General features: G+C 42.0%; 5 protein-coding genes across 9 annotated transcripts; 3 read left to right on the top strand and 2 right to left on the bottom strand.

Annotated features, from left to right (window-relative positions):
- Positions 1–733: 733 nt before the first annotated feature.
- Positions 734–17,435, top strand: mtcl3a (MTCL family member 3a). 2 transcript variants are annotated; one of them, XM_075465048.1, is made up of 8 exons: positions 734–2,299; positions 2,537–2,704; positions 10,632–10,934; positions 12,290–12,862; positions 13,130–13,209; positions 13,306–15,109; positions 15,976–16,011; positions 16,094–16,167. In XM_075465048.1, exons 1-7 carry the CDS (start codon positions 1,877–1,879, stop codon positions 16,003–16,005), a joined length of 3,381 nt encoding a protein of 1,126 aa, XP_075321163.1. In that variant the 5' UTR covers positions 734–1,876; the 3' UTR covers positions 16,006–16,011; positions 16,094–16,167. The 2 variants fall into 2 exon arrangements, with proteins under 2 accessions (XP_075321163.1, XP_075321162.1); XM_075465047.1 differs by lacking the exon at positions 15,976–16,011 and having other exon boundaries at positions 16,094–17,435.
- Positions 17,436–21,354: 3,919 nt separating this feature from the next.
- On the top strand, positions 21,355–24,825 carry echdc1 (enoyl CoA hydratase domain containing 1). Of its 4 annotated transcripts, XM_075465043.1 has the most exons (7): positions 21,355–21,412; positions 22,200–22,265; positions 22,936–23,111; positions 23,233–23,375; positions 23,548–23,600; positions 23,760–23,840; positions 23,946–24,825. In XM_075465043.1, exons 2-7 carry the CDS (start codon positions 22,201–22,203, stop codon positions 24,361–24,363), a joined length of 936 nt encoding a protein of 311 aa, XP_075321158.1. In that variant the 5' UTR covers positions 21,355–21,412; position 22,200; the 3' UTR covers positions 24,364–24,825. The 4 variants fall into 4 exon arrangements, with proteins under 4 accessions (XP_075321158.1, XP_075321159.1, XP_075321160.1 ...); XM_075465044.1 differs by lacking the exon at positions 22,936–23,111 and having other exon boundaries at positions 23,237–23,375; XM_075465045.1 differs by lacking the exon at positions 22,936–23,111 and having other exon boundaries at positions 21,391–21,412.
- A 1,263-nt stretch (positions 24,826–26,088) lies between these two features.
- Positions 26,089–29,685, bottom strand: LOC142379778 (E3 ubiquitin-protein ligase rnf146-like). Its single transcript, XM_075465039.1, has 3 exons — positions 29,528–29,685; positions 28,768–28,829; positions 26,089–28,367 (listed from the first exon to the last, which is right to left on the bottom strand). The coding sequence occupies exon 3, from the start codon at positions 28,353–28,355 to the stop codon at positions 27,213–27,215; it is 1,143 nt and encodes a 380-aa protein (XP_075321154.1). The 5' UTR covers positions 28,356–28,367; positions 28,768–28,829; positions 29,528–29,685; the 3' UTR covers positions 26,089–27,212.
- A 34-nt stretch (positions 29,686–29,719) lies between these two features.
- On the top strand, positions 29,720–31,266 carry mdh2 (malate dehydrogenase 2, NAD (mitochondrial)). The gene has a single exon (XM_075465041.1). The coding sequence runs from the start codon at positions 29,846–29,848 to the stop codon at positions 30,857–30,859; it is 1,014 nt and encodes a 337-aa protein (XP_075321156.1). The 5' UTR covers positions 29,720–29,845; the 3' UTR covers positions 30,860–31,266.
- Positions 31,267–31,951: 685 nt separating this feature from the next.
- On the bottom strand, positions 31,952–46,082 carry rspo3 (R-spondin 3). Its single transcript, XM_075465042.1, has 6 exons — positions 45,227–46,082; positions 41,111–41,305; positions 40,308–40,451; positions 40,047–40,193; positions 39,710–39,895; positions 31,952–32,974 (listed from the first exon to the last, which is right to left on the bottom strand). The coding sequence occupies exons 1-6, from the start codon at positions 45,324–45,326 to the stop codon at positions 32,766–32,768; spliced, it is 981 nt and encodes a 326-aa protein (XP_075321157.1). The 5' UTR covers positions 45,327–46,082; the 3' UTR covers positions 31,952–32,765.
- Positions 46,083–58,711: the final 12,629 nt, after the last annotated feature.

Raw genomic sequence — 58,711 nt, 5'->3', positions numbered from 1 at the left:
CTCTGCATTTGGTTCCTGTGGGGCCATTTTGCATTTCTGTGTGGGCATCCTTTCTCTCCTGATGGCTGTTATGTGTCTTAAGTGGTCATGTGCATTCCTTTGTGGTTGTTTATGTGTTGTGTTGGTTATTTTGTTTGTTTTTCATTCCCTCTGGCGCTTATTTGGTTGTTTTCTGTCTCTTTTTGGGATATGTTTTTTTCTGGAATAAGACCAGATGGCACCTCGTTCTCATTTGACCTGTTCACTAAACTGTACATGAGGCAGGCAGACTGGTGTTTAACACACATTAGGATTTTGGTTGTGTAACATTCAGAACTGTGTAAAAATGCCCTTGGGTGGGGTCTGCAAAACCAAGACAAAAATATGCAGATGGTGGATCCGTTTAACCAACGGAGCAGACCACCGACACGGGGGCGGAACTGGTCCACTTCTTTCTTCCCACCGGTGGGATATTTCACGTAACATACAGTATTAGAGCCAGCTGTGCAGGGAAGAGGAGGAGAGAAGGAGTTGGAGGGAGGGAGAAAGGGGAATTTTTATTCCAGTTAATGAAAGCATTATTTCAGCTGTGGGCTGTCGCTCTAGAGTTTTCAACTATGTAACTTCATTCCGGTCCAGATATCTTTTTTGCTACTTTGCTGGCTGAAATATAGGCCTTCATCCCTCGTGGCTTGGTTTTGAATGAGGACATTCACAGCAGCCCAGTCAGGACCATAGAAAACACGGTAAGGGCTCAGTAATGTGACACGTGCTTCGCAGTTACAAGTAGCCTACTGGGAGGAAACATTAGACGCAAACTGAACATTGTATTGGAAGCTATTACATGTTTCTATTGCTCAACCTACTACTAGTTACTGGGCCAACGTAACTAGTCAAATAAGGACGGGTAAATATTTTCATGCCTGAAGACTGGGTTGCTAGTTATCTGCTGTCTAGATTAATGGAATCCCATCCATTTCTCTTTTCCTCGTGATAGTCACCCCCCTTAGCAGATTCAATGCTGCTTTTGCTTCGTACAACACTCCAGAGGCAGACAAACTAACCTTGTTTACATGCAAGGTGAGACCACATGGCTTATTTTTTGCAAAAGTAGCTCTATACAGTGTACATGTTTCTGCCCTCTGGTCGTAATAAGTAGTTTGTGTCTCTAAAGCGAGTAACGGTTAGCAGTTGACTGTCCACAACCGCGACGCGGTGTGTGAATTGATATGTTGCTATGGGTACGGCGCAAGGTGGCGACGTAATTAAAGCAGTCCGGTGTTGATTAACAGATTCCCCTACTGCAGCCTTTCTCCAGGCGCCGCTTAGCTATCTGGGGCTTTAGGAAAATAAACTCCTGGTTACAAGGGTGTAAAAATACTCCCCTGCTCTTACATCAGTGCTCTCCCTCCGTGATATTTTTGGGAACTTCTCCTTTTTGCCTTGGAGCGTTCTCTGGGCGTCAGAGCTGTCGCCTGCAACGCTAAGCAGGACACGAGCGTCCTGAAATCTCCAGCAGTAAGGAGACGTGTTCTGCGGGTAAACGCCCAAGGGGTCTCTGGCACCAGAATGGCGGCTTGACCTTGTCTCTGTGAAGATATGGAGGAGAACGAAGTGTCCAGTCCCGTCGCATGGTTTGGCACAGCGGTGACCCCGAGTGCTGCTGTGCGGCCGACGGGGGATTCGGCCGGGTTTGGATAATTGCTGCTTCTATTGTGACTCAGGCTATCAACTGAAAAACAGTTTTAATTGACGGGAAAGTTCACTGGACCCTATCGAAACTTATCCCAGCTTTACGGAGCAGAAATGGAAACGTATAAAATCATTTGGTGAACAACCGTATATTTTATTTTGATCGAATTAATGCTTTAATGATTAATGTTAATGCACTTGCAATATGTGGAGTGCATTTATGAACGGCACAGGGCTGCACGGCGGGGGCGGTGCTGGCGGGGGAAATGTGCCGTCTCAGGGGTGGGAGTTTGTGCCGCGATCCAGGATGGAGAGGGCAGAGAGAGGCAGGGGCAAAAACCGTAGCCCGCTGAGGAGGGTCTCCTCTCCACCCACCGTCTTCAGTCAGGCCCAGGAGCCCCAATTCGGTGCTTCAACAAGTGGAGGAGAGGATGGCGCAGGAGCGCAGATCCTGGAGATCCTCAGGGGACAAATGTGGCCGGGTCCCGAACCCCAGCAGCAGCCACAGCAAACACAACACTCACGGTTTAAAAAGAAATTTGAAGATTTGAAAAAACGACACGTTCAGGATAAGGAAGAGTGGATGCGTGAGAAGGAGTCATTGCTAAGAGAAGTGGCTGACATACAAGTAATTGGAAATGTGGAAGGGTGTTTAATGTTCTAAATTGGGAAGTTGTTACGTTGCACCACTTCATCATGAATTTGTTGAATTTTATGTCATTAACTTAAGATTTACCAGAATAACAGTGTCTCGAAACGAATTTTTTACAACTCAGTTTAGGAATGTTCAACGATGTGTAAAGAGATTTAAGAAGTTTTTATTGATATATTTCACCTGAGTGGTATCGACTGTGTTTTCATGCAGGGAGGGGAGAACAGGAGGATTCTGCTGGACCTGAAGACGATTTTGGAGGAAGTGCAGGCAGAGGTGAAAAGAGAGGAGGAGAAGAGGAGCGAGCTCCAGCTGCAGTATACCAGGGACAGATGTGCCTGGCAGCTGGAGAAAGCTGAGCTCAAATGTAGGATTGCACAGGTAAGAGAGGGGTGATGATTATGATGATCAGGCTATTTATGAGCTTCGGATTGCGTTCTGTGTGTGTTTGTGTGTGTGTGTGTGTGTAGGTATATCCACACATGTAGAAAGCATCTAAAAACAAAATAATTAAACTAGTTCAAAAGCAGTCCATAGATACTTTATGCACAGTCTAAAAAGTTTTTATTTACTTACAACGAAAAAGGTTTTATTTCAGTAAGTATCGTTTCTTGTGTGCATTTTCTCGTGTGTGTATGTCTGGAATTTAGTGCTGCACAAATTGGACCGGCACCCTCAAGTCAGGGTGATAAGTCACCATGGCATCCATCCATTTCAAGCCTCGGCTTAGACAAAAGGGTTGCACTGAGGAGACAAGCTTAGTTATCCCCTGTTAGCCTCACACTGACATCCAACTTGGCTTTTAACAGTTTGCTGTAAGTAGATGAAATATTAGCCTATTCTTCCACCGGACAGCCACTGTCAAGCTTGGCTGAATTGGGCAGAAAATAGAGTTAAGTTTGCATACCAGTGCCTTGCAGTGTCAGGCAGTGCACAGATCACTTGGACAACCATGCATGGCCACTCTTTAAAGCAATGTGGCTTTGGGGATTTAGCATTTTTTTCTGATTTTATCAGAAAATGGATTATGTGGCTGCAGCAAAGTAGAAGTCTAAACCTGAAGAGATTTGTTCAGCCTCTGGTGACATTGGGATTTCAATGTGTGTTGACTGTCTGCCTGTTTCTATACTTGTTGTATCTCCTAGTTTCTTTTTGTTGTGACAACAGTGTCTTTATCTCCCATTTCAGCCCCATATGATTCCTATCACAGATTGAAACCAATTTACCCCTCGCACAGAGCACTCCTTTGAATCTAGCGGTTATCTGACTGAAGCGATGAAGCTCAAAAATTCCATAACAAAGCTGGAAATTAACAAGGGAGAGGGGGGGGCAATGATACTGCAGAGCAGCCGGGCCCAACAAATGAAAAGACGAGGAGACTAAGATTCAGCACAATAACATGGCTTTAAAAGTTCACAGATCACACACAAATTGTGTATTTGCAAAGCCCTCACCATAGTTTGTGTGCCTTTATGCGGTGTTGGATGGAACATGCACACAAACATGGACACACTCACATACACTGTGATTCCACAAACAGTACAGAGGAAGTGTGGGAAATGTGAGTTGGAGTGAAGCCATGTTAGAACTGTTTTGTCAAGTTGCCGCATCCTGCCACAGCTGATACTTTAGGGTACTTGTTTACTAAGTGCTATTCTAAGGCTGCTCATAGTGTTCAAAATGCAAGGCAAGTATTCGTCTATCAATCACAAAACAACTTGATTGTCAAGTGACATAAATATATATGCTCTACAGACTTGTAACCAACTTGTATTTCACATTTCAGAGTACTTATTTCAAGAATCAAGTGTTGGTCATGTCTAAGTCTAAGGACAACTTGTAGTTTGACTGTTGATCTCCTACTGCATTGTTGACGCCATGTTCTTTATAATCTGTATAATACACTCTTGTGACAGAACATAAAAAAGAGTTGCTTGATAATTGGACTTCATCGCTATTTAGTTTCACCTCATTGTTTCAACCTTATTTTATAAATCAAATGCCAGCTTTGACTTGAGCTGAATGTGAACAATCTCATGCAAGAAACTCCATTTCATTTCCCACGCATTGGTTGGAGACAGTAACTCATTTTTAGTTGATGTGAAGTGAAAAAGGCAGGTGTTTAACAGTTTTTTTTAACATGCTTCAATGTTGGTAATTATCACATTGACGACCATCCTAAATATTCTTGACTTGTAAAGAAATTGTAGAATTTGTAAATATGTGGCATTAGGAGCTCTCACGTGCAGTGAGCCGAGTCATTCAGTTTAAAAGGGCTCATCTAAACTCATTTGAATGGTTTTCACTCACGAATCTGTTTGTATTCCAGTCAGCGAGAGCTGCTGTCTTTGGTTCCTTTTTTACTGCACTTTGAAAACGTGGTGGATAATAAAGGACCACCATGGACTTTTGAGATCACTTTTAGTCAACCTGTAATCAAAGTGGCATCTGGACATTGTTAAGCTGAAAAAATGTCCAGATGTGCCTTATCACCATATCATCGGGGGCGGCTGTGGCTCAGTGGTTAGAGTCGGTCGTCCAATAACCAGAAGGTTGGTGGTTCAATTCCCACTCTCGCTTGGTGGAACTGATAGCTGGAGGGGTGTCAGTCCATCTCCTTGTCATGGCTGAGGTGCCCTTGAGCAAGGCACCGTACCCCCATGCTCCCCGGGCGCTTTCATGGGCTGCCCACCGCTCCAGGTTGGCATCTGTCTCTGAGTGTGTGACCCTGTGCGTGTGTGTCAACAGGTGCCAACCTGGATGGGTTAAAAGCGGAGGACCAAATCTACCTTTGGGTATAAATAAAGTCACTTAACTTAACTTAATATTATTTTGAATTGTGCTAGCTGATACTGTACGGCATATAACTGCCATACTTAAGGGTACCAAGTGAGTAACTAATTGTATACTTGGCTGCAGCTTCTGAGCAGTTGCGTGTTTTTAAATTTTTTACATTTTAATCGCATACCATTTAACACAATATGACTACTATATGCTGTTTCGTCATCCCTTTTGAGCATTTCCAACACCAAATGCCAAGAAAGCATCGAGGTTCCCAGGAGGAGGTTCAGGCCCAGCATTTCCAGGCATATTTCTCAGCATGACCCTGATTTATGAATGCTGCTGGCAGCTAGGCGACATCTCACTCTGTCTTAGCAGCCAACTCCCCCTCCTCCCTTTACCTCGGCTCCCCACCACCCCCTTGGAATGTGACATTGTACAAGACTGTGTGTCTGCTATTTATAGTGGGTCACCCTGGTGACACAGTTACCTTTATATACCCTGTGCCACACAGTGACACTCAAGCTGGCCATGGGTACTTGGAAGTTGCTCTTTAAGACTGAACTGAAGATGTGTTGATACTGAACTGGATGTGATGCTGACAGTTTGCGTTTAGTCATTTCCTTTGAAGAGACATTTGGTCTTGTCTTAATCAGTGAAAACTGTTCTTGGTTCTTTTTAATGTGACTCCAAGTATACTTTTTTTTTTTTTTACACTCTTACTGTTTGTTTACATTTGTACATTTAAATAGACTGTGGACGGTACTCATCATCGTCCGTCTCTAATTGTGGAGAACTTTGAGAAGAGCCACAGGCAGACAGAATGCGTTGACTTGATTTTCTACACTATAATTTCTTGACCCCAGGCCACAAGCAGAAATAGGACCATGACTGAGGCTTGTAAGAAGGCTTTGGTTGATGTCTGTGGCTGAACACTGAAATAACACATTCCGGCATACTCAAATGCACAAAGTGCATACACACAGAGAGAAGCACAGGAATACATGCTCATACAGAGGCGTTGTCTTGGGATTGTTCCAGTCCAAAAGCCAACATTTTTACTGTTTTTTACCAGCAGCAAAAATGCTAATTTACCACAGAACGTACAGATATATGTACTAAAACACACCCTTATTCTTAGTTCTTAGCTATTTAAAAGGGCATTGTTATGGTGAGGAAAATGTCCACATGTGAATGAATGAATGAATGAATGAATGAATTTATTTGACTATTATTTTGTTAAAAACATGGTACATCAACTGAACCATACATTAAAAGAAATAAATAGTCAGGGATAACACAAAAAAGCCCTGAGGCTTATTTCCATTGTGGTCCCTGGATGGTAGGAAAACAAGGGCAAGTATGGCAGCATTCTTACATACATACACACATACATACATACATACCTACATACATTCAAAACACGTAGAAAAAGAAATACATTGAAATGGTTCTGAATACACCTGACACATAATATTGGCACTCAGTCTAGTATCGTTGTTGAAACCATTTTTTCAAGTTTAGCTTGAAACTGTCTAAACTACTTATTGCTTTGAGTGGGCCAGGTAACCTATTCCACAGTACAGAACCAAAATAAGAAAAACACTCTTTGCCCATGTTTGTCTTAACTAAGGGAGGGACAAAATCTGTTGTGCTCCCCCTAGTGGAGTAATGATGAACTTCATTTACTTTACTAAAATAGTTTTTAAAATACTTTGGAACCTTCCCATACACAATCCTGTGAACCATGCACAACTGAATCAAAGCCACTCTATCCTCCACCTTCAGCCATCCCACCTTATCAAAATGGGAGGACTCAAGGTGGGTTCTCATGGGGAGATCCAAAACCAGTCTAATTAGTTTATTTTGTGATGTATGTAGTCTGTGTTTCAAATTCACTGTCAAACTATTATACCATGAGCCACACGCATAGTCGTAGTATGGCTGAATTAAGGCTCCTGCCAAAATAGCCAGAGTTTTTGTATCTAAATATTTTGAAATTCTAGCCATAAAACGCACTCTATGGTTTATTTTGGTGATTGCCTTCTGTGCCTGACTTATGCCACTTAGATTACTATCTAAAACACAGCCGAGGTAACTGACTGATTCCTTGGCTGAAATTTCAGAATCCCCTATAAAAACCTTAAAGGTTGAGGCTTTCTTTAATCTAATCTTTGAACCAAAAAGAATGGATTCTGTTTTTCCTATGTGCAATGATAATCTATTGTCAGACATCCATCTGCTGACATTAAGGCTACGGCTACACGAAAACGAAACGAGGTTTTTTTTGAAAACGGGTTCGAAAATTCTTGCGACCACACGGAAACGCGCTGCTGTCCAGACGACAACGATGAAACGATACAGTACACACGCCACTGTGTCACGCCACGCTGTGAGACAATAGAGAGGTGTTAAAATTGGCTCCCAGCGTCAACGTGTGGCTGACGCAAAAACGTTTTTGCTGTAACAATGGAAACGAAACGAGGCCGTTTTCAAACTTTCCCACTCTGGAACCCGTTTTCAAAAACTATCGTTTTGGGGTAGTGGGAACGCCGGCTCCGTGTGGCCGCGACAGCGAAACGATAAGAAAAAGTATCGTTTACAGTGAAAAACGTTTCCGTGTAGCCGCAGCCTAAGAAGTTCAGCACTAAGTGATTGCTCAATGATATTTTTATCCTTATGGGAAACTACCAGTGCAGAATCATCTGCATATAAAAACAAACTTGATGAACAGACAGCTTTTAAATCATTAATATATAAAAGAAAAAGAAGAGGTCCTAAAACACTCCCTTGAGGGACTCCACAGCCAATACCAGCTGGGTGAGACATAACACCCCCAATATCTACTACCTGCATCCTATTCCCCAAGTATGAACCCACCCATTTCACAGCCAAGTCATTAAACCCCATAGCCTTTAATTTATACAATAAAACACTGTGATTCACAGTATCGAATGCCTTCTGTAAATCTAACATTACCATGCCACATAATTTACCATTGCCAACCTCTTTTTTAATGAAGTCCGATAAATAAAGTAGGCAAGAATCAGTAGAATGGGATTTTCTAAACCCTGACTGAAATTCATAAAGTATGTTTTGTGATGAAAGGAAATGATCGATTTGTTCATATATGATTTTCTCTATAACCTTTGACAGACTACTGAGGATAGAAACAGGTCTGTAATTGCCTGGGTCCTGCTTACTACCCTTTTTATAAAGCGGAATTACTCTGGCTCCTTTAAGGTCATTTGGGAATCGTCCTTGACTAATAGAGCTGTTTATAATATGAGTAATGGATGGGGTAATGACTTCTGCAGAGTCCCTTAAAAACCTGGATGGGGTAGCATCTAAACCAGTAGCTTTATTACAATCAAGCTTTTGAAGCTTCTCAAGGACCAGTGCTTCAGACACTTTAGTAAAAGTGAAACTCCCAGGTTGTACCCCTAACTGAGAGTAATAGTGTTGCACATGACTTTCCCCATATAGACCAGTCTGGACAGGTAGCTTCCCCACTAGATCATGGGCCACAGATGAAAAATAATCATTAAAGCCAGCAGCTACTATTCTCTTATCTGAAGTAACAGTATTACCAAGATCTAAGGTGATGTTGGAAATTTTTGTTTTCATCCGTTTGCTATAGCCAAGCTGCTTTAGGGATTTCCATAACTTTCTTGAGTCATTTCTATATTCCTTGATTTTTTCTTTAAAGTAAACCTTTTTAGTATTAGTCACTAATCTGTTAACTTCATTTCTTGCCTTTTTAAACTCAGACCAACTTTGTTCATCCCCCTTTGTTCTAAAATGATTAAACTTCTTATTTCTATCCCGAATTGCCTCGAGAATGTCATCATTTACCCAGGGCTCTGACCTCTGTTTTATTCTAATTTCTTTGAATGGGGCCACTTTATCAACTATTTCTAAAAACATATGTTTAAAAGTACACCATGATTCATTCACATCTTCACAATTCAGTACAAAAGACCAGTCCATCTGTTTTAACCTTTCATTGAATGTTTCCTTGTTGTAAGTTTTCATTGACCTGGCTTTAACAGAAGAATGACAATTAAAAACAACTTTCTTGGTTTTTCTTGTACAGAAGATGATCGAATGGTCACTAAGTCTATAATTAATAACCCCACTTTGCGCTATTTTAGACTTATCTGATACTAACACCAGGTCAATTGTAGTTTGTGTGTTGGAACATACACGTGTGGGTTCGTTGATCAGCTGATCTAAACTAAAAGAACGACACACATTCATCAAAGCCTTGTACCCAGGCATATCACGTTTCTGTATGTCAGTATTAAAGTCCCCCATAAAAATAACCTCCGTTTTCAACAAGTCCATTCGTTTTGTGCAATGTTCTTCTAAAAGTTCATAAAATTGGCATTGATCAGGCGGCCTATAGCATGCACAGATTAGAAAGGGTTTGCTCATTGGAAGCAAAATATCCAACCAGACCGCTTCAATCTGATCGCTGTGCAAATCCGTCCTATGATTAAAACCAATGTCCGCTCTCACATAAATGCACACCCCTCCCCCTTTGCGGTTTCTGTCTCTCCTGATAATCAAATAATTCTCCAACTCAACTTCAGCGTCCCTAACGGAACCGTCCAGCCATGTTTCAGTAAAACAAAAAATTCCAACCTTTCTGCTTTTGCTGAGGTGCCGAATCTCGGTGATTTTCGGCAGAAGGCTGATGTAGTGCCTTATCACTACATCATTTTGAACTGTGCTAGCTGATAGCGTACAGCATGTAACTGCTACACTTACAGATTTCTTTAAAACGTACATTTTATATGGGCTTTCCAAACAGTAGTGTCACGTGTGTGGGGTTTTAGTCCCCTAAGACAAGGAAAATCCCTGGGGAAAGACCTGTGTAATTTTAGCAGATAACAGCATGTCCTAAATAGACCTGACATTCTGAATTAAATTAAAAAAACAGCATTTTTGTAAGGGCTGTATGTTAACAATGGAATGAGTCAGAAGTTATTTCTGTTGAGAGTTTATCTCTGTGCAGATTTGTTTTTTTTTCCTGAAAAGCTGGATCACCAGAGCTTTGTTGAAATAAGGCCACATCTGCAGACATATGTTGCCCTGATTGAATCTGCCATTTCCTGCAGTTTATCCTGTGTTAGCGAAGTGTCATTGAAAAGAAACTTGAACCCTGAACCCACGGACCAGCTGTGTGATTTCTGACAGGATATTAACACTGTTAAATCTGTCTCCCTCTTCCCTCCTATGAACCCACTCACACTCATCCCCATTGTGCATTATTCTCCCACATCCTCCACCTTCTCATCCTGCCACTCCTTCATTCTCTTAATTCCAATTACAAAAACTTTCTCCCACCCCTGCCTTGCATGTCTTGTCATCTGGCTCTCATCCGCTGGTTCCCCAACTGCAATCTATTCTTTTATCATCACTGCTTTCTTCGCTGTCTCTCCCACTTTTTCCTTTTCTCTCTCCCTCCTCCTTTTTCTCTCCTCCTTCCCCCCCTGCACTCCTTGTCGTCTGGATCTGTCAGCTGGAGGCTAGAGAGGCTACGGGGTTGGTGAGTGGAGGGCTCCAGTCAGCAGCAGGTCTTGGATCTGTGGCATCACGGAGTCCTGGAGAATTGCACGGCGAGACCTCAACGTTCCGCAGGGAGAAAGAAGAACAGCGGAGGATCCTGGTGGACACGCATACAACAGCCATGGACCTGCGCTACCGCTTTGAGCATAATGAGAGAGACTGGTTAAGAGAGAAAGCCGAGCTGCTCGAAAGATTTGACGTGGAGAGAAAGGAGTGGGAGAGTCAGCTGAAGGATATGCAGCATAAAATAGAAGAGGTAGGATGCTCGGGGTGTGTGTCTAAATGCTGACATGTATGTCCACATTTCATTGAGGTTAATGATTTAGTTAGTACTAATCTTGGCTCGTCATAAAAGAGCCCATAGGTTAAAGAAAATGCTAAAACATGTACATACGTATATTTTAACATAGGCGGTTCGTTGCGTTTTTTCAACCTTTGCTCTCTCTGAGGACGGTTTACTGGAGTTGTGAATGATAAATAGATTTTTGCACTGAGCTGCTCACAGTGTGTGACACTTCCTTCTTAGCAATCTCGTCCACCATGTAAACCAACATCCCTGATCACTTTAAGGAAAGTCGAAGGAGGAGGCTGGAATTTTGCTAGTTCTCCAAAGTCTGTGTGCTGTGACAAGAAGCGATTGAGATGCTTGAATGCAATAGAATGTCATTTTCAAATCAGACTTATTTTCTTTTGAATCTGTCAAAAATTTATGTTCGTTAAAAGACCAGGATAGACCTGTGTTTTTTCCCTTTTTCCGACTAATTGATCCCAACTTTAGTCGCATGTTTAGAAATGTGCTTGATCGTGTGAGTTAAAGGTAAATGTTAGACCTGTCTAAGTTATCTACACGTGATCAAGTTCTAATTTCATAAAAACAAAAAAGTGATTCAGTTCCAAAAGTTTTTAAAATGATTGAATTTGTGTTATTCAGAATTTTGCTGTCAAAACTGAATGTTTTCCTATGAATGCACAGTTCCAAATATATTTTATCTATAAGGAGTTCAAAAGGATATCAGTCGACCCCTGTAGCAAACAATCTTGTCTTGAAGATTTAGAGAATTACAAAGGCAAAGATGGAGACAGTTAAACCTGGGTGACCCAATTCTACCAGTGGATAAGAATCTGACATGCCCCCAAAAGCAAGTTGTTTTCTTCTTCTTTTTTTCTTTATGAGTAAAACCATTTCCTTGTCATTAGACAGGGCTGAAAAACACTGGAATAATTTGCTCTGTGGCAAACATGTGGATCTCATTTGCCCCTTTGAGACCTGAAAACTGAGAACAACTGAGGAATAAAGAATGCTTAGAAGCTGTAGTTCCATCTTGAAATCACTTGATGGGAACGAACTCCAGCCAGCATAATAAGTTACTATTTTGAGGTTTCCAAAGATTTGAAGGACAGAGGTTAAATTGGTTTTATTTGAAAGAATTCCTTGAATTCTTTTTCTTTTCAAACATCAGTTGCCTAAAAATATTTTTTGCTCACACTGCATTGTCTAAATGAATTAAATCAAGATTGTAATATATGTTTTTATTTCTGTGGATTTGGTTTGAGTTTTTATTCAAATGTAAGACATTGTTTTCTCTTCCTTAATATTCCTTCCATTTCTAGCTGTACTGTGAGGTTAGAGTCAAGCGAGGGGGAACCGGGCAAGATAGGAGGAAGCGGGATGATGATGGTGTGCACAGGCTCAGCCTGCGTTCCACCAGCACAGGCTCCAGTCTGCTCAGCGACAACTCCCACTCCGACCTTCTAAGTAGCAGCACTCAATCAGAACCAACCAGACACCCACCTTCACCTGGCTTTGATCACTACAGAAACATCAGGGATGATGATGCGTTTGTTAACAGAGACAGTCACCCCTCTGCCTGCTTCCAAGCAGACAGCCTCTGTGGATTTAATGTCGGTGGCCAGTTCAGTCAGAGCGAGCACTTACAACCTGAGCTTGATGATGAACTGAGATGCAGAGGCACTCGGCAGCAAGACTCAGTCACTGCTAATAAGGAAGCGGTGGATACAACAGAGCTGGATGCTGTTAATCATGGAACTCCTGGATGTGGAGTACAACAAGATTATGCTTCTGAAGGGACTGAAAAAGGTGTCCAAGTTAGTCCTCAAGAAGGTACTCTTTTGGGAGGATTGAACTACAGCAGTGACAAGAAAAAGAACACTGCTCTGAATGCTGTGAGTGTTTTAAATTGTTTCTGATTGCTTGTAACACTTTATTTACAGTATGGTGTATTTGTTATCTCCTACCTTGTCTTTGTACTCCTGTTCCCCTGTTGTTCTGATCCTTTGGTTACTTTTGGTCGGCCATCTTCTTTCTTTTTTAGATTTCTTTTTATTTATCTGCCTTACTACAAATGCAACACTCTGTTTTTTTTTCTCATACAACACAGAGCATCAAATTGACCTCATTGTTGTTCTTCCTGCCACTTCTTTCTGTTTCAGGCTCTGAAGGAAATAGCCCGTGTCAGTGAGGAGCTTTGTAGCTATCAGGATGAGATCAGAAAGAAGAGCGGAGATAAGAGGTAAGTCCAACATATTAAACTCATATGAGGTGCAGATTACATAGATTGCTTATGTTTAATGCGATTGGGTTGAATTTATTCTTCTACTCCTTTCAGGAGTCAGTCTGAGTCCCTGTGCCTGTCTGAGGGAAGTGAGAAGCTCCATGGCCATGACAAAAACTGCCTGCAGGTAGATGAAGCTCCCTGTGACCTCAGCCAGATCTATGATGACCTCCGAGCCTTGGAGAGGGAGCATTGGTTAACACTGTCACCAGGTAACACCTGGAAGGCCGACAGAGGGCCAAGTGAATCCTGGACAACAAACACTGACGAACGAGATAGCTGCAGAGCCACACAGACGAGCCCTGGAGTACACTCTGATATTGATACTGCGGCCCCACCCATCCCTCCCCGCACCTCTTCCTGGAATCTGAGCACTCCTAATCTAGACACAGAACTTCATATCCCAGAATCCCCCATTGGTACAGTGAGGAGGTGCCATAGCCCCTGTGTTCTAGTGGACAGAAAGTGTAACAGCCCATCCATTGTCAGGAAGTTTGAGGCTATGCTACAGGAAAACGAGGGAAAAGTTTTCAAAGATGGCTTTATAATATCATGCTCTGAACCTGCTAACTCCAACTGTAATATGGGCTGTTGTCACAACCGCTGGTCCTGCGATGCAAGCAAGTTTACTCCTAATAAGTTGTCTACATATGGAACTGTCCAGAAAAGCTTCTCTGAAGTCAATATACTGAGTGCTGGGAAAGATTACAGCTCTCAGCTACATATGTCTCCATCTGTCAGAGAATTACCTGTAGAATTGCTCTTGTCATCGCTGGAAATACCAGCTGTTAACCCTAACCTCCAGGGCTCCAGAAGAAACATAATGTTAGAAAAAAAAACGGCTGAGTTCAACCGAACCTTGTTTCAGGCTGAGATGGGCCGTGGAGCACATGTACAAGATGGCTTCACTGTAACAGATACCTGCTCTGCTGCTTGCCAACCTGTTCTTACAACGTCAGATGACATTTTACTTCTAAATGAGACATTTCAGCCCATATGTATGGATTTCACCACTACCATCATGGATGCTCCTCCCAAAGTGCCATTGATTCTCTCCAACTCTGATTCCACTACACAGAACCCTGAAGTGCTGCAAAAGCAAATGAGATGTGCTACTGAAGTCAAAGACTTCAGAGTAAAGTCGGAAAACCGTCCAGTCCACTCAGTTGAACAGCTGCAGGCTGGACTTAGCAAGGCCACAAGAACCTCTCAGAGTCCTGCACACCATTCTGAGGTCGATTGCAAAGTTCGTCCAGAAAGCAGCCCTTCCAGGAAATCCCAGCACAGAGCAGCCACAGAGGCGTTCTTTTCTGAAACTGTCTTGCCTGCAAATCCCCAGCCGGGTCAGTCTGTGGATGACACCAGCACTCAGAAAGAAATGATCCATGGAGCAAAACATCTATCAGCCAGAACCAGTGTGTCACACCAGCAGTCGTCTACTGAGAGCAAACAGAGACAGCTGATCCAGCCAAGACAGTGTGACTCCTCCAGACCTGCGCCTCGAATGCTGAATGACCACCCCTGGAAGCCCCTCACTCTCGCTGCATACCCACGGCCAGAGGGATCAAGGTCCAACTATGGTGCAGTGGAAAGGATTCTGAAAAATTATGAGAGCGCAGCTCGGGCACAACAGAACGAGAGCCAGCAGAATGAGATGGGTTCCAGCCCTAACTTCAGCTGTGGGCGGGATGAGAGCCTAACAGAAGTGGACATGCTGGACATGGACCCTCTGCTTTTGCCTCCTACTCTGAGACACAGACAGACATCGCACAACTCCCAGACACACAGCAGCCAGGTCACAGCGCAGGTCAGCAGCCACAGTTCCAAATGTCTGATGGAGGTACAGCTTATAGTGCAGGTGAGCAGACTCTGACAGAAGTATACACTTCCACTTGTATGCCACTCAACAAGTGCACCATTCACTGTGCAGAACATCCAGAGGCTTTCTCTTGGAAACTAAATATGCAAATCTACATTTAGTTTTGACTAAAATATATTATCAAGTGAAACGAATATTTTCAAGGCTACTCATGCCAGTAGAACTGGATGTACTTTTTGTTCTGTTCCAGTTCATTGTTAAACACTAAGTAATTGCCCTTGACTGAGGACAGTCCTGGTGGGAACATTGTTTATTTCTGGTATGTGCTAAAAGACAAAAGCAGGCCAAATCCTTCATTATAATCTGGGCATCTGGGCCATTCCATTGCTTAAAGGCTCCTAAAAAACTGTCCGTGTGGTAAGGTCTGGTAAGCTGGTAAGGTCTATTGTTTTCTCAAGCTTGTCTTTCATCTCTTAGTCTTTCCACGAGGGCTCATGGTGGAAGTATTTTTCTGGCCTTTGTTTTGTAATTACAGAAGTATCTGCGAGAAGCCAGCTGACTAAATGCTTTTGGCAGACCACAGAAATGAGAAAGCTGAAGTAATTATGCTGCTTTAAAGTCACGCAAATGTTTAAGATATTGTCGGAGTAATTATGAAGCCAAGTGTATTCGACTTCATGAAAAGAATAAAAGGGGAAGGTAAGACATTAGTTGAACTGTCACAGATAAAATGTTGATAATAGTGAAAAGTTGGCAAGTGAAAGAACTCCCTCACGTGTGGTAAGAGTTCAAAGGTTTTTCTTTTTTAGACCAAAGTCAACTGGATTTACTTGTGTGGCCGTTTCACGTGTGCGTGCTGATGCGTTCCGTGTTCCTCTTTGAAAAATGCCTGTTGTTTTCCCTAGGGTCAAGAAGACAACAGATGGAACTCTTGACAAAATGTTAAGTATCTGAATGTGTGAAACAGATTGGAGACAGAACAGTGTGATAATCCTTAATGTTAATTTACTTGTCTCTTTACAGGAAGATGACGAACCCTCTGTCTCTTCCTCTTCTGTCCAGAAGAACTTTTCGAGGCCTGCCCGTCCAGCCAACCGTCGCCTCCCCTCCCGATGGGCCAGCCGCTCCCCCACCTCATCCTCCTCCGCCTCCTCCTCTCCCTGTACCACCCCCGTCACACCTCCATCCTTCCCTCTTCAGAAACACGCTTCTTCTTTTACTTACTCACACGATTTTCACATAGAGACGGTCATCATTTGACTTCCACGTAGCCATATTTTTAAACCAAGCAGAAGCCTTCCGATAGCCTCTGAACTTCACTTTTTCCCTTTTTTTCTGTTGTATATACCAAATCCAGACGGCGTCTCCACTACTACAGACTCAAAAGTACTTTAGTTATGAGTTCATTGACTCACTATGAGAATGTATGTGGCATCCAGTAGAGCCAAACTTACCAAGAAAGGCAAGCAAATGTGGAGTGGCTTCCATTTTTCAGCAGTATGCTCCAGTTACCCTGCCAGGCATCATGCACACACAGCTGATGTGGAATGTGACTTCCTAAGGACCTGTAACAGTCAGCATGTTCATGCCAACTATCTGAATAAATATCCTATGCTCAGGTCTGGATTCTAGCTTTGACTAGTATAGCCTTGCAGATCTACCAATGACAGACCTTTCACAACTTTTTCTGCTCTACGACTTTACTTACACTGTAAACGTGATGCTGGTTCACTTAGAAAAATCATCTACAGCCAAGTGACATTGTCTTTTATTTTGGATTTTGTGCGCAACATGTTTTTGTATGATCTTACATGGACAGATAAAGACAGTGGAGCAAACATTTACCCTGCAATTACACTCTCAGTGTAATAAATAAAGCTGTGTTGGTTTTTTTGCCTTCTTGAAAATCACCTTCAATACTGTACCTTGTCTGTGACTGAAACTTTTTAGATCTGAGATCATGTTTGGGCTATTCATTATTTCACGATCAAGCCAAAACCTTTACTTTGTCAACAGATGCATTCAGATGTGAGTTTCTTTCTTTCTTTTTTTACAACTTTGTACCAAAGGCTGTTTTTTTTTATGCGTTTCCCTGATTTGAGATTTCAAATCATTGTTCGTGATAGCTTTTTCTGTCAACCCAGGGCGGATGTTTTAAGAGTCTGTTTTGCATAATACTCAATTATGCTTATAAAGTAAAATAGAAAAGCTTTTTTTTTCTTTTTTTACCAATTCTTAATGCTCACATATCAGGACATTACTCAGCTCAGTAGTACAGTTTTCTCGAGGGAGTACAAAAAGTGGTGAATCATTATGAAGGTGATGCCTTTGCTGTTCATTTTGTGAAATAAACCTTCCGAGCTGATGACTTCTCTACAGTCTCCATGACACAGGAAGGAATCTGTGATAGTTGCAGGACTCTCTGTGCTTTTGTCATGCTCTGTTTGCATGATAGTTTCATTGCTCTGCAGCACACCTGTACAACAAAAGATTTTTAGAGTGTAAATGTTTCTGTTTTCCCACCCCTAGTGATTTAACTCGCACACTACAAGCTGAGTCGACCTTTCCATTATGCAGCTGCCAGGCCTCCTCAGTCCGTAGCTTTGCAGCAGGAGCAATAACACAAATTGAACCATTTGTGAACACCAGTCAAACACTTCGCATAAATATTGATGTTACTGAACCAAGACGAGCCATATGCGACCTCTCAGCTCACAAGGATGAAGCGCTAAAAGCAAGTGGTTTGCTCCTTTTGCTTCCACATTGCTAGCGGGCATGTTTGTTGACACTGTGATCTGCTTATCTGAGTGAAGACTGCGGAGCTTTGTGACAGCAGCAGAGGGTGTTTGTGTGCGTCTGTGGGAAATGTTTTTTTTTTTTAACAGTGTGTGAATGAGCTTTTTTTTTACTTCTAAAAACACAACTATGTAAGAAACACATTTCAGAATTTTACTGCCCGGACTGGTAAATTAATCATTTTTGCAGCGTCACACTCAGATTTAACCCATTCACTCTTGAAGAGCATATGAAGAGACCCACCACCCGTCCATCTCCACACAACCATGGACAACCTAAGAGGGGCGGACACCCAACCCCTCACCCTGAAACCTGGCACCAGAGTCTGACTGAAATAACAGGTGCAACAATGTTGTGGTGCCAGAAATCCTACACCACTGCTGATATAGATATATATAAAAATATTTTCATTCTCTCGATGCCCAGCCTCGTGCTGTGTTGTCTGTCTCATCTTGTGTCAAGGTTGGGAAAGAGTAGATTCCCAGGTCCGGCCTGTGCTTGTGTCTGGAGGTCTCCAGCTGCTGAAGCCATTATATAACCAGCGCTGACTGTCTTGAGCCCAGAGCTGCTTAAAATCACAGCACTGGAAAGAATTCATGCAACAATCTGTGTTTCATCATGCAAGCACAGAGTGACTGCAGTTTCCTAAAGTTATTATCACCGCAGATGGACACGGAAAAACACCCGCAGACAGTATTTTGGTAGTTTCTGGAATATGATTGCATAATTATGTCTGCAATTATCTGTGGGATCTGCCTTGTTTGCCAAGATGATAAGTGTCAGAAAGGTTGTTCTGAAGTTCTGCCTATCACACCTGTTCATGGCTTACTTCACTCACTTTTTAATGCTACTTGACATTACACTGTTCATTAAAACCATGTGCCACTGCAAACTAGAGACATGCACAGGGTTCATCACCTTTCTATAAACTGAAATAAACAGGTTGACGCAAAGCACTTAAATTACAAAGGAATTTAGGTTTTTGGCACTTCTCAGCAGGCTGCATGGTGGTGTAGAGGTTGGCACTGTTTCCACACAATGAAAGGGCTCCTGGTTCAATCCCTTTCTGTGTGGAGCTTGAATATTCTCCCTGTGTATGCATGGGTTCTCTCCAGGTACTCTGGATTCCTCCCACTGCCAAAATATGTGCATGCCAGCTTAATGGCTCTAAATCCTATGCGTGTGAGCGTGGATGGTTGTTTGTCTTATTTGTGTCTGTGTGTCCCTGTGATGGACTGGCAACCTGTCCAGGGTGTATCCTGCCTCTTGCCCAATGACAGCTGGGCTGGGCTCCAGTGACCCTGAGATGGATTAAGCGGGTATAGAAGATGGATTGATGGGAATTTACAGCTTTATTTGTTTTTGCTATTAGTACACTTGATAAAAGCCCCTTTGGCCTGAACAGAAGTTCTTGGCTTTCATGTCTAATGTCCACTGCGATGTGCGAAACATTAGGTAAATCTTTGCAAAGCTGTTTCGCTCTTATGCCATTAGATAAAAGGTTTATATTACCTCAAGCTTTTTGTCTTGCGGTATATGTTTTCACAGTTGAATCGTGGTTTCAAATGTACAATACCCATAACAGTAAAAGGTTTTTATTTAGTATTTCACTGGTTTCAGTGGTATTTGGATTTGCTGCATCCCCTTTGTTGTGTCCCCTGGAAGGCGCTCATGTATCCTGACTTTTTGCTCTCCACTGACCTCCCATGTGACCTCCAGGCCCACTGAGAACTCTGACACCTGCCAACCTATAGAGTCATACACACACTTATTTGATCTATGTGTGTGTGTGTGTGTGTGTGTGTTTGTGTGTGAGAGAGAATGTTCTTATCTTGATGCGTTGCTTTGAAACCCTGCTGACTGCAGCACATTCCCTGGCTTCCTGTTGAGACCCAGACAGCTGCTTATCGATCAGTAAACTGATGCATCAGTTTTAGAGGCCATATATGGTACACACTCAATCACCAACTCACACCTCTATCTCTCCCATTAACCAAACTGTAATTTCAGACAGGCTTCTATTATCAGCTGCATCATTTAAATCCAGATAATACACAACAGTTTGCTGGTTCATCACCATATCTCTCATGCTCACTTGTTTGTATAGACCACTAATCATGCAGATTCAACAAAGGCCCTGTGTCCACCAGATGCTGCACTTTACAGTATGATATGTATGGACAGGCTGCACGCTCGCTGGATGAGCCAAATGTACTGTGCTGAGCAGGACAGAGAGACAACATGTCTGGGATGCCTGCCTGGGAAGAGTCCTACCAACCTTTCTGAATTCCTTCCCCACTTTTAAATAGACCGGAGAGGTGTGTGGACTTTTAAACAGAGCTCGCTCTATTGCTGTCTTGGATGCAGTGCAAAGTATCCTTGATGACGACCTTTTATACGCTGAAAGTATACACTGCAGCCATGAAGGAATTTAACTAAACAAAAACCACCCTGTCAGGGAAAATGCACTTGTTTTCCTATTCATTCAAAAATAAATGATCAACTCTTATAGAAGGGTGCACCTGAATTGTAACCCTGAACACTCCAAGGGAAACAAAAGTGCTTTTTATTCACTTAGACTCTAAGGGCTGTGGGTAGCGGTAGAGGATGTGTGGACTGAGAGGAAGGATTTATGCACCCAGAAGATATAAATCAGAGCACAGGGCAGGAAGTGTCTCAACCTCTCTTCTGTCTTTGGCAGAATTTCCCTTATTTCCCTTCACCATTCCTGGTATTCGCTGTATCCTCTCACACTTGTGTATATACCCTGGTGTGAATAACTCTCTAAAGGCTCTCATTTCTAGCTGTCAGTCTCTCCAAATCACATCCATCTGTGATGGCTTAAACTCAACTCAATTAGGAGTTGTGAGGTGTTTTGAAGACATGTCAACAAGTTGGCAGCGATTTAAGTGTGTCTGTGTTTGCACAGTACTACGATCCCAGAGCATTTCGCACTTTTTACTGCCTGTTAGAAAAGTGGCACCTTGGTAGAAATGAGAGAAGACAATCCCTCTGGGAAAGCATCCATCATCTGAAAACCTTTTTGCCCCAGGCTTGTTGCCTCTCTATATCTAAGTTATTCCACCACAGGGGAAAGTGCTAAAGACAACAACAACAAAAAATCTGACAAGACTGGCACAGACTGACACAGCCCTGGACAAATGTTAAACACAACCATTTTCTTCCTGTCATCAGGGTATTTTGGCATGAAAAAGAGTGATACTGATAACTTAAGCTGACAGTTCTGTGTTACAAAAGTTATAGGTTTTTATTCAAAGCTCCATCATCACTACTGAATAAGGGCAGAGCTACCTCGTCAGCATACTGAGTTTTCTGAGTTGTGACAAAGAGCAGATCCCTGTGTGGGGCATAAAGACATGACAAATAAATACGAAATCTTTTTTTGACTGACGCCCCCCTGTGGTGGAATTTAGGAACTACGTTTGTGACTTTCCATTGACATCACAGCAGGCCTTATTCCGCTCTGGGTCTCGTTTCTGGTGGGGATGATTTCAGTGTAACACCACACGACTGTCATTAAACAAGGTTGGTGCTCACAATTTGTTTCCAAAGGTTCACTAATTATTTCAGTGGTATCCTTAAATGTCTTGTGAAAACTATTACTTTTCACTCTGCTTGCTTATTAAAGCTAATCGGGGACACTCCGGACATGCTGCATTTATTACATCCAGGCTCCAAATATTCTGTGTTTTACTTCCAAACAAAAGTTCTTGCAGTCATCCTTGTCTCATTGTTTATATTAATCCGTTGTGATGCAGAAAAATAATTGGTTTATGAATACTTTGTTTCAAACGACCGCTTCCGTCGTAGTTTTAATAAGGACCACCACTCCTCCTCTGCCAGTTTCCCCCCAGTTTCTTCTCTTTTAAGCCACGCAGGTATTTATTTATTTATTTTTTTGAAGTCCAAGTCAGGAAAGTTACAGGTGAATCTTCTTTTCAATAACGCCAAGTGTACCAGGCCTGGATGAACATTGTCTGTTTTTGGTTGCCTTGGGCAGGAATGACCTCCTGTAATTTTCTATATTACTGAAGAAGCCTCATTCATAAACGAATCCCTATACTCACATGTACCTTGCACTATACCTTTGTGTATTACTAAACTAAACTAAATTTGAACATAAAGACTAACTTAACTTTAACCAGGTAGCCCACTCCACATGGAAACTTAACAAGCTGACAAAAAATATAAATCTTTAAATGAATAAACTCTGGTTCCCTCTATGCTCGTGGATATAATTATGTGCTCAGGGTTATTAATCAAAGCAAAAATCTCTTTTTACTTTTTTTTTTTTTACTCCATCTGTTTGCAGGATGACCCTCTGTGCTCTGAGGCAACAGCTCCTGAGGGGCAGCAGCTGCTGTGGAGCCTGGGCCAGGTAATGGAGTCTATTCACTGTTCATCACCACAAAGGCAACAAGTAAATGAATGCATGCATACAATCCATTAGGCTTTAATGCATACATCTCTTCAGATTGCAACCACACATACGGCTGCAATCAGTTTTATTTGGACTCTGGCATAGCTGTGTTGACCATCAACAACCCATCTCGCATGAACGCTTTCTCTGGTATGGTTATGCAGTAAAGCATCAGACTGACTGGTGCAAATGTGCTATTTTAGAGACAAACCCCCAGTTGCACATATTCAAGACTTTCTCGTCTGGTGAATAGAGTCACGAGGCACATTTTTGAGACTTGAGAACAACATGTTAAGTGGTACTAATATTAGTTTTTTGATATCTAGAGAATGTGGCTCACTAATCCTCTTTACTGTGTCAGCTGCCACTACATTCTTTAAATCCCAGTAAAGATTTTGAGAGGGATTTGGTTTTGCTTATTGATGAGTGCTGCTCTCAGTGTTTTGTTGTTCTTTTTATAACTATTGCTTCATAACTTTGACATTTTAACCTCGACATAGTCACTAGTTTTGCATCATCTTGATTGCAGCTACGTGCGCGTTCGTCTGTAATGATGCCATTTAGCTTTGAATCTCGTGGTCTGATCGTGTAAGGAAGAACGGTTTGAAGACAAATGGTGTCCCTCCAGGGTGTTGCAGAGGCGGAGCAGTGGCTGTGTGTACTCCGCCATCCATGGCTTCAACCAGGAGGAGATCAGAGAGAAGCTGCAGGTCTTTCCTGGAGGTTCCATCGATCTACTGAAACAGGACTCTGGCATAGCTGTGTTGACCATCAACAACCCATCTCGCATGAACGCTTTCTCTGGTATGGTTATGCAGTAAAGCATCAGACTGACTGGTGCAAATGTGCTATTTTAGAGACAAACCCCCAGTTGCACATATTCAAATGTAAACAAACATAGATGAGATTGTTCTCTTCCTGCCAGGCAGCATGATGGTGGATCTGGAGGAGAGGGTCACCCAGCTGGAGGAGTGGACAGACGGCAAAGGCCTTATTATTCAGGGTGCTGCTGAAACCTTCTGCTCTGGATCTGACCTGAACGCTGTCCGAGCAATATCTAACCCACAGGTAGCAGAGCATAGATATTCTGTAGCGTATCACTTGTTATCTACTCAATAACAAAGGCCTCATTCATATTTATGACGGCTGAGTAGTTCACCTGTATATTTCTGCCTGCCTCAACGGCTGCTTTGTGTGGGCTTACGTGAGATGTCTAAATGAGCCTTCTCTCGCCTTATAGGACGGGATGAAAATGTGTATGTTCATGCAGAGTGCTCTTACAAGGCTGCTCAGGTGAGGGCTCTCGATTTCCTCTGTCCCCTCTTCCTCTCTGCTAAGTGTTTTAGCAAACTACCGAAACAGCTGTTGCCTGTATGAGTTTAAGAGTTCAGGTGTTATATTGTTAGATAATGTGCGCCGCAGTACGCTGACGGAATGGTTCTCTCAGTGCAGGCTGCCGCTTATCTCTGTTGCCCTGGTGGAAGGGAAAGCACTGGGAGGAGGCGCAGAGCTCACTACTGCCTGTGATTTCAGGTAATGTTTTCACACGAGTCAATAAACACATGGAGACCTTTTCATACGTTGGAATATTTGATCTTGCTCATAATCTTGCATGCGACTGCTATCCCTTTCTCAAAGGCTAATGGCTTCAGGCAGCGTGATCCAGTTCGTCCATAAACACATGGGTCTGGTTCCAGGCTGGGGGGGCGCTGCACGACTTGTCCGCATTGTTGGAAGCCAGAATGCGCTGAAGCTGCTGGGTGGTGCTGTGAAAGTGGACTCTGAACTCGGCCTGCACATTGGACTGGCCGATGGAGTCCTGGAGTCCGACCAGGAAGCTAAAGATGCAGGCACTCCCCTGCAGCAGGCTGAAAACTGGCTGAGTCGCTATACCAAAGGACCTGCCCCAGTGATCCAGGCTGTGAAGAAAGTAGTGCAGTCGGGAAGAGAGCTCCCTCTGTCAGAGGCTCTGAGGACAGAGAAGGAAGTATTTGGGACGGTGTGGGGGGGGGCAGCAAACCTGCAGGCCCTGGCCAGCAAGCCCAAACACAAATGAGATGGTCAAAGGGACATTTTTGAAAGGCCCTGTCTCAGTCAAAACAGTTTGTAAGATGCCGCACAGAGAAATGTTTTAGTACCCCTGGGGCTGATTCTTGATTTACATTACTAAAGGGAACTTTGGTGGACTGACACCACTTTCTGTACTTTCACAGTTTGAGCCTGATTTTGTTTGTCAAATGTGAACTTGAAGCGTTTGAATTCATCTCCTGCTTCCCTGCCTTGAATACAGATATTCTGCGTCACAGTTGATGAGGTCGTTGTGACGCAGTCCTCCGGTTGTTATCGTGTGGCAGCTCTGGCTTAAAATCCCTCATCACTACCGTTACAGCTGAAATGCAATCACGGTAACAGTGACACTAATTAAAATGCCAATGCTGTTTTTCGAGGTTACGTAAAGCAAACGATAACGTGTTAAGATGATACAGTAAATAAACGGCAGCCTGCTCCTTTGGGTTCATATCGCAGGAACTGAAATCTATTATGTTTTCCTTAAATATTAATCTTCAGGGGTAGCGTCAGCAGACCTTAATCTTCTTAAAGTTCTTATGTTTAGTTTTATCGCCTTAATAAGATGACCTCAGTAAAAAAATAACTAACTCTTTTCTCTTTGTCATCTGACAATGTGATTACGGTGCTGATTAGATCATTCCAGGCTGCGTCTAACTGAAGCAAACAAACACTGATGAAACTGGACAAGCGTGAAGTATCCGCATCTGTATGCAGGATATAGACATGTTGCTTTCATCTTATCTGAATTTGTAGGTCAGTGCAGCTGATCCTTCAGATTCCTCACTGCAGCTTTGATCATCCCCCGATTTTCAGTGTGCCCGCATCACTAACCTCGACTGAGCCAACTTAAACAGTTTCAATAATACTGAATAATAAGCTGAATCTATAAGCTTTGGCTCCAATCTCTGGCATTGCATATTAATCCGTACAGCAGATGAGGCGTTAGAAAAGCAAAGATGAGCACAAATTGAAATGCCAAGAACAGGGCAGGCCCCTGAAGGCCTCTATCTTCTGTTACCCCCCTCCAGAGGTCAGGCTTCCTGGCAATAGTCCCAGCTGGAGTATTATTATCTGCTGTAGTCGGAATACCAAACACCTACGAGGCGAACAAATGCAAGTCATGAACACTTGTGGAGAAACGGGGTGGAATCCTGACTAAAATCGGCCCGTTGAAAAGCTAAGTGACATACAGGTTACACAGTAGAATGAGGAGAGAATAAAACATCCAGTTATTGAGACACAATTACAAACGCGTTTCTTTCGGATGATGAAATGATGAAGTTTATTCTTAAATTACATACCTTGTAACAAAAAAAAAAAAAAAAAAAAAAAAAGTTGAAGCCAGTACAGTTACACACACTTTATTCTTCAGAATGGAAAGTCTAAAACTGAGTTGATGATGTAAGAAATATAAAAATAACATCAATTGAAACTTCTGCAGGACAGCCATTAGCCATGGCATGCCATGTTCCTCTACTCCCTCAGACGTTGTACATAACAGGATTTACAACCATAGGAAATGCACAAATAAAATAAAAACATTTATTCAAACTGAACCTAAAAGACATCCAATTCTCAACATCCTGCAAACCCATAGTGTTTAAATAACTCTTTAACACACACAAATCACAGAACTTTAGAAAGACTTGAAAATACTTTAGTCAGGGACAACAAGAGCATTAATGAGGCTACAGATGTTTTAACAGATTAAAAAAAACAAAAAAAACACTGATATAATCACAATAAAATGCCAATTCTTCAAAGCTGGGAAAAGTGAAGAGAGCTTAGATGTATTTTCAAAGCTCACATTCAATTGAAACGGGGTTCTCAATGCATAAAATGTGGAATTTCTGAAAACTGCAGGTTATTTGAAATAAGACAACATAGGCAGGAAGCCACATATCTTGTGAGCTCCCAAAGTTAAGTTACAATGCTGTTAAATATCAAGCATTAAATTCAAACACCCACGAAGCTTTAAAAGCATCATGGAGTTCTTCATATCCTATCTTTAACTGTAAAAACAACCTACTTCCCAAGTATTAACAGGTAAGTTTGAGAACTCTGAAGGCTTCATGATCAGTTACATCTGAAGGAAATCATATGAGAAAGGTGGAAGCAGGGAACTAGTTTCTGCAAGAGTCGTCAGATGACTTGAGCTCGAATGAGCACATTTCTGCGTGCCGTTAGCTGAGAGTTACAGTGTAGATGATTACAATGGAGCAGTTTATAATAATAACTCAGTTCCATTTTTAGGAGTTGATTCCCCGTTATGCTGTCTTTCACTGCAAGTCACAAATCTGACCAGGACTCCCAGAAGCCCATTTACTGGATAACAAATGTAAACACAACGGGAAAGTTTGGCAGAAGCAGGTTGGTAGTCAAGTTTACCTTTTAAGTTCCACTTTTCTGGAACAGAGAAGAACAGACTCTAAATGACCGAGCTGATGGCAGCTGAACGGCACAAGAAGTCTGTCAAACGTCCCTCACATAATGAGCTAAATATTAAATTATGAGATTTTATGGCTCAGAACAAAATTGTATATCCATCTGAATGTTTACCTCGTCTCTCAGTATTAAAACGCTCAGCTCGAGTGTCAGAACAAACGTCTGCTCTCTGGGTATATCAATGAATCAAAGTCTGAGAAATTGGACACATCCAGATCATTGTGAAACAAAAAACAGCAAACAAAAATGAAATGTGTTACCGTTTGTCACCGACTGTGTCATGCCTCGTTTCTCTGGTACCAAACAATGTACACACATCAGATCTGTGACTTAAAGAACAGCATAACGAACTGAAACATCTATTTAGTGATGATGGTATTAATGATCACTTCACACTTCAGTTACTGTACACTGGCCATCAGGCATTCTGGACCTTCCAGTGCTACTGGATGAGGTAGGGGGAGAGCCTGACTCTGCGAGAGGAGGTGCTCTGTCCTCTGGTATCAGTCTTCGTCTCCGTGGTCGCTCCTCCCAAGGCTCCACACGCTCTCCATCTCCCCCCTCCTCTTCCTCATCATCGCTCCAGTCTCCAGAGCCAGACTCGTCCACAGAGGTGTGAGGGTCAGACGACCTTGAAGGTGACGTCTCCTCCTCATCTTCTTCCTCTCCTTCCCCGGGCTCAGACCGCTCAGGAGAAAGCCCGGGCCTGGGGCTGATTTGCAGCAGGGAGAGAGCATCCACCAGAGAGGGGCTAGTGCTGGAGTCAGGCTGACCCCCGAGGGAAGTGGAAGGCCGGGCAGTAGCTGTGGTGGCTGTAACAGTAGAGGGGACACCTGTAACCTGTGGCTGATTACTTGCTATTGTGGTATCGGCCCCATCAGCAGAGTTTTCTCGACTTGTTGCTCCCAGGGCCCCACTACCCACTTCAGTGTCCAGCCGCAGTCCAGCCACTCCCTTCTTGGGAATATTCAAAACGTCCCTCTTCATTTTACGCCTACGACCATGCTCATTGCGCCGATACTGCACCATGTTCTCCAAGTCAGCTACATACAAAAAGCCAGCAATAAGCATTTCAGCCGTCTTCTTGCCCTTAGAGAAAGCGTCCTCCAGCTCCCGGCTGGTTCGCTCATCATATTGCCACCAGCCATTACGACCCTCATAGTACCAGGCATGATCGCTCGTTGCCCCACCCCGACCTCCCGCCGAGGCTTTCAGCTCCTCGGGAGAGAGAAGTGTAGGCCTTTCCAGGAAGTCATCCGGCACTTCCTGTCTGCAGAGAGCACAGCGTTTGCTCTGCCAGGATGCCCCCTTCACGCACAGGAAACAGAAGACATGATGGCATGGCAGTTGTACTGGGTGCACACAGCTCTGTAGACAGATGGCACACTCTGGCACAGGAAGGGCCGGGGATGAGCTGCTGGAGCCAGAGCATGAGGATTCTGCGCTGTTCCCACTTCCACCACCACTGCTGCCGCCTTTCTTACTGGATGGAAGCGAGCCAACAGAGTGGTCGACCTCTCCACAACTAGCCATCCTTATGAAGTGCTGAATGAAAAAGGGGACAATTGTTTTGAGACGGTTATTACAGACATGCTTTTTACCTTTTAGCGTGTCAGGGATTAGGCTCTCACAATCATGAAATCTTTCCGGACACTAAATTGTTCTCCAAATATTTTTTTCCGCTCATTGTTAATGTTCGGAATTTTAGATTGGTGATATATATTAGTGCATCTGATTGCAACTATGATGCTCTTTGTGGTTATTTCTAAGAACAACACACATGATTTTAAATAAATGACACAGCATTTCTGCTGTAGTGATTACTCTGGGTACTTTTTGTCACTAATTGGCAAACAGGTTTATGATTAAAGTTAACACAAATGTTGAACACTGTTATAGGTATTACTCTCACACAAGGCAGATGGGCATGCAGTTTCTTACTTACTCAAATCTCTTTAATGCAGATGAATCATTAGGAGAGCTTTCAATGGACCTTTAAATCTTCCACTGTCAAAAGGAAAAGACAAGAAAATGTATTTACCAGCCAGGAATTAAATCGAATCGTGATGTAAAATATCAAGCTACTTCTTACACAAACCATTTCTGAAAACATGCCCTTTGTGAAACATTTTAAAATGTTAAGTGATGCATTTTAAAAGTCTGTCCTTAAAATATATCAGGTTAAAACTTAACTTTAATTCCCTTAGTTATGGGTCAAATGTATAGGACTGCTGCGTGTAGAACAAAGAAAGGCTCTGTTAAAAGACTACAATCAGTGAACTGTGTCAGGCTGTGCTAGCTTAACCCTGTAATACTTATGACGGGGCTTATGACAGACACTGAAACTGTTACTAAATTAATATCAGTAGCACCCAAAGACATATACATAAGTGTTAATAATGTGTAAGAAAACTTGTTTGCTAACATTAACTACGTAACAGCTAGGTAAACGCAAGGTATTTACTGTTACCATCGTAAGTGTAAACAGAAATGACTGAGTCACTTCTACATAAATAAAATCATCGTTAATATTGAAACCTGTTGTATTAGGCTAAAGCTAACTGGGCTAAGTGTATAGCACAATGGCTCCAGTAAATAGACGGAGTTCATTTGAGGGCGCTAGCTTATTTTAGCAGAGCGACATAAACAGGATAAAAATATTTTCTCGCGGCACAGACAGTACAACAACTGCATATTTACCGTACCTTTAAATTCGGTTGTAATACTCTTGTTTGCTGTAGCAACTTGTGTTAGGGTACAGATTCCCAAATGTTAATATATCGACTTCCAATGTTAACTGGCTTTGTTTTCCTTCGAAAGAGAAGCTGAGATAAAGGAGACGACGTAACAGTACGAGCTTACGCAATGGGACGTCCACCCACATGACCCTTTTTTTCTACGCACGTCAGTTCCGAAGTCTTCCTGTTCGCTCGTGGCTAGAGGACGTTGGTGTCACAGAGGAGAGGGGCTCATAAGTTCTATTTTTTTTCTCTAAATCCCAAACAGACCGAAACAGACAGAAGATGTTTTCCCGTGCCGTGAGACCTACCCTTGCTCTTGTTCGGAGCCTGTCCACCTCCTCCCAGAACAACGCCAAGGTGGCGGTGCTTGGAGCTTCAGGCGGCATAGGCCAGCCGCTATCCTTGCTGCTCAAGAATAGCCCCTTGGTGAGTCAACTCTCCCTGTTTGATATTGCCCACACACCCGGGGTTGCTGCAGATCTCAGCCACATTGAGACAAGAGCCCAGGTGACCGGCCACATGGGCCCCGACCAGCTTGATGCTGCTTTGCAGGGCTGTGACGTCGTGGTTATTCCCGCTGGTGTTCCCAGGAAACCCGGCATGACCAGAGACGACCTGTTCAACACCAACGCTACCATTGTAGCCACCTTGGCCGATGCCTGCGCCCGCAACTGCCCTGAGGCTATGATCTGCATCATCGCAAACCCTGTCAACTCCACCGTCCCAATAACATCAGAGGTTATGAAGAAGCACGGAGTGTACAACCCCAACAAAGTGTTTGGTGTCACAACCTTGGACATTGTCAGAGCCAACGCTTTTGTGGCAGAGCTGAAAGGCCTTGACCCTGCTCGTGTCAGTGTCCCAGTCATTGGTGGGCATGCTGGGAAGACCATCATTCCCCTCATTTCCCAGTGCACACCCAAAGTTGAGTTCCCTGCTGACCAGCTGTCTGCCCTGACTGCCAGGATCCAGGATGCCGGCACAGAAGTGGTTAAAGCTAAGGCAGGAGCAGGATCAGCTACCCTGTCCATGGCCTATGCCGGTGCCCGCTTCACCTTCTCCGTCCTGGATGCCATGAATGGAAAGGAAGGTGTGGTGGAGTGCGCCTATGTCAGGTCTGAGGAGACAGAGTGCAAGTACTTCTCCACGCCTCTCCTCCTGGGGAAGAACGGTATTGAGAAGAACCTTGGGCTGGGCAAGCTGACCGCCTTTGAGGAGAAGCTGGTTGCCGATGCCGCCGGCGAGCTGAAGGGTTCTATCAAGAAAGGCGAGGATTTTGCTGCTAACATGAAGTGAACAGAAACCATTCAACTTTTCAACGACAAACAGCAGTTGTAATTTATAATTTGTTCTGTCTTAAAAGGCATCAGGGTAACTTAAGATCTGTCAGTGTTTCCTTGTTTTTTTTTTTTTTTTTAAATTTAGTAGTGGTGTCATCATTCTACTATTACCCATATTTTCAAACATGGCTTAATACTGTATGTATGAATTGTCGACATACTCTACTGTGACTTAAATGGTTTTTTTTGCAAACGTCGGACTTCAAAAATCAAATTTCTATTTTCATTCATGGTCTGTGTTTGTGGAGATTTCTTTGCTGAGTGAAAAAGGAGGAAATGCTAACTTGCCTGCTGATGCACATACAGTTGATGTTACTGATGAACAAAATATTCACTCTCTCAATAAACAGTCTAGCTTTAAAATGTTCCCTGTTTCTTCTTGAGCGAAATAATTAGTTTTATTAGAATACCGAAAGGGGGGCATATGTGCAGAGCCCCCATATTCAGGGAGCTAATCAAAACTTGGATGAATGTGCTCGTCCTTTCGTGCACATGTAGTTATTCTACTTTACATGCACCAAAATAGTGAATAGATCATACAGAGGGAAAAAAAACTCAACTTTAAAATGGATTTGATAAAATGATTCACTTGAAATCATTTAAAATTGGGCAACATGTATTTCTTGTTTTGAATGCTGTGATACTTAATAGTTCCTTTTACTCAAATAGAAATGAGACTTGTCTCAACAAAGGTTATCAAGAACTGCAGATTCCAAATTGAAAAGGAAGTCAGATTTAAAGTACACACTTAATATAGTGAGCAGAGAGTCAAATCGTTGATTAAATTAGTAATAAAAGAGGGTGTGTGCTATACTGCTGATAAGTCAGAGCTAGGTTTCTCAGTTGTCAAAGCAGCTTAAGAGATTCAGTTAAACAAGAGTTGATTAGTCTCATTTCCTGCCGTCGCAACAGTTTCAACCTTTGACTCTACAGTTAATGGCTTAATTCACTTTGCACTTGCCCTGATAAAAAGGTTTTATAGGTGTTCAAACAGTTTGCACCAGATGAAGGCTGCATAATGAATAAACAGACACAGCTACAAACCCATTATAATTTTATTTGACATAAAGGTGTTTTTTGGTTCCTTGTTAAGGGGCTTTATTGAATCCGTTTACACAAAAGGAAAACCCAGTGGTAGCTTCAGCACTTATCTGGTGTAAAATGGACTTTTTTTTTTGTCCAAGACAGAACTTGTTTACAGTTTTTTTGGACCATACTCATTGTCAATTATAGTGATTATGAAGATGGAGAGAGCAAAGGAACACTTTTATTTCTTTTTTTTTTATTTTTCTTTACAAACTTTGGACCAAATAAAGAGATCTAAAAAAAAAAAAAACAACCCAAAAACGGGTACAACAAAAATAAACAATTGTTCTACATAATGCTGCAAAATCTACATTCAAAAACCAAGATGCACAATGTTGTACCAGAGCCCCATTAAATAACCATATCAACAAGCACATGTGACTCTCTGTCCGTCTGTCTGACAGTCTTCCACAAAGTCATAGACAACTCTCACTGTTCCTCAGTCCCAACAGCAGTGTCTCCTGTGTTTTCGGAGGAGACACTTTCAGTTGAGTAGATGGAGGAGTTGAGACTACAGAGCAGGAAGAAAAGGACTTTTTAAAGTCAATAGTAGCCCATGCCTTGTGGCTGAATGTGCCCCATTGCGCTGGTGCATAAACAGTCTATTCAAATCATACAGGTTAGCAGCAACACCCCTGTGAGGAGGGGTCAAAGGGGGGCAAACAGTGGGGAGGGTGACAATGCTGTGGAGCAGGAAGGATGGGAAGACAACAGGATGATGATGGGGAGCCTTTAGACTTTGTCTCTCCATTACTGAAGGCTCTCTGTACTCTCCATTACTGCACAATGCTGTCGCCTGGAGCGACATCATGGCCTCTGCGGTGCCTGTGCTCTGTTTTGTTCCTGTTATCAGAGTCTTCACGTTCACCTGTGTCCCTGTCTTGCTGCCTATCCCTCTTCCTCTCCCTTCGCCCCCCTTGGCTGTCCTTGTCTTTGCGGCTGTTGCGATTCCTTTTCCCGCTTCGCTCCGGGTTTCTCCGCCCTCCTGGAAATAAAGGAGATGAAAAAGTGAAGATTTGTAATTTGGTTGAGTTGATGAGGTTTTACACCACTTTCAGGACGAAGTATCAGACAAGGAAAATTTTCTTAGCAAGAATGTAAGGACACCAGTGCAGATTAAAGATAAAATGCCAGATATTGAAAAAGAAAAATTGACAAATTGATACAATGACTGAAAAAAAATGTCCAAAATAGAAGTCTCAAACACATTCAATTTCAAGATTATTGCTTTAATAGCAGGACAATTTTTATTTATTTTTTAATTTGTTCAGATTAATCCTCCAATTAATACAACAACCTGTGTGTAAGAAAGAAAAAAATGTTCAAGAAACCATCAACAAAAGTAGAAAATGATTGCGAACATATCCCAGGCTGCAGTTTCCCTAAAGGAAGCGATTATGACATTTCACCACTAGATGTCAGTATATGACCACAGATCGAAGCCATACTTGTAGCTGCTATGGCATTGTGCCCGGGATGAGCAGACCTTTGTCCAAAATAGAAAGCCTTTAAATAAACCCCCAATTTATCTGTTCTTGCAACACCATCTCATAAACAAAACAGAGAGTTTTGGAATGCTGAAGGTTTATCTCTGCTCGAGCCACAGTTATTAATGATAATAACAAGATCTACCCTCAGGGAGGTTGGAGACAGGACCTGCGAGTGAAAGCAGAGGAGGCCCTTTCCTGTTGTTGTACTGCTGCCGCTCATGTGTGAGTGGAACGGAGCAGTACGGCCTGCTTGGCTGTTGGCTGGCCGGTTGGGGATTGTGAAACTGCTGAAGTAGGCAGTAGGCACAGACATAGGGAGAGAGGAAAAGAGAGATCTCTGTCTCTCTAATGTCCGCTTTATGTTTCCCCGCAACCCTTACTTCACCCCCTGTGTGCGTTAATTGAGGCAGAATTCTGCTTGGGCCAGGAAGCAAGTCTGACCTACACATTTTATGCTTGTGAAACAAATATCTTCTTACCTACTGTGTTTAAACTTCTAGACATCCTGAACATAAAACAGAATAGGAGATGGATGGTATGGACGCTGCAGTGTTCATGTCTTCTCTGTATGACAGCGAATGATTTAAGCAAAACAGAATCATATCAGTGATAGGGAAGGGAGCTGGTTTCATGGATGGATGGACTGATGGATAGATGGAGTAATCTGGTCTACTGACTCATCCAGGGTATGCCCCCTGTCCTCTATAAACACAGGAAGTCCCCTTCGCTCTCATTGTTTTCTCTGTCCTAACACCATAACTATTTACAAGTTCAGTGGATTAGTCATACTGTAGCCCCAGTGCTTTGGTTGAACCAAAGGAGAAACCCAATCCGTGCCAGTACTGAGATGATTAGGAAAGTGTTTATCCAACCAACCTGCTTTTGGTTACTTGGAACCGTTTCTGATGGGCTTTTTGTAAACTGTATGTTGACATGTGTACAGTGGTCCCAAAATAAGACACCTTTAGAGGTTTTGGAACATTTTCAATAGACATTTAGCACATTCCCAAATGTCAACTTGTCATGAATAATTAAAAAAATTCCAGACTTGCTGTGAGGTTGGTTTATGGAACAACTTATGATCTTCCAGTAATGTTAGGAGGTGGAACTTTGTGTTGATATAACTTTCTTCAGATAGATGAGAAGAGCAAACTACTCTTATAAGCCCATAGATCTGATTAGTGTTGAACTGTTTCCATTAGGCTGTTATTGTAGGTTAGTGTTAAGACAGGAAACAACAGCTAGCTTGGCTATCTTCCATGGTTTGATACACCAAACAAAATGTATTCTATTCTATTCTATTCTATTACTTGGCTGCTGGGTGCAGTGATTGAAATAAACTTAGCACATAACGTTGTCTGGCAAGTTTTTTCAAGATGTTTCCACTTTATAAATTTTTTGTTCATGCTAACCGTTCGCTAAGTGTCAAAGGCCAGAGTCTAAATGAAAGGGAGTTATTCTTTTCCTCCTCCACTGTCTGAAAGGTACAGAAGCCAAGAGTGGCTACATTACATCTTGAGATAACAAAGCTCACTTTGCATGATAATAAGTTGATTTAAGTTTTTTTTTCCAAGAAATGTTTTCTTAGTTTTTCAATCTCTCGAGATCATGGCATGTGGTCACCTTTTATGATGGGAAAATGAGCTTTGGTTTCTTGAGATCACAGGCTGGCGCAGGGTGAGCTAGAAAATGAGGGGTTCCTGTCATGACAGTTGGGGAGGATCTACGACATTGAGTCACGCATGCATGTTTAATTGTGTTTGCTGCACTGAGTTTCGTAAATGTTTGCCCTTGACCACTGACAGTGACATCTGTTGCATGGATAAGAATTTCACCAACTCCGCTTCACTACAGCCAGTAGCTGCCTTTCAGGCGATCCCACTGTTTGTGGTGATGGGAAAACAAACTTCCCTGCGCTGAACTAACAAAATGTATTACTGTACCCTGTTTTCATGACTAAACAATTCTTGTTGTCTTGAGTTAATGACAAAATTAACCATTTATCACTACAAGACAAGCATCGTTATATCTCAAGATTTTAAGATAATTAACTTGTGATAATGATAATGCTGCTGGAAACAAATTTCAAGCATAACCTCTCTTGGCTGTTCAGACTCTTCTTCCATTAAGTCACGAAACGTGTGTGCAATGCCTGCCTTGTCTCTACTTTGTGAGGTTTTAGTCCAATCAGAGCAGCCCAGGCCTCTCAATAGAGTTGTCTTAAAGAGACAGCTAAAACAGAGCACTTCTGACCATAGATATGAAGACGTCTTAAAAGCAATACCAAGAATAAACATTTTTTATTCATTTATTAGTTATTTTATTTTTTTATCAGACTAATAAATAAAACAAAAAACTTGTAGTATTGGAATCTAGTTAGAAGACATTCGGATAAAAATGATAAACCAATAAATCAGTCTATGTGCTCTTAATGTCCTAAGTGATATTTATAAGAGCCACCAAATTCTCAGCAAAAAAAGATTTGATTGTTTTACTGTTGTTACAGTTCATTTAGCTGCTGCAGTTGGGAGGCAAGAGAAACATTTACCGAACACCAAATCTATGGGCACCTTCTGCAGCTCATAAAAGAAAGCCCAAAACTACACCAAAGGTGTACAGTGAGAGAGCCGTGGCAACCTGAAGTCACTCATCACTCACACTGTCACTCCTGGTACGTCTTGTGATTCTGTTCTTGCTCTTTTGAACCACGTCATGCTACACTCAAGATTAGATGTGCCACATAAGATTTACCATGGCAACTACGGTAAAAGAAATCTTCACACAATTAGTGCATATACAAATAACAAATTTAGGTATCAAATACAAGTCTCACATGATCTCTTGTTATTGAGAGGAAATATGTGCAGAAATCTCTTATTCTCTTTTTCATCTCGTGCAATTCACTCGAAATCCCAGCATGGTTAAAGCGATTATAAACACTGGCTTGGACCTGATGAACTGTCTGAAACTCAAACGTAACTTACAGAAGCCGGTTACAGCACAGTCACAAAGAAGAGGCCTAAACTGTGCTGAGAGCACAGAGGGGGGCTTTACTGAACAGTACACCTCACACTGTGCAGGCCAAAGCCAAGGAAAGAGAACTATAGAGGATGTTAGATTCACAAAAGAACAAGGAACAAGGTGAGAGTAGCAGGCAGATGGAGATCAAATGAGAGACCAGAGGGCCGTTGAGGGTAAAGGGGAAATTAGTGTCTACATGTGTGTGTGTTTGTGTATGTGAGGTTAGAGGGCCACTGTGTGTTTTATGGTACATCCTCTGTGGCAGGCGTTCTGTCGTCCGGAGAGCTTTTGGCGGGAGCCAGGCCAGGATTAAAGGCTATGGGTTGTCCCACAAGTGGAATGCCTGCCGCATGGCTGCCAGGATGTCATGAGGGGGGTTGTGGGTGTGAACAACACCCTCATACTCTGGTCTGACTGACTGGTGGTATGTTGCTTAGCTGTAATAATCTTTGTGTGTAATAGGTGTGTGTTTCTCTCTCTGTGTGGGAGTTAACCGGGGTTCAGATTTTCAGAGGGCATACGGTCCACCCGGCCACAGAGATAGAGGGATGAAGAGCAGGTCTATCAAAGAACCCATTAGCCAGAATTAACTTGACAGGGAAGGACGTGAATGAGAATGTGTGTGAACATCTGACATTTGCAGATAATGCTGGACGGCAGAGCAGGCTTATAAGTAATGTATGTTTGCTACAGTTTTACAGCTTTTGCAGCAATTTAAAACACATACGAGTTGTCCTGTAGAACTGCAGATTGTTATCCTTAAATAAATAGTTAGTTTAAATACATAGTTAGGTTACAGTTTATAGTGCAAAACAAGAGGATCAATTGCATGACCTTTGTGCATCGAATATATGGATTGAGCCATGTGAAGAGTAGCTTCCAGCAACTCAAACTGTCTTCCAGGAATGACAGCTTTAAATGTATATGTTTGTTTACAGATATAGCAAATGATTTACTAAAATTTTCATTTCAGATCATTTGTTCACAGCTACCAGTGTTCAGGTTGATGAAAAAGATACACCAACTGGCTAAAGTTTGATATTCAATGGGCAGGCGAAAACACACTTATCCTTTCTTAAAGATAGAATGGCTTTGAATACAATATTATCTATTATATTATTATTTCAAAAGTGACCGCTGATTCTGAGAGAGGGCCTTCTATTAATACTGTAACGTTCAGTATGGAACATATTTTAGTAGTGAAGTGAAGTGAAGTGAAATTTATTTATATAGCACTTCTCAGCAACAAGGCGATCCAAAGTGCTAGTAGGTTACATGCATGCAGGGAGGTATAACGTTGATATCTGTCGTAATGTTAGACACTTATTTTGAAGTTTTATTTAAGAATGAAGTTATATTTCATTTAGAAAAGTTTAATTTCATGATGAGTTGAATGAATACATATATATATACACACACACATATGTATATAAATGTACATGTGTATACATATGAACATTTATGTGTATGTGTGTGAGCTAAGGACTATGTGGAAGACAATGTAACAAAGACAGCAACAGGAAGATGAGATGCAGTGCAGATGTGGTGGGGGTGAAGCCAAAAGGAGAAAGTGCAAAAGAGGAGGAAAGGAAGAGGATGAGGAGAAGGATGTATCAGTGTCGGAGGTCTGCTGGAGGATTACTGGAGGTTCTCTGAGGTCGGGCCACTGACCCCCTAGCGTGTGCAGAACGTAAACAGTGAGGAGAGGATGCGCCAAGGCAGATAATTAGCTCTCATTCACTGGAGAATCTTTGGAGATGGGGCAACTGGGTAATCACATGTAAGGATAAAGTCGATAAGCAGGGTCTGTTCAATGTGTTTGCTCAAACATCTTTCTTTCTTTCCTCTTTGTTTTTCCTCATATCCATTTCACCAGGTACTGGTAAGATCAGTAGCTGTCGAATCTCTCCTAAAGTCTTGGCCCCGACCTGACTGACTGCAAACGCCAACAGGGAGCTTAAAAGGGTGATCTCTGTTTTCTTTGGTGTGGCAGGGAGTGTGTGTTCTTGTGTTTGTGTGTGTGTGTGTGTGTGTGGGGTATGAGGATGGGGAACAGATCAGTGGACAGATGCAGATAGAGGATGAGTGAAAGGGTGACAGAGGGCACATTTCACAGTTCGCCTTACAAATCATGTCAACCCCCGTTGTCTCTCCTCACAAATGACCTGCTGTGTAGTTATTCCAGCGAGACAAAGTTGGAATGAGTGTATCTATGTCGGAATGTGTGCAAGTGAGAATTTGTGCAGTTGTCTAACTTGTTTGAAATGGAGAGGGTGGATCTGTATCTGGAACTGTGTATGCATTAGTGTGTGTTCAAGAGTGAGAGTTTGCGTATGTGTATGTGTATGTGTATTGGCAGCTGTGGGGATAAACCAAAACTGATCCTCTGGTCACCGCGTGCCTCCCAAGGGGAGGATGTTGATGTTGAGCTGGCTGTTTCTGCTCCAGAGTCAACCGCTTTTTGCTGCATCACACACACACATTGACACACATTGACACACATTTACGTACCCATACACACACAGTGTTTGTTCTGTAAGTGTGAGGCCCCAGGGGGCTGGATCTCAGCCTCCTACCCTGTCTGCGATCTGTCATTTAACACTACAGAGCCCTGGCCAAAAAACAACCAGCCGTAGCCTCCAACCACCTCACTAACCACACACACACACAAACACACGCACGCACACACAAAACTCAAGGCAATCGTAAATGCAGCACAGCATCAGATTTTATAAAGAGACAAGTCCGTCTGCAAGCAGTTTTCACTCTATTCATTGGAAATGATCACGCAATTCCCTGTTTACAAAGAGCACAGAAAGTGGTTTCACTGTTTAATATCCAAAGAGGTCTGGTGGGAAAACACACAACATATCCATTGCAACATCACACATGTGTGTTCCCCACGCACTATCCTCACTCCAGCCACAATGACAGTCCTCTGAGTAAACAGTCATAGTCCTGAGCGGAAGACCGTCTCGCTCTGGTTGTACAAGCTGAAGCAGCATGGTCTGGAATTCATAGAGAGCTGAAGTCGTGCCATGTGTCACAAATACTATGTCGGCTGAGAGCGGGACGGGTCAGCAGCAATTACTACGGACTTTTTCTACACTTAGGGTTCATATGCAAGGTCAGAGGGGCCTTCAGTCAGGATCTGACACATCCTTTGGACACAGAAACATAGCGACTTTGCAACAGTATGTTTTCTTTACCTGGACATTTCCTCTTCTTGACCAGACATTCTTTGATCTCAGAGATCTCAGGGCAGGGTCTGCCAAAAGGGGTTGGATACTGCAGGACCTGCCTTGTGCGGGTCTCCTGACCCCGTTTGAAGCCACAGGTTCTGCCGAGCTTAGAGCAGGAGCTCCACTCGCTCCACTCACCCACCTCGCAGTGCACTGACAGGGAAAACATGGAGAGGGAGTGGTAAGGATGGGAAACGTTTTCTGAAGCCTCAAAATGGGGTTAAACTCCTTCTTTCAAGCTTCCTGCCATTCTGTAAGATGGGCCCAAAACGTGCACCTCAGCACACACTCACACTTGACTGACCTTGTGGTGTGCACTCCATGAGTTTGTCATTGGGCTCATATTCATCTGGACAGATGTGGTAGCACCTCCCGCTCAGCTGGTAAAAGCCCGGACGGCACTGCGTACATGTCTCGCTGTTTGCACACGATTCACAATCAGCAGGGCACCCTGCAAACACAGACACGTCTCTGATGTTTAACATGCTGTGTGCTGGAATAATCAAAGGAGTTAAAAGCCATGTTTTATACCCATCCGTGGGTAATTTGAAATGAGAGCACTCACTGGGGACACATTCCTTCTGTGTGTCGCTGGGGCTCATGCCCTCAGGGCAGTTCTGCTGGCACTTGCCCACAGAAAGGTAGAATCCTGCCCGACAGCGCGTGCAGAAGTTCCTGTTGAAGCAAGAGTCGCACTCCGACCTACACTCTGACAGAGAAACACAGACACACCACCACCGTTAATTTAAACCGGCCAAGTTACAATGTGCGTTCTGTGAATTGAGCATACAGGGTTTCAGTATATGTGTCAGTGTACGCACGTCTGGCTGCAAATACATATCAAGAAACTGTAGGCAGGTTGATATTTCTCTTGCTGGCATGTGATCAGTATTTCTACCTAGAGCAGTGCTTCATTTAATTGAATGTTGCCAAATGAAAAGACACTCATCGGGATAACCAATAAGAGGAAGATTTTTGAGTATATTAATCCATAATGCTGCATTATAGTTTGTTAAAGTTTGCTTGCAAAAAAAGTGTTTATGAGGGGGAAACATTTTTAGTCAAAGCCAGAGAGACATTGGTGTACTAATGCCACATGTAATTAAACACAAGTTAAACACATACTTAAGTTAAACACATACTTGTCTGTGTGCCTTTGCAACAAGACTGTAATTTAAATTACATTGACTCGTTATTGCCAACCTCTTAAACAGCAACAAACGACAAAGGGAACCAATATCACACTTACATTGATTTTCTAATTGAGTCAGTTCAAATTGGGATATGTTCAGCGTAATGAATGTTGTTATCAATACACTGTAATCATTCCACCAAAAAGAGTCCAGTTGGTTGCTCATTCTAACTCACTTGTACAGGTGCTTCTCTCTGGGGTACGAGTGCCGTAAAAACCTGACGGACAGGAAGTCATGCACACCCCGATCTGCCTCATCCCGATCCTCTCCAAATGCATGAAGAATCGCGGCTTGCAGGACAGACAGCCATTATAGTCAGAGCAGGTCAGGCAGCCACCCTGCTGGCACCCTGAACTCACACCAGAGATCTCTGTTGACAGGAGCAGGAGGAAGTGTTTCATGTCAGGTACATTATGTCAACTCAAATGTCAAAATGACTACATGAAAGTCAAATAATAACTAAATTCATACATCCTGGCATTTGACCAGCCACTGTAAACCAGTTAAGTGTTGGAGACCTTTCTTTTTCCAATTTTTTAGAGTTTATTTCCATCCTTACGGATGGACATACTTAGAAAAAAATAAAAATGTATCTGTGTCCTATTTCTGCAAGGTTTCATCTTGTTTTGCTGACTAAAAAGGCCAAAAGGAAGAGAGGACCATCCAATGTATCTACACATGCTGAGACCTCAAGACAAAATGCTGTATCATAAAGCTGCCATATGCCGAGTGTCATGAGTCCAACCGAACATATTTAAAATACTTTTATTTAAATTTTAATGTCACAAACTAAGATTTGTCTGCCACTTTTGTCCATGTTACACACAGACATTATCAGGGATAAGATATTACAGATTGTAACTTCACTACAGTTGATGAAAACCTTTTGTCTTTGTTCTATGGAACCATTCTGCATGCCTTGTCTCCAGTGAACTGCATCACCATCAGCACAAGTGTTACATCTCACATATCACTCCTTCAGGTGATACATAATAAAATATAGAATATAAAATATACTGCAACTGTATGTGGCAGAACTTGTCCCACACACCAAATAGGTTAGAACATTTTGAAAATCATTTAAAATGTTTTGAGCTAGGAGGTCGAGGAGGAATTTTAACATGCATGATGTACGTTCCATGAACGTCTTTCATTGCAATTATGGAAACAGTCTGAAATGTCATGTTAAAGAACAAAGTTAAAGTACGCTGCATTGTTGCATTGCTGCATATGGCAATGTTTCCTTCATGCTTATACAGTATATTAAATCCCCATTTTTACTTGAATCTGTGAGATTATTCACCATACTTTGTACTGCAAAGATTCTGAAGGTTTTTATAATTTTAATTGGCTGTTGATATTTTTGTCTGAGACATTTGAAGTTCCCTCAAGTTCCATCAACTTTATGTCAGAATAATAGCATCTGTGAGTTGATTACAGAAAACTTTGAATGATATTAGCAGCGCTATTAGCATACTCCTGAGAAGTTTTGGAAAAACTTTTATAATGAATGCATCCTTCTCTGTATCTGATAGAGCACCAAGGGGAGCAAGAAAGAGAGTTTGGGTCATTCCTGAGAAACCACCAGATGTAGTGATAGGCTGCGTGCCGTTCACAAGTTCAGTGAAGGTTTTAGCTCCAGTTAGAGCATATTTTTGCATGCATACTGCACACCTCTCTTAGATGTGCGATCTTTTGTTAAATCCGAATAGTACTGCATGGGAAGTGTCACCTGTGACAGTCAGTGGTCAGCAATATGTATGATATCTCATGTTTTACACATTTGCTGACCATGTTGATATTTTGAGCATGTGTCACATTTGGTTGGTAAAATACCAGGAACCTCTGTAGGGACCCAAGGAATTGCCTTTCCTCTCTAGCCGTAGCACTACATGCCAAAAGCGTATACTGGCCATGTTTCTCAGTTTAGGATTTAGCTGCCAGTTTACCATTGATCATGGAAACTTTGTTTGAAATATCTTGACTTTCTTCACAAGTGTTGACCATTTGCCCATATCTGTTCGTGCCAAGCTGGCCTGATTCACAGACGCTATTAGATGCAGGAATTTGGCCCTGCCCTTGCACTTGCACCAGCGGAACCTCAGATGGTCAGCGGCATCTTGCACAATACTCCGGCAAAGTAACAGAAAATGAATGATTCCTGGAAAATGATTGACTAAACAAAATAGAAGCAGAATTGGAGAATATTTTGGACAAACTGTTCGATATCTACATCTTCTGAGTTCTATTTTGCAACTCATTTGATACCTTCATGATGCACATACTCAGCCAGGCGTTCATTTTTCTAAGGCATCATCACAGACAGGAAGTGCGGGACTCGGTCTCTGTCTGTTACATGGTAATTTTGGCCGATTAACTGAATGGTCATTGACTCCCCTCTCACTGTTGCCCCCTTTTTTCCCTCTGAAGTCTGTAATCCTTCACTCCTTCACCAACTAATCCCTCCATCCTCCGGGATATCTTGCAAAGTGTTAGATATTTACATCCTAGGAGGACGTTTGGATACTTAGAAAAACACATAAATTAATTGTTAGTGAGTCAGTGCGGAGGGCAGAAGATTGCTCCTCGTGCAAAAATGAAGCACTGCCTCAATACTCATCCTATCTGTGGAGCTGAATCACATCCTGCCTGATGATCTATTCAGTAGTGCAGGATTTGATCATTTTCAGGCAAAAAGTATATTTCATGTATATCCTACTGCATACCCGTTAAGAGATTTAGAATATATATGATTTTTTTTCCTTACAAAGTAATCTTGGGGAATTTAAGAAACCAGGATTGCTCAAAGTAGACCATCAAATCGCTCATCTTCTGTAAAGAGGCTCTTTAATGTTGTTTAGAGGAAACTTGTGATGCAATGTATAGATCTGTCACGCTAATGTATAAATGTGTTGTACTGTACAAGCACAGACGAAAGAGTAGTAATGGAGGGGGTGAATTGGACAACAAAAACTATGCACGGCGCAGATCTAAGCTCTGATGAGATGAGAGAGGGACATTGCATAAAGTTTCCGTCCCAGGTGGCAGGGATAAAACATCACTCTAAAGGTCTATTATTGTAGATCACAGACGGTTTTTTAGCCATGCTGGCAAGTGATACATGGAATATTCCAGTTATCATTGCTCTTCTCTATCTGAGTTAGTCACAGAGCACATCTGGAGACCCTCAGTGATAAAGTGTGCGTGGGCCGAACAGAAAAAAAATATATACTTTATTGATTCTTTTTAAATAGAGTCATGGGAAAAAAAAAGCTGGTCGCAGCCCAAGCGATGAGACATAATGTTGGACCCCGGAGAGATAAATGAGAGATGAAACACCAGCAGACTCAGTATGGAACATGTCCTACGTTTAGTGGAGCCTATTGTCAGCTAGAGAAGTTACTAGATCGAGATGGGAAATGATTTCAGATTCTGACTGGCACACATCAGAACCCCTCTCTATTCCATCCAACATCAGAGGAAACATTTCCCCATAAATTGTTGCAGTATAAGGAAATAAATCCAACAGGCTCGTTGCATCACCAAATATGGGAACTAAAGCGTGATTATCCACTTGAGCACCGATCAGCTCTGATACCCTGACAGTGTAGAGTGCGCATGAAGTCCTCAACGCTCACCGCTAGAGAGCGACGAGAAGCAGAAGACCCAGCGCGCGGAGCAGCAGCTGCGGGCTTCAGGTGACAATTAATTTATCCAATTAAGCTTCAAAGGAGCAGTGCACATAACAGTACAAAGGTCTACGGTTTGTCTCGGTAGGTCATGCGATGAAACCATGAAGTGACAGGTTTAAGCGCTGCACTGGAATAAATCAACATTTTGTAACCTCACTGTGGATATTGGTGATGATGTATTTAGAATACATTTAGATGCATTGATGTTCTAAGGTTTTATAGTATTGCAAAAATGCCTCTAAATGCTAAACTATTTTTGCACAATTAAAAAAAAAACTCCTGAAATTAGTTTGGTCACCTTCAGAAAACCTATATATATTAATGAATCAGGGCGTTTGTTCAGAGATTGCTTGACGACCCTACAAGTCCAAAAAATGAACCAATCGCCAGCCATTAATTAAGATAGTTAGAAAATAACCAATAATGTATCCTCAGTTTTGTTTGCAATAGAATGAAGACTAACGCAACATATAATTTTGTGAATCAGAAAAGTAGCATAGCTTCAGTTAAAAAAAAAAAATAAAATGAACAGTTTCATATAATCATGATAAAACTACATTAAAAAAATCTCCTTTGAAGCAGCATGTTGCACTACTCACGTTTGTTTTGCCGGTGCCTGGGGCTGCTGTGCGGCTGACAACCAGTGTAATCCATGCAGTGCAAGATGATCAAAACAAAGGAGATCAGTTGTAATTGCATAGTAGCCCAGAGATGAGACTCGTAAAGCCAATGTCAATATTCACCAAAACACTTTTTCACGGTTAATTTCCCGCAGACGGGAGCAGAGGCTTGATTGTGGATAATTCCTAGACACAGCAGGACGCCCAGCTATGTGGTGATATGTGGTGGTGGTAGTGTACTGTGGCCCAATGATGCCTGGGCCGTTTAGACTGTAACATCCTGGATAGGATCCACATAAGTGCCAAGAAAGACAGACTGAATCAGGGGTCCGTTATCCTTGTGGCGGTAGAGAACATTCCCTTCAAAAAACATCCAAAAGCACAAAAAAGCTTGACTGGCATCTGTTGCGCGCAGGAGCACAATCAAACGTAAGCTAGAGTGTGTCAGAAATATTAATATAATTATTAACGAATATTTAGCGTGACTCACAAAAAGTCTCAGATAATAGATCCATATGTAGAACTCCAAATTGACCTCTCCCTCCCTCTCCCAGTCTCTCTGAGCGGAGGTGCGCCGTGCGTCCCGGGGTGTGTGGATACGTTTAACACACCAGGCGCTTTGAGTGTCCCGACTTCATCTCAGCATCAGTTGAAGCGCACGCACACAAGAAAGTGAAAGCCACCACAGAATCAGCATCAGTAATAATTACAAAACCAGTTTATAAGGTCTTGCTGTCAAACGCGCACCTCCTCCTGCTCGCTGTAACTGAGCCGCAGCTGAACCAGAGTGAATCTCCGCAGTTTCAGCGCTTTTCTGCTTTGCGTGCAGGACCCATTCACTCCCCTCCCGCTGATGACTTCAGCCCTCTCCTGTCTCTCTCTCCCCCTATGAGCTCTAAAGTTTATTTAGAGGGCATGCCCCCCGCGTCAGAGAGAGAGAGAGAGCGAGAGAGAGAGAGAGCGAGAGAGAGAGAGAGAGCGAGAGAGAGAGACAGAGACAGAGACAGAGACAGAGACAGAGACAGAGACAGAGAGACATACTGAAGTTATTTCAGCAAAGGCTCATACATGTATCGTGCTTCTTTGAGATTTCTCTTTGGATTTGTTCTTTTAATGGCACTTTAAAATCAGGGATATAATTACATTTTTTTCACAAGTTAATTTTCCATGTGTCTCCCTGCCCTCCAAAAGGACGCAATAACATAACAGTTGAGAATGTTCCTGCAGGTGTTTTTTCTTTGGTCAAACACTATCTGGTACTGGAGTTACATCAGTGCTGAAACAGACAAAGAGCTCCACAGTGACAGCAGGAATCAGTCAAAATGTAATTTGAGGTCAGCAGATCTATGCTCTTCAGACAGAGGTGACGTTTTAAACTCACAGCAGTCCTAGTGTAAGTCTGCAGTGTAGCTTTTTAGTATCTTCAGTTTTGTTCTAGACCGTTCTTCAAAATGTAGTTAGAGATGCACTTGTGTACCAGAGTATCATTTTATGCAGCCTAAAGGATGCCTCAGATGATGGTGGTGCAACACAAGTTAAATCCTTTCGCATGCAAAATGTTTTGTCTTTTTTTTATTTTTAATGGCAGGGATGGATTGTTGTACAGGGCAGAATCCACAACAGAAGCTGCAGCATCTCATGATATTACCTCTAGAGGGAGTTAGTTCCATGAAAGGTTGAGGTACAATGTGTAGGACAGAGAAGCAGGGCTATCAGTATGTTACTGTATGGTGAACTTCAGCACTTGACCTTTCTCTGATGAGCCCAAATTCAATGCTGTTTAAAAAGAATAATATTTGGGACATATTACCCCTGAAAGTATTTCACATCAGGAAAATATAAAGGTTGTCACTCATTGCTCAGTATGCTGAAGCAGATTAACATACAGGTAGAGACATTGTGGTGATAAATTCTCTTGCATGAAGAAACTTTATGATTTATCCTGAGGTTTAGTGAGCTGCAGTCTCTGGAGCCCATAGCAGAGCAGTGAAGAGGGGGGCTGAAGCCTCATTTGTCTAACTGGAGTGTTGATGTTTAGGGGGAACAGTATGCACGACTTCAGCGCTTTTCCTCACTGTGGCTTCTGGTCGTCCATCAGTCACCGTACTGAGGAAAGCAATGCAAACACACTGTGGGTTTTTTTCTTTATGGGAATACTTCCATGTTTGCCCTGTACTAACTCAGGACCAGGACCGTGAGACATAACAGAGATTGATGCATTGTTTTAAACCCTTTCACCTCCGCAAAGGCAGACCCCTTAATCCAAACTTTGCCAAGGAAATTAAGTGAAGCATTATGTGACTTAAATACACACAGTTAAAATGCCAAGTCATTTCAAATAGAGCTGTCTTTAAACAACAGCACCATGAGGCCTCTAAGGGACTGTTTCACACTTTGAAATGTTATATCGCATGTAGACTTGTGTATCGTTGACAAGGTTTTTGCTAAGAATGTGGAAAAATTTCAAAATATTTTGATGAAAGGTTATGAAAAATGATGGAACCTGCCTCCTCCCTCTCCTTAGTCTCAGTTTGGTGTAAGGGATATAGAGGAATAATGGTCGTCTTTGTGTCCCAGTCTGAACAAGCTCCGCCAACCCCTGGGGGTAGGAGCGTGTCTGTGTTTGGGTGTGTGTGGAAGTGTGTATGTGGCACCGGGGTGGGGAAGGTTAAGGTCACTTGGTCAGTCCCTGTGACCATCCAGTGAGAGAATCAGTCGACACCTGTAAATGAAGTCTGGCAGGTGCATAAACCCAGCCGACCAAGGATGGATGCACACTACAAGTTTTTTTGTTAATGAAAAAGAAAAAAACATGTCTCCTCCTATTTTAGCCTTCATCTAATTTAGGCCTTGCTCTCAGGGAGCATAAGGTATGAGAGTTTCTACCCATAGTCTTACAACAGCATCCCTCTACTCTTACAGTCAGAACTTAGGCTTAAAATTGGGGAGTCAATTGTTTAAAATCTTATGAGGGTCTTCACTGTACCTTCCGTCTTGAGATTAGGGCCTTTTACATGTTGTCCTTGTTGTAAAAATACCAGAATCAACAATTCTTTTGTTCTTTCTCTCAAAAGTGACATTTTGAAATTTAAGGGGGAACTCTTTGGAGTTACTGTAGAGTTGCCTATTTGCATCATCACAAGACCAGTGGTTCCCAACCTTCTCATCCTGGAAGACCCCCAACTTTTATGTACAAGCCCGCCAAATCTGCACTTGTGCACATATCAAAATAATAATCTTGAAAACTGCCTTGTTACACTTTTCTTTTTACAAACTAATGACCACCTTAAGCTTGCATACGTTTTTTTCATGGATGCGATATCAGGTGTAATGCTTGTGACAAGGTGTTACCAGCTTTTCTTTTTACTGATACAAGGTGAGTTGAAGTCTCTTAAAGGTGCGTAGTTCTAAATGGGAAGATAATCGGAAACTGTGCGTTTGGCTTGTCTGGGTGCAATAGCATCTGAATCACCTTGAAAGTGAGCAAGCTTGTCATCACAGCCAAACTATCCCATGTTCTCCAGGCAAGAAAATGTAGATGTCCAACACTTACAGTTCTTTTAAAGTCTATGTGTCAACATTAATAAAATAAGACTTAATCTCCTCCTGAAGATCAAATCCCGAGTAATTGGTGCAAAAAACAGTGCATTAATACACACGCACAGTGCCATCAGATTGTTTCATGTACAGTGGAAATGTTTGTACCTCAGTGTATATTTCAACTCCTGTTTGCTCATGAAGAACAAAACTGCATTGCATGGGGTTACTTTCAGGACTGGTTTCCTGTTCAAATTTGAAATGCATCAATCAGCTATTGAGATAGAGTGGTAGATGTAATCTTTGAAGAAATGTTCAATTTCATGCAGTTGCTTAAACCAGGACTACTTTTCCATGCAACAATCAAGACACCAGTGTCTAAGGGAAGTGTTCAATGTGTTTCATCCTGCTGCCCCCCCAGGAACAAGTCCTGCCCCCCTGAGAAATGCCCTGTCCATCCAAAGAAAACTGGCCAGAAAAAAGGCCACAATTCATTATCTCTGTTTGTGTCTTGTTAAATGCAGGTGGTGATTTTAAAAAAGCATATATCTGCAAAGTTTATAGCTTTATTTATTTTTTTGCTATCGCGTTTCCCCCTCTCCGTAACCTTAAAGGAGAACTCCGGGGCATTTGAAGCGCATTTCCATTGCTAGAGGTTGTCAAATACTGATAGTAGGACACAGACAGGTGCAAATCTGCGCTCCCTGTGTGGAGATCGCGCTGTTCGCTCAGCCTGTCATGCGAGGCTTCATAAAAAAATTCCACACTGTTAACAAAATTGACGGTCATGATTTATGCCAGTGTGACCATATTTTCATTACTGAATTGAATTATTACTATTATTTTTTTTAATTTTTATTATTATTATCATTATGCTTGAAGTTGTAGTAGTGGTTTTCCACCAAATTTTTTCAGGTATTGTTTTCTGCCCCCCCCCAGATGAGCTAACTGCCCACGGTCCACACATGCCATTCTGGTCACACCTCTGTTCTTGCTTCAGTGTTCATTGCCAGATAGTTGTTGCTCTGTAGATACTCTGGGCAGCTCTCATCAGGTCTAGTTTTATGTTTGTCCTGCTCTCGCAGTGCTTTTAGTTTAAATAAACGTATTGTTTACCTTCTTTTGCCAGTCCTCACCTCTCTTCCTGATAGTTCCAGCCTTTGGGTCCCCAACCTCCTGCTCTTTCATGTTCCATGACACGTTCAGCTGTCAGTCATTCATTAAGTTTCTGTTGGTGCCGAGCACAGAGATTATTTTATCCACAACTTTGTTTTTATTCCTCCCCTTGTTAATAATAGGCTGTAGGTAACAAGCTAACCACTCTTCAGCGTCAGCTACAAATAGGTCTATCACGCAGTAACGCAGATATCTGCTTTGATATATGTGACATTGCAAAAATCTATTAACCTTATCAAGAAAACCATTCTCTTAATCCTCCACTGCATCAGAGCAATGAACACATCAAGACACAGCAAAGCTCACGCCTCTGATCTCCAGACTGTTCAATCCTGGGCTCATGACTCATAAAATTCTCAGATGACAGTGACAATGTTGATCCACTGTGCTGTCATCAGCTTATGAATTAGGCCGGGCTCAGCTTGGACAGCAATTGATAGCGCACGTTCCTCACTGGGGTCTGTCAAAACATAGCAGTCTGTGGCATTATAAGCAGGTTTTTCTGACAGTGCATCTATTAAAGCTGCAAATATCCTGGTAGCTATCCCCACACATTCTCTCAGCATGAGGCAAGCAGAGTGAAACAGTGCTACAGGACAGTAGAGCTGGTACAATGTTATGAAAATAGAAAGCACACACACATTTAAAAATCCAGGCTCTGGAGCAGCTAGTAAATAAGATATTTAAAATACTATCATACACAAGGACAGGGAGGATTAAACTAAAATAAACATAGATCAGATAATGCGTAAGTTATGGGACGGAAGGAGGAGGAACCTTTTCTTAAACATGTATATGTGCAAACGTGTGTGTGCGCATGCTGGGGTGATCGAGGGGATCACTTCATAGAATGAGGGATTGAGAAGGTAGTCAAGGACAGATAATCACTGTGAGCAAGAGCTGTCAGCTGTATACACAGAGGAAAAGCGGGTCAGAGTTTTGAATAGAGAAGGTCAAAAGAGAAGATGTGAACATGTGAGTGTGTCTGCGTGTGTGTGATGGGAAAATGATCACTGTTCATCCATTTTAAACTTTATTTCCTTTTGATAAAATTAAATTGCAAAACACCCTTAAAAAAACATATGCAAATACATTAGCTTCCTTTCCAGGAGTTAGTTGAAATGTTTGATACCTCTAATGGATCTGCTGAGTTAAAAGCTGCAGGCAGCATGGTGTTAGCTTATCTAAGTATAAGGACTGAAAACTCATGTACAACATGCACAACTTATGTCGTTACTGTGTTGAAACACTTGCTCTTCGTGGATGGAGTGAAAGGTTTGTGCTTCATGTGGAATTGACCTCAGTAAGATTTCCCAACAGCAGGCCTGACTAATTCGACCATGAGTGTGGCATTAATTACACATTCGATCAAAAATGGTGTCTCCACTCTCCTCCTTGACAGTCACACTTTAAACAAACTGAGCGAAGGGCTGTTAGAAGGACGGCTCTCTGCCGTCTGACCATCAACACGACCTCAACTGATGTATTTCCGCTTCTTTTTAACTTCCCTTTGAAAAACGTGACTGTCTGGTGATTAGCCAAAGTGATACCCATGACAGAAGGAAGGGAGGGAGGTTGAAGAAAATCCTGAGCGGTCTGGGGGTTGGTAGGGGTGGGGAGGGTGGCATTCTAATAAAATTGGAGGAAAAGTTGACAAGAGTGAGAAAGTTTATATATTCTCTTTGCTCTCTTGTTACCCAGTGTTGGGTTTTATATGAAGCTGAGAATAGACAATGACAGCATACTGGGGTTCAAACAGTGCTACCCAGGAAATTTTAATCATCGGGGCACCACTGGCTTTTTTTCTCATCAGTTGTTGCCAGGTAACAAGTGGGGGAGACCATAGGTATTCTATGTGTGTGTGTGTGTGTGCTATTTCTAGTGAGGGAATAGGAGGGTTTGTGTATAGAGGAACATTGGGGTTATTTTATTAATCTGCATGGGGAGTCTTTCCTTTTTCTCCCTGATAAAATCCTTTATGCTCCTTCTTTGTAGCAGGTGGACCTTCTGCCCTCAACTTTTGTCCTGTGATCACTCAGCTCGGCAGGGACCCGTGTCAGGCATCCCCCTCAAAGAGAGCCTGTGTGAGAGTGGGTGGGGATATGTGTGAGAGATACAGAGCGCTGTAATCACTATGGAACGTTTCTAAAGCTGCATCTCTCTGGACAATCTAGTTTATCATTCAAATACTGTAAATCTCTATGTTGACTTTTTCCAGAGCACATTATTCAGCAACAGCCTCCGAGAAACTTCCAACATAACTCACTATAGAGAGCTGAAAGAAGGCAGATGGCCTGAGCTTTATTTTTCTACTGAACGATTTCCTCTCAAACCAAGGGGTTATAATGGAAAGAGCTTGAATTAAAACATGTGTGAGAGTACAATTTACCCCTTCATTTCTCACCAAAGCAGAAAAACCCAAGTGAACCGCTTTGCAGGAAAAATTGCAGGAAATTTTTGCTTTTCATAAAGAAAAAATAACGATCATTTTTTTTTTCCATCTACGGAAAAGAAAATCAGAACTCTTTCCTTTTTCCTGTAAAGCTCAATGCTGGCCACATCTGTTCGGCCAGAGTTACCAGTGGCTAATGTTGGCTTGTTTATTTCAGGAACTGTTGAGATAGTGCGGTTTCAACAGTCAACAAATATCTTCTCAGATGTTCTAAACATTAAGTCACTAAAGTGATGGTTTTTTTCTCTAATGTGTACTTTTGGAGCATGGCTCCTGTTACTACTTTTGGTGTTTTGAGTTCGTTCAGTTTGTTCGTGTTGTAAAGGAATTACAAAGACAAAATTGTATTTATAAATGGGTACACAGAAACTAACTGCTCCACACTGAGCCAAGACCAGTTATCCAGACAGTTTCAGCCTAATACAAAGAGAATGCACAAGACATCTGAGCAAATCTGAGGGCCTTTAATCATGTCAGTGGCCACACAACGGTAATAAACACTAACATCAAGATGCTAGCGGTAACGGTGTTGACATAGTTATTAGCATGTTTCCCCAATAGGGAAACAGGAAACACAAAAGTAATTGTAAAATAACAAAAAGCTAAACTAATAAGGGATGGCAAAAACTACTGAGCAATAAGAGAGGTAACAGCAAAATAATTAAAAATACAATGTTGATCCACTGTAGCTTCACGTTTTGTGAGATTTAGTGATGTTCTCTCCAACAGCTAGCAATAAATATGCGCTAAAAAAAAAAAGACTGCAATTCACTTTTCATAACGTCAACTAAGTCTACAGATCTCTTCCAGGACAGAAAGTGAGAGCAGCTACCAGATAGTACAGTAATGGCAGAGAAAGAGCTGCAGCTAACAAGAAGGTGAATATTGTACCAGAAAAGATGACAACTAATGAAATGTTTGGATAAAGAAAGAGGTCAAACCAGAATCAACATAAGGGTCGTTTTTTTTCACCCACAATTCCAATCACAGGGCCAAGAACTGACACCATGGTTGCTGTGTTTCTGCTGGACAGAAAATATTTTGATTTGTAAAGATTTCCTACCATTACAACTAGCACAGATATGTAGCTACATTGTGCTACATTCAAATTCTGTATTAACCACGGTTCTCAGTGTTAACACAATGGTCGCTACTCTACCAGCAGACTGGAGTGCTACCTGTGCACAGGTTTTCGAGGTATGTCTTTGGAGGGAGTTTTTCGACTGTGTGGTATCACAATATTTAATTTTCTTTCTTTGAGTATAGATCCTGCATTGCAGCTTTAAAGAAATAGCAAGACGGAAAAGATTACACACTGGCACCAGGCACACATGAATTAAATTGCCTGCCTATTGCCTCCCTATATATATTTAAAAGCAGGTTCAGTTCGTTCATTGTGAATCCCTAAAGCCACAATACTAATGTGGTTAAAAATGTTGCAGTATGCAGAGTTTTTCTATGTAATTTGACATTGTTATTGTTGATGTTGGTCACATACTATAGTAACCAACCAAAGAAAAAGAATCTCACCTTTTAGGGGCCAGGTGCTAAAAAAACTTAGTTGATCATATGCACACAAGCAATCCATTTCATGTTAGAAAACCAGTCATATAAAAATACGCAGGACCCATAAAACAGCTGGATTCAGGGGCTGGCGTTTTTTATAATTAAAGCCAAAGCTTATTCTTGCTAATGACCAGAATGTGAGTGTTTAGCTTGGGACACTACATGTGTGCTGCACGCAGGGTAAAACCAACTGAACTGCAGCGGCACATTACCCTCCCTTTTAAACATAAAAGGGAGGGTAATGTGTTTCTGAATGTCACCATTGTTGAATGCATTTCTAATCTTATCATTTTTTGGTATTATACTTGAATTGATTTAATAGCATGGTTTTGTTGGTACAAAGGTTATTGCCGATGTGTCCTAAGGAATGGCACATTACAATAGCCTATGTACAATAAAAGTACATTATGATAACACATCAGAGAGGCTGAATTACTCAATTTCATAAATACATTAAAATCTCTAATAAACTGTATGACTTTAATGTATCATAAATAGCAGTATTTAATGGCATACTGTACAGTGCTTCTTTGGTTTTATATTTTGGGGTGTTAAAAACTGTGTAATGGCATCATCTAAGAAGATTTATTTTACTGTAACAAAACAAAGATAAATTAATACGAGCTACACGATTTTGAAAGTGAAATGAAACCTCTAAATATACAAAGAATTGGATCATTCTGAAGGAAAGCAAATAATGTGTCAGCATCAAAATTTTGAATCATTACAGCTATGATGAGGTAAAACTGTAATGTTTTCCAGAATTCGGCACTGTTTCAAATCGTTGCTCAACTCTTTTATGTCCTCCTGTATTTGATCCCTGAGTGGATGTGAAATACACTCATAGTATTTACCCAGAGTGAACTTGTGTGGAGCTGGACAGCACACGTGTTTGAAGCATGTGAAACACATGAGGCCAGTAAAACATGACTGATCCTGCATCTGACCAACAGAGAAGGGCGACTAACTACAGTGGCTGTTTATAGCCAGTGATAATAGTCCTCATATAAAAGCCACAGTAGGCTAATTATGCCAGTGAGCTTGTGACACGGGGCAGTTATTTTGTTATGCAAGGTTAATGATGGAAAGTGCAATGCACCAACCTGTATCTGCTATCAAATATATATACACAAAAATTGACTATTTCATCTTTGAAGATAACTTAACGCTGAATTCACTAAATTCACAGTTTTCTTATTCACTCGCAGCCACTAAATTGCAACTACAGTGGCATGCAGATATTTGGTCAGAATATCTTTAACAGATGAACCATTATTTTTTGCAACTAAAGCAAAGCACCGTAAGAAAGTTGCTTAGTGAGATTGGAGCTATTTTTGGTGCTATGGCCTCTTCAAAGTCAGGACAGGTAAGGTGATGGACTTTTCAAAGCTTTACAAACAATCTAAGCCAATCTTTGTAAGATTTTATAAATAGAACAACTTTGCAGCTGCACAGCACGATAATGGATCAATCATGCTTTGGGATAGTGTTGCTGCCACTTACACAGAATTAATTTAAGTAAATACCTGTAAATTCTGGAAGCATACAAGACTGCATCTATAACGAGGTTAAAAAAAAAGATCAGAAGCTGAAAAGACCTGGATAGATAGATGGATAGCTGGATGAATTATTAATATTATTAACATTTGTCAACAAGTAGGATGAGAGTGAATCCATTTATCAAAAATAACTGTTGTATTCACTTGTGTATTTGTATAGTGTTAAACTACATCAGGTTGACTACTGATTCTGGTAATGTTTCAGTCCTGGTTCTGTTGGATCTCAGCGCTGCGTTTGATACTGTAGATCACAGAATCCTGTTGCACAGGCTGGAAAACTGGGTTGGACTTTCTGGAGCGGTCCTTAACTGGTTCAGGTCCTACTTAGAAGGCCGGAGTTATTTTGTTACAATTGGCAGCTATGAATCTGAGCGAGTGGCCACGACTTGTGGAGTCCCGTAGGGGTCAATTCTTGGACCTCTTCTGTTTAACTTGTATATGCTCCCTTTGGGTCAGATATTGCAGAACTTTAACATCAATTATCACAGTTATGCAGACGATACACAACTTTATGTGTCTCTGTCACCGGACGACTGCAGCCCAGCAGACGTACTGTGTCAGTGTCTGGAGGAAGTAAACACCTGGATGAGAGAGAATTTTCTACAATTAAATGAAGACAAAACTGAGATCATTCTGTTTGGTAGCAAAGAGAAGAGGGTCAGCGTTGGTAAATATGTTGAGACTCGGGACCTTACAATCACTGACCAAGTTCGTACCCTCGGAGTGTTGATAGACTCAGATCTGACTTTCAGCAGCCATATCAAAGCTGGCACCAAGGCAGCTTTTTACCATCTCAGAAACATCAACAGAATTAAAGGTTTCCTCTCCCAAAAAGACCAGGAGAAACTCATCCATGCATTCATCTCCAGTAGACTCCATTACTGTAATGCTCTTTTAACTGGACTTCCCAAAAAGAGCATTAAACATCTGCAGCTCATCCAGAACGCTGCTGCTAGAGTTTTAACCCGGACTAAGAAATCTGAACACATCACACCAGTTTTAAAATCTTTACACTGGCTTCCAGTCAGTCACAGAATAGATTTTAAAAGCCTGCTGATGGTTTACAAATCCCAGAACGGTTTAGGCCCAAAATACATCTGTGATATGTTCAGAGAATATAAACCCAGCAGAGCTCTTAGATCCAAGGACTCAGGTCAGCTGGTCCAGTCCAGAGTCCAGACTAAACATGGAGAAGCAGCATTTAGCTGTTATGCTGCAAACAAGTGGAACAAACTGCCAGTGCAGATTAAACTTTCACCTAATGGAGACATTTTTAAATCCAGGTTAAAAACATTTATTTATCTGCACGATATCTTTTAATTTTTTTCATTTTTAATTTATCTGGAGCGGCTGCACGGTGGTGTGGTGGTTAGCACCGTTGCCTCACAGCAAGAAGGTTCCAGGTTCAACTCCCAGCTGGGGCCTTTCTTTGTGGAGTTTGCATGTTCTCCCTGTGTATGTGTGGGTTCTCTACAGGTACTCTGGCTTCCTCCCACTGTCCAAAAACATGCATGTTAGGTTAATTGGTGTCTCTAAAATTGTCCTTAGGAGTGAGTGTGAGTGTGTATGGTTGTTTGTCTCGTTTGTCTCTGTGTGGCCCTGTGATGGACTGGCGGCCTGTCCAGGGTGTACCCTGCCTCTCACCCATTGACCGCTGGGATAGGCTCCAGCCCCCCCACAAGCTGACCGACAGATTCAGCGGTATAGAAAATGGATGGATGGAATTTATCTGGACTGTTGCTTGTTTTTAAATTCATTTAAATTATTTTATTTGTTTCTCTTTATATTCTTTTATGTATTTTTAATGCTTCTTCCACTCCCTGCTGCAATGCTTTTATTTTATGTAAAGCACTTTGAATGGTTTTGTACATGAAATGTGCTATACAAATAAATTTGATTTGATTTGATTTGATTATTTACACAAGTGCAGACAGGGAAGAATCATACTATACTGAGCCCATTGCAGTCGTGACAGCAGCCTATACAAGTTCAAGGACAGGCTGGTTTCTTTCTTGTGGGGATTTTTGTTACCATTTCTACATAATTCTTCATACAGATTTCTAATTATGGGATTTCAGATCCATATCATGGCTATGTGTATCAAACTCTCAGTTGGAGCCTAAAATGATTTCTGCACAATCCCAAAAATGACATGAGTCCTGATGTATCAGCCTCAGAGGCAGGATGATGAATACTTTGATTACGTTGATTGAAGTCCAATTTAAGTGTTTATGACACCTTGGCACACAGTACTTTTTTAATCAGCAGACCTTGTCGTCCTCGGAGGAACTCTCACGCAGGTCAGAGGACAGTCCTCTCTAGTCATAAACAGACATGCAACATCGACTGTTGGGAAGAGCTAATGCAGCACAGATTTGGGGGTGCGGAGGGACTGCTGTTGGATGCGAGCAGTATGGACAGGTTTGTTGTACTTGGATACATTTTTTGGCAGTAGCTTCTCCTGTCCTTCATCGTGGAAATTAATTGGCTCTGTGCTTCAAACCAGGAAATACCATGCATCCTACATTATTGTAAATACTGTACAATAGTAATTGTAAATACAATAATGTACCAATGGCAGTTCTATTTTTTTAGCACATATGTGGTTTATAATCACACATTTTGGAATTCACTGTGGGAAATGCAATTGAATGGCCAGGGGATACGTGGATATCACCCATCTCCTTCGGAAATGACTAATTGCCATCTCACAGAAGAACTTACTGGAATATTCAAATTATCAACAGGTGGTGCGTGAGTGTGTGTTTGTGTGGGAGTATGCATGTGCGTGCTCTGTGGGTTCTTCTGAACCAAATTTGGATTGTGGCTTAAGAAACACACATGGCCTACAGTGGTACACCAACTTCATCAACAGTGGTTAACAGCAGTCTCTTCAGTCGCCTTGGGATGATAGTCTCTGAGTCCCTCCTGCATGCTCTGTCAAGTCTTAACTTAACTTTTGCCATCCTTTTACTTTACTGAAAACAGACTTGTAATGAATTGAGTTTTATTGCGCAGTAATCTGTCAATGGAAGAAAACAAATTGCTGAACAAATAGTAGCCTGCAGCTTTGTCCTACGTTGAATTGGCTGATTCATGCTTTGTTATAAGGTGTTAAATCAAAGTTATTAGGCTATAATTGTTTTTTACAAGACGAAGCTAGCAACTCAATTC

This window comes from Odontesthes bonariensis, chromosome 5 (assembly GCF_027942865.1).
Source record: "Odontesthes bonariensis isolate fOdoBon6 chromosome 5, fOdoBon6.hap1, whole genome shotgun sequence".
Classification (NCBI taxonomy): Eukaryota; Metazoa; Chordata; class Actinopteri; order Atheriniformes; family Atherinopsidae; genus Odontesthes; species Odontesthes bonariensis.
The sequence above is the reverse complement of the archived record's forward strand: the minus strand, read 5'-3'. Positions and strand labels throughout refer to the sequence as shown.

Bases quoted from the DNA above. Each gene is read 5' to 3' on its own strand.
- mtcl3a (XM_075465047.1), top strand. From the start codon at position 1,877: ATGTGGAGTGCATTTATGAACGGCACAGGGCTGCACGGCGGGGGCGGT. The intron at 2,300-2,536 runs GTAATTGGAAAT...GTTTTCATGCAG, and splicing joins GAGAAGTGGCTGACATACAA to GGAGGGGAGAACAGGAGGAT. The intron at 10,935-12,289 runs GTAGGATGCTCG...TTCCATTTCTAG, and splicing joins TGCAGCATAAAATAGAAGAG to CTGTACTGTGAGGTTAGAGT.
- echdc1 (XM_075465043.1), top strand. From the start codon at position 22,201: ATGACCCTCTGTGCTCTGAGGCAACAGCTCCTGAGGGGCAGCAGCTGC. The intron at 23,112-23,232 runs GTATGGTTATGC...TCTTCCTGCCAG, and splicing joins TCGCATGAACGCTTTCTCTG to GCAGCATGATGGTGGATCTG. The intron at 23,601-23,759 runs GTGAGGGCTCTC...CTCTCAGTGCAG, and splicing joins GCTCTTACAAGGCTGCTCAG to GCTGCCGCTTATCTCTGTTG.
- LOC142379778 (XM_075465039.1), bottom strand. From the start codon at position 28,355: ATGGCTAGTTGTGGAGAGGTCGACCACTCTGTTGGCTCGCTTCCATCC.
- mdh2 (XM_075465041.1), top strand. From the start codon at position 29,846: ATGTTTTCCCGTGCCGTGAGACCTACCCTTGCTCTTGTTCGGAGCCTG.
- rspo3 (XM_075465042.1), bottom strand. From the start codon at position 45,326: ATGCAATTACAACTGATCTCCTTTGTTTTGATCATCTTGCACTGCATG. The intron at 40,194-40,307 runs GTGAGTGCTCTC...CTGTGTTTGCAG, and splicing joins ACAGAAGGAATGTGTCCCCA to GGTGCCCTGCTGATTGTGAA. The intron at 39,896-40,046 runs GTCAGTCAAGTG...TTTCCCTGTCAG, and splicing joins CATGGAGTGCACACCACAAG to TGCACTGCGAGGTGGGTGAG.